The sequence below is a fragment of the Cetorhinus maximus genome, chromosome 6, assembly GCF_964194155.1.
Source record: "Cetorhinus maximus chromosome 6, sCetMax3.hap1.1, whole genome shotgun sequence".
Lineage (NCBI taxonomy): Eukaryota > Metazoa > Chordata > Chondrichthyes > Lamniformes > Cetorhinidae > Cetorhinus > Cetorhinus maximus.
Window position 1 is genome coordinate 50,756,633 of NC_135884.1, and position 72,089 is coordinate 50,828,721.

Here is a 72,089-nt window from a genome sequence, read left to right on the forward strand (position 1 = left end):
AAGAGCACCGGGGAAGCACAGCATGGAGAAAGCAGGAGCATGGAGAGAGCACTAGGGAAGCAGAGGTAGAATGGTGACACTGTGGCAGCAGAACAATGAGAGAGAAAAAGCATGGGAAGAGCAAGGTATAGAGAGCAAGAACCTAGTGGAAGCAAGAACATGGTGGGGGAGGGGAGGTGCAAAGCATGCCTCAGGCCACCGCTCACTCTTGAACTGCAGTGTCCTTGGGGGTGGGGTCACTTTCGTCACCCATCTGTAAGGCTAGCTTTCCATCATAGACCCCTAGATGGTCTCTTTGGACATCTGTGGGTCTGTGGGCCTCAGTGTGAGAAGCACTGCCCTTTTTGGACATTGGTGAACCAGATGTGCTTTTAGAAAAAAATCTGGCCATTCCATAGTCACCATTACTGATGCTAGTTATTTATTCCAGATTTATTTAAATTTCTCAGCTGCATTGTTTGTTTGAACTCACATCTCCAGGCTATTATTCCAGGCCTGCAGCCACTTAGGCCTTACTTTCCAGTGTTCTTTTCCTAAACCCCTTTGTCACTCCTTCATTAATGCACTCCTTAAAATAATTCACCTTTTTGTTGAAGCTTTTGGGTATCCCTTTTAATATCTCCTTCTTTGGCTTAGCATCCACTTTATTCTGATTATTCCTCTTTGAAGTGCCTGATGATATGTTTCTAGGTAAAAGGCACTTTATAAGTGCAAGTTGTTGTTGTTAAATTAAGAGTGCAAGAGGACTGCTGGGAATCTTAATTTCATTGGTGTCCTGTGGTTCAGCCAACAGAATCACAGGGTGAGAGAGGAAAAAAGCAATTTTTCCCCTGATGTGGAACCCTGCTGGCTGAGAACTGAGGCAATTCACCTCCAATACTGAGGTGGATTCTAATGTCAGCGACTGCTGTGAGTTAAATTTGCAACCACAGGATGTGAACCAAACAGCTTTGTTGCATTACCAGGCTGTCTAATAATCGGAAGGCTTCTGAGCAATAACCCTTGGTGGAAAATAAATGAATATAGAGTGGGAACTGTGTTTGCAGATTTTGAGCTGAGCAATGGAATGAAACCTGACCCATAGGCACATAATGTAAGTCAACACTAGGAGAGGGAAGGGAGTTTAAAGACATAACAGAGTGAACTTTTAGTATAATGACTGCAGGCTGTTTGAAGTAATCTGTTTCTAATTATTGTAAATTGTTACGATATTCTTTAAAACAGCTGTGGTTCCCTTTTTCATTCTTAATCAGTGAGGGGGAGAAATAACATTTCAATCATATGTCGTTTCACATCTTCCATGGTTCCAATAAGGTAAACAACTGTTTAAAAGAGTTGAGATGGTGAAAGTGATAACTACACTCATTTACAAACTGTGACATCAGCAACATCTCAGATGCTTCCTTCACGATATTGGTCAGAACTTCCAAGCTCTGGAGCATCGGAACTGGGAAATACGCTGGGGAGACCCCAACTCCCTGGAAGTCCCCACGTAAGGAATGCACGGCAATTGCCCATGCAGTTCATACTTCCATCAGGCATTGCCCCGGAATGGGAGCAATCCAAAGCTATAATATAAATCGCAAGCTTCAGGTGATTCCAACTGTCTTACGGTATATAGTTACCCAGAAAAAGTTAGAAGAATTAAAACCGCTTCTAACTTCTGGGTAACTGAAGTACTGACACCCCCACCTCCCTCCCCCCGACTCCCCCCCCCACCAGGACTCCCCCTACAGCCCAACCCCCCCGACTACCCACTACCCTCAGTCCTCCAATAACCCACCCCCAGTTGCCATCCCCTCCCCCCAACTAACTACCCTTGACACTACAGGACACCCCCCCAAATAACCCCCCAGTTCCCCCCACGGGATCCTTCCCAATCCACCAAGTACCCCAGAACCCCCAAGGAACCACCCAACTGCTCTCCCCACCCCCGACTACCCTGCCTGACTACCCCCCGTGACACCCCACAGGAACCCTAACTACCCCACCCCCCCATTCCCCCCCACACCGCCCCCCCCCCCCCCACCCCACCCCACTGACCACACACTGAGCAACTCCCATGACCAGCTCCACTTATCACACCCCTCACTGACCCTCCCCCTGCCCCCGCCGACCATCCGACCTCCCCATTGACAACTGCCCCACTGGTCACCCCGACCGTCTCCACATTGACCAACCCCTTTTTGACCACCTCCCACTGACCACCTGACACCCCACTGACCACCCCACCTACTGACTACTCTCCACTGACCACCCCCCCATGACCATTCCCCCTCTCCACCTGACACCAGCCCCCACCCTGACCACCTGAACCCCCACTGACCACCCAAACCCCCTCCTGACTAGCCCCCTCCCAACCAGCACCAACCCCCCTACCCACTTATCTTACAAACTTACCTTCTCCCTGGCTTCTCAAAGTGGCTGGACTTTTAAATTTACCTGATTTATAGCAGTTAGTGCTGTAAAAAGGAAGGCCATTGCTTCCTTACCTCTGACTCAGCTGCCCTCAACACAAGGCCTCACAAATCCACTGCATTGCTCACACCCGGCCTGAGTCGGAAGGTCAGGCAAGAAAGGAGCGACTGGCTTTCAAGGTAAAAATCTAGGAGTGGAGTGGCAATCTGACTCTGATTGTCACTCCACAGAAGTTACAGCCCATTGTTTTCATTGTTTTTCTGTCTTCTCTCTTCCCCTGAAGGAGCTTTTTTTTGTAAGGCTGTGGTTCCACAGGAAGTGGCAGATCCCATACCTTAAGAAAGTGGATATTCCTTATATGTCAACCTGGAAGGCAAACTTCAGCAAACTATTTGACTGTGGGGAGCATTACAATTGGTGTGACATGTTTTTCTTTCTCCCTCTTTCTTATTCTCTCACTGTCCCACTCATTCATACTTATATATGATACAAAGCCCCTGCAGTGATCAGCATAAACATCTTGAGGATTTCATTCGCTGTGAACTTCACCTAAACATTAAGATGTGAATGATTGTTTTTCAAATGTACCGCAGGTCTGCTGCAAGTGCGATTGACACAACTTGTTCCATTAATGGCCCATTCATTTATAGCTAAAGCTGTATGTTTCTATTGGTTGTCCACTTAGTTTACAGTGCAGATTTGATTGAGCTGCTTTTACTTCTGTTCATTTGTTTGTAAATGGCTAAATTGCAATATTGTCACAATTTTCTCCGCTGCTCCCTTACTGACTTTTGCTTCTGTCGAAGACAACCAAAACTGGCATTTGTTCAGCACCTCACCCAAGTGTCTATTCCTCACGTGTGTGTCTGCACAATGCTTGCTGGCAGGATATTGGAGCACGCAGGCACCACAGACAGTCCCAATTCAGGTGTCACCTGATGTCAGTGTAGTCTCTCCAGCAGGAAAGATAAGTGCTTGTGTTGGTTCTTCCCCTGACTAACTAGCAGTGCTGAGCCCAAATAAGGTAATGCCTAAATAATTGAGCAAGCTGAGATTGTCAGAAAGCAATGACTGAACCTGGGTCATTCTGGTCTATAATGGTTTAATCCCACACTGTGCAGTCCTTTTACAAACTAAGCCATTGAGGGAGATTTGGGGTAGAATTTTATGATCATCATAGTGAGTAGTTGGTAGTTTACACACGGTGTCTGCATCAGACACTTTTGACGTACATATATACGGTTAGCCTCTAGTGATTTCTGCAAATTTCAGCCTAATTCTCTGGCAAGAAAATGTAGATTTTCCAGCAGGCCACAGGTGGTATTGATGTATATGCACACAAAGAGCATCCATGGTCTTTAGGATAACAGAGAAAGTACCTGCCTGTCGAGAACATGGAAAGGGTCGAATCATGTTGATAAAAAGAGTGCATGGCAGGTCAGGTGCACAGAAAGAGTGAATGGTAGCCAACTATACAGAGACAGCTTATAGCTGTATAATAAAGACAAATGTGAGCCCATTACAGGCAGAGTGAGGAGAATTTATATTGGGGAATAGAGAAATGGCAGAGAAGCTAAATGTTTACTTCGTCTCTGTTTTCACTGAGGAAGATACAGGAAATCTCCCAGAATTAGAGACCCAAGGGATATGGGAGAATGAGGAATTGAAGGAAATTAGCAATAGTCCGAAGGTTGTATTGGAGAAATTATTGGGATGGAAGTTTGATAAGTCCCCGGAACCCAATGAACTATATCCCAGAGTGTTGAAAGAGGTAGCTATGGAGATAGTGAATGCATTGGTGATCATCTTCCAAAATTCTATAGATTCTGGAATAGTTCCTGCAGATTGGAAGGTAGCAAATATCACCCCACTATTTAAGAAGGGGGGAAAATGGGAAACTATAGACCTGTTAACCTTACATCAGTAGCAGGGAAAATGCTAGAATCTATTATAAAGATGTGATAAATGGATACTTGGACAATAATAATCTGATTCGGCCTAGTCAACATGGATTTATGAATGGGAAATCATGTTTTTGAGGATATTACTAACAGGATTGATAAAGGGCAGTAGTGTACTTGGATTTTCAGAAGGCTTTTGATAAAGTCCCCCACAGGAGGTTGGTTAGCAAAATTAAAGCGCATGGGATATGGATCAAGGATTGGTTAACAAGCAGAGAACAGAGAGGAGGAATAAACAGGGCATTCTCACATTGGCAGGCTGTGACTAGTGGGATACTGCAGGGAACAGTACTTGGGCCCCAGCTATTCACAACATATATCAATGATTTGGATGTGGGGACCGAATGTAACATTTCCAAATTCCTGGATGACACAAAGCTAGGTGGGAATGTGTGTTGTGAGGAAGCTGCAAAGCAGCTTCAAGAGAAATTGGGCAGGCTTAGTGGCCAGAGTATTTCGTTCATCAGGTAGGCGCGTGCCGGACCCGACCAAGTGTAAAATGACACAATGACGTCGGGCGAGCGTCCCAATGTCATCGCACACTCGCACGATATTTCGGTCGGCAGGTGCGTGTGAGAGTCAGCAGCGTGCCCGCCGACAATTAAAAGGCCATTAAAGTTATAATTGAAAGAAATTTTTCGCTGCCCGTCCAACCTTACCATTGGTGGGCAGGCAAAAAGACAAGCGGCCGTTGCATTTTTTGGGAAACCACATCCATGGGTGGGATGAGGCTTCCAATAGCAAATAAAACTAAAATAAAAATTTTGACATCTCAATAGCATGTCCCTGCTCATGTGACAGACTGACATGACAGAGTCACATGAGGGGACATGTTTTATAACATTTTAAGAATCTTTATTTTTAATGTTCGAAACCCTTCATCTCCCTAAGGCAGCTCTGTGCTTCAGGGAGCTTTTCCAATGCGCACCTATGCGCATGCGCGAACTTGCGCTCTCACCCACCTCCCCTCCCCCCACACACACAGGCAGCGCTGAGCACAGCCATGCACATTTCATGCTGGGCGGGCCTTAATTGGCCCACCAGCGTGAAATCGCGGTCCGGCCCCGATTGGGGGCAGCAGTCGGCTTCACAACCGCCCCCACCCACACCCGCCGAGCCCACCCGACGAGGGAAAAACCTGCCCAGTGAGTGGGCAAGAAGATGGAAGATGGAATATAATGTGGAAAAATGTGAGGCAATCCACTTTGATAGGAGGAACAGATGCGCAGAGTATTTCCGAAATGGTGAGAGATTAGAAAGTGCAATGTACAAAAGGATCTGGGTGTCCTCGTCAATAAGTCACTGAAAGCTAACATGAAGGTGCAGCAGGCAATTAGGAAGGCTAATGGTATGTTGACCTTTATTGCAAGAGGATTTGAGTACAGGAGTAGTGCAGTTTTGCTTCAGTTGTATAGAGCCTTGGTTAGACTGCACCTGGAGTAAATTGTGCAGTTTTGGTCCCCATACCTTAGGAAGGATATTATTGCCATAGAGGGAGTGCAACAAAGGTTCACTAGACTTGTTCCAGGGATGGCATGACTGTCTTATGAAGAGAGATTGGGGAAACTGGGCCTGTATTCTCTAGAGTTTTGAAGAATGAGAGGTAATCTCATTGAAACCTACAAAATGCTTAAAGGGATAGACAGGTTAGATGCAGATAAAATGTTTTCCCTGGTTGAGGAGTCTAGAGCCGGGAGCCACAATTTCAAAATAAATGGGAAGCCACTTAGTCCCGAGATGAGGAGAATTCTCTTTTACTCAGGGGGCTTGTGAATCTTTGGAATTCTCTACCGCAGACGCTGTGGAATCTCAGTCATTGAGTATGTTTAAAGCAGAGATTGACAGATTTCTAAATAGCAATGACATAAAAGGATATGGGGTAGTGTGGGAAAAAGGCATTGAAGTGGATGATCAGCCATGATTGTATTTGAAAGGCGGAGCAGGTTCGATGGGCTGAATAGCCTACTCCTGCTCCTATGTTCATAATGTTCCTATGTTAAAGCATACATACTGCCTAGATGACCTAGAGGTCAGAAAACATTGGTGCAGAAAGCACAGTCACTTTGAGTTTCCAATATCTGGTAGCTATGGAATACATTATGGTGGATCCTCCCTGAACAAGGAAGTCTTCATAAGGAAATGGTGATTTGTTTTTGTAGGCGGGCTTTGTGGATTCAATTCATTCACCTTACGGGTTTTTTTTTCAATTTTTTTTCCTGTTCTCTGGCTGCTGTGACTAAGATTCTATCTGTGTTCAGTTCTAGCAGCAGTGAAACATGGGGCGGGATTTTCAGCTCGGCGCGCGAGTGCACATCCGACACACACAAGCGTGAAATAGCACACGATGATTTCAGGCGAGCATCCCAATGTCATCGCACGGTATTTCAGTCGGTGGATGCATGCGAGAGTCAGCGGAGCGCCCGCTGACAATTAAGAGAGCTATTAAGCCCCTTAATCAATTAATTACATTGAATTTTTCACTGCCCGTCCAACCTTAAGGTTGTCGGAGGGCGAATAGGCCAGGCGGCCTTTGCATTTTTTGTGAAGCCTCATCCATGGGCGGGATGAGGTTTCGAACAGTGACTAAGAAAAAAAATTAAAATTTTTAGAACTAATTTTTCACATGTCCCTGTTCATGTGACAGAGTCACATGTGGGGAGATGGTTTTCTTATTTTAAAAATCTTTATTCTTCACGTTAAAAATCTTCAGCTCCCTGACAGTTCTGCGCCTTCAGGGAGCATTCACTGAGTGCACCCATGCGCACACTTCAGCGCTCGTGCTCCTCCCGCCCCCATCCCAACAGTGCTGAGGTTAACAGTGCACATTTCACGCTGGCTGGCCGTTAATTGGCCAGCCAGTGTGAAATTGCGGTCGGGGTCCGATCGCGGGCAGCAGACCGTTTCACGGCCGCACCCGGGCCCACCCGCCACGCCCATCTGACGAGGGGAAAATCCTCCCCATAGAGTGAATCCCAGTCACAACTCCCAGGGCATAGAAGTTGCAGAACAGAAATTTCAGGGCAATTTTTGGAGCAGAGGAAGGCTAGGGAATCCATGACAGGTTGGTTTCAAGATAAAAACTGCCTCTGAACTGTCCTTTATTCCTAATCTCGGAACATCACTTCTACAATCCAGAGTTACCACATGCTTCCTTCACACCTGCGTTTCTTGGACTCTCTTCGTGATGTTACCCCAACCAAGATCAGAACAGACCAGAAGCTCAAAACTGGTCTAAATGCTGGTCTTGCCAGTGATGTCCACATCCCACAAACAAATAAAACTTGATGGATAACTAAATTAGTTAGGCAATATATATGCTTAAATCTGGATGGCAAACTGGGATGCAGTGAATTGTGTGGTGGATGCATGGCATGGGATGGAGGCAAAGGCCAGGTTTAATTTCCCATTCCCTTGAGCTCTGGTGTCACTACAAGGAACTGTCAAGAGCGGCCTTGAGTCTTTCCACAAGAGGAAATGAAACTCGATGGGAAATCTGCATGAGGTTCATGGCATTCTCTTCCTGGCCATCAGCCAAAAGCAGCACTGCTGGCATGAAGGTGGCTGGTGCCCTGTTGTCTTTGACACAGGAGACATGCAGCTTTGGGAAAGAAGATAAATGATGGCAGCAAATTGTACAAGAAGATACAATTCCCTCTAAACCAAGAAAAAAGCAGTGCATTAGCAGGCAATGAATAGTGTATTGTTTCCTTCTTCACCCACACGTCTCTAAGAGTAGCAGAAAGCAGACAAGCTGAAAAATAGGTAAGAGTCTCATGGGAAAGCTATTAAATGACTTGAACAGTATATAAAGTAGCCTGGCCAAGAGAGCACAGATTGCAAGAGTAGCTGGGGATTTACCAGCATTTAGCTAATTAAAGCCTCTTAACTCATTCCAATCTAAAGCAGCCCAATTGCTGTAAAATCCCACTGAGAACATTGGAATTTCTAAAGCTTCTCTGTGGGTTTATACAGAAACACCTCATGGTTTATTGTTCTAGTGATAGCCAATGCCACAGGGTCTTGGACAAACAAACTCAGATTTCACCTTTTCCTCCTTACCAATGCTGTGGGATTTTTTTTCAATAATCTCCAGAATATCTGGTCTATGGCAACAAGTTAAAAGATCAAAAACGCAACAGCTACACTAATTTGTGAACACTTGTAGTCACTAATGCAAGTCATTATAACCAAAGTGATGCAAAATTTTGACTGCTTCAGGAATATTGCTTAGCAGATGCAGTCAGAATTAGGTATTAAATATTTTCCAGAAAGGAAAGGAAAGAAGCAGATTCAATAGTGACCTTCAAAAGAGATGTGCATGTATACTTACAACAGAAAGAAAATTGCATGGCTATGAGGAAAAAGCAGTTGAGTAGGAGCAATTAGATAACGTTTTCAAAGAGCTGGTACAAGTGCCATGGGCCAAATGGCCTCATTCTTTGCTGCATGATCCTATTAGCCAGATCTACCATCATAATTTAAAATTGAGAAATTGTTTCTAAATCTTGACTGTTAGGTACATCTCCCTCACCACGATTTCTTGGTGAGAAGAAATACTGCACTCTGTGATAACTGAGTCAGGCAGACCTAGAAAGTGCCTGCTCTGTGATGATTTAGCAATTGTCATGACAGTGGATCATAGCCCCAAATTACTTACGGGCATATTGAACTTTTTAAGGAAGACCTGGTTTTTAAAAAAAGAGGTACAAGCATAGACACTGAGCAAAAGATGGCTGAGAATGTAAAATATCCACTTTCTGGAAATTCCTATGTGGATTATACTTGATGGACTAGTCCTGAGAGAACATGGGATGTCGCACCTAAAAAGATGTCAAGGCCTTCTTCAGACAGAGACACTTGAAAGGAAGAGATGAAATACAAATAACTGAACTTTAATCTCCTGTGGTTGTGGAGACAATGGAGACTGATTGCCAGATCTCAGCAGATATCCAAAACCCATCTCCTGTTGAGCTATATCTCAGAATGTGGAAATGGTCTAAGTTGAAAATAAAAAAAGGACTCTGGGTGAAAGACATATTTGTTTTTTTTCCCTTCCAGGAATACACAAGGAAATGGGTTAAAAAGCTAGCTGCAGACCTAAACTGTGTGTGCTAGTATGCTAGAGTGCTTTGAGAGTGACAGCACAGGAAGATCAACTAGCCACTCCTGTGGTTGAAGGCAAAGTCTCTCTCCCTCTCTCTGTCGCTGGAGACAAGTCAGAAAAGCCGCAATCAAAAAAGGAAATAGGACAGCTTCTTCAGCCAACCTGCAGAACCAAGTGTCCCCAAACCAACAGCTAAACTGCCAAAGTCAGCTCTACCAGAATTACCCAACTTAATGGCCACATTTTGCCATCTATGCCTCACGAACAAGCCTAAGGCTGATTTGTATATCTTTTTTTAACTTTTATTTGGACTCAACTTTTCGTTTCTGATCTGTGTTTATGTGTATTGCATTTTTATTATTTTTCCTCAGGTTTTTAGTAACTAATAAGCTTACCCTTTCTTTGGCTCAAGAAAGCCTGGTTAAATTGGCTCCTTCTAAAAGGTAAATACATTTGTACTGGGAAAAGGTACCCACGGTGGGGGTGGGGCAGAGGGGGGGAGCGGAAATCCCTTTTAAATTAACCTTGTTGCTACCAACCAATAGGGGGGGAGGGGCGGTTGAATAAAGAAAGGGAGCCAGCTCATTCCTCCTCACCTGGGAGCATAACAAAATTGAGGTCCCATTCAGGAATTTAATAAACTCGGGGGACCTCGCCTGGGGACTGGTCATATCACAGCCTTCACCCAGAGTAGAGGTGGATGTTCTACAACTGGCCTCAGCATGTCCAAACTGGGGAGAGGAAAAAGTAGTTAAGAACCCCTATGCTTTCCCATGTTCTAATGACTTTTTCTGGAAGTGAATGTGCATGGTTATCCTCCATCCCTTCCAGTCAAATATCCTGCTGATCCAGACAGTCAGCACCGAGATTCACACATGGCAAATGGCCAGATAAGTACTAGAGATCTGCCTTCAAATAGTAACCCTGAGTTGCAGTCTTCGCAGTCAAGAATTAAGCGGAGAAAAGCAGAGGAAAAATCACCACTACACTGTATGTGCAAGTGTATGTAATACATGATGAAATAATGTTTTATTTAATTAACACAAAAGGAAAAATATGGCTTGCATTTATATAGCACTTTTCACAACCTCAAGGTGTCCCAAAGCATTTTACAGCCAATTAAGTATGTTTGAAGTGTAATCACTGTTGTAATGTTGGAAATGCAGCAGCTAATTTGGACACAGCAAGGTCCCACAAACACCAATGTGATAATGACCAGATAATCTGTTTTAGCGATGTTGGTTGAGGGCTAAATATTGGCTAGGACTCCAGGGAGAACTCTGCATCTCTAATATGCAGACACATGCAGGGAACACAGAATCATTCTGGTGGTTAAAGGAGTTTGGTTTAGCTCCAAACTCAGGAGCGTTATTTAGATTTGTCTACAGTTCCTGGTTCAATATGCCAGCTGAGCTCCATTTCATGTTACAGAGTCCCGATTGTAGAGGAGCACAGATATTTGGGACGGCCTCCCTGTCTTCAGTTACACCAGAGGCACAAATTTGCAGACATGCATTTTTGTGGTTCTCCGACAATGTTGATTCTCTACACTTTGGATTTTTTTTTATACTTGGGAGTACAGCAACCGAGGGAGATCTGCATGTCTGCTGTCAATTATATTTCTCTAATAATGTGCCTTAAACTCTGCAGGTGAGATCCTGGCTTTAATATACTTAAATAAACACGTGCTATGACCTGGCAGAAATCCAGCTTATTATTTCACAAAGAGGAGCTTATTTCTTTCACAGAATTCAGTTATAACTTCTTCTATAACTTTGACTTATAAAAAAGAGGTTTAAAAACTTTGAGCTGAAGCTATTACCTATCCTCTTAAGCTACTGCACTAGTTATTATGTGGGTTGTATGCTCTTATAAAACTAGCACAGCATTCAAGTATCATCACCATCAATATCCCAGGGGTTACCATTGACCAGAAACTGTACAGGACCATCTCACCTCCTAACTCCCCAAAGTCCGTCTACCACCTACAAGGCACAAGTGAGAGAATACTCTCCGTTTGGTACAGGTTCAACAGTATTCAAGAAGCTTGACACCATCCAGGACAACTTAATCATCACCCTGTCCACCGACATAAACATTCAGTCCCTTCGCCATGGCTTCAGTGTGCACCATCTACAATTGCACAGCAACAACTTTTCCAAAGGCAGGATATTGAGCTCGACGGGTGGGCACGTGCCCGACCTGGCCAAGCATAAAATGACTCACGATGACGTGGGGTGAGCGTCCCGACGTCATCGAGTAGTCCCGCGATATTTTGTCAGAGTCGGCAGCACGCTCGCTGACAATTAAAAGGCCCATTAAAGCCATTAAAAAGGTAATTAAATTCAAATTTTACACTGCCCGTCCAACCTTACGGTTGGCAGGCAGGCGAAAATGCCAAAAGGCCTTTGCACTTTTTAGGAAACCTCATCCATGGGCGGGATGAGGTTTCCTAAAGCAAATAAAATAAAATGAAAAGTTTACACTGGGATTAAAACATGTCCCTGCTCATGTGACAGAGTCACACGAGGGGACATGTTTTATGACATTTTTATTTTGTTCATTAGTTTTTTTAAACAGCACAAAATTCACACTAGGCCCACTCATCCTCCTCCGCCCCCCCCACCCTCCGCCCCCACACACAGGTAGTGCTGAGCGCAGCCACTCGCATTCCACATTGGGCCGGCCTTAATTGGCCCCCCCCCGGGTAAAATTATGGTGTGGCGCCGGACGCGGGTAGTGGTCAGCTTCCCGCTGGCCCCCGCTCGTCCCCGCCAAGGGCAAAACCCTGCCCCAAGGCTTCTTTGGCAGCGTCATCCAAACCCACAACCTCTACCACCTAGAAAGACAGGGATAACAAGTGCATGGGAACATCACCACTAAATTTCCCTCAAGATAGAGTGGATGTGGGGAAGATGTTTCCATTAGTAGGAGAGACTAGGACCCAAGGGCACAGCCTCAGAGTAAAGGGAAGACCTTTTAGAACAAAGATGAGGAGAAACCTCTTTAGCCAGAGAGTGGTGAATCTATGGAATTCATTGCCACAGAAGGCTGTGGAGGCCAGGTCATTGAGTGTATTTAAGACCGAGATAGATAGGTTCTTGATTGGTAAGGGGATCAAAGGTTACGGGGAGAAGGCGGGAGAATGGGGTTGAGAAACTTATCAGCCATGATTGAATGGCGGAGCAGACTCGATGGGCTGAATGGCCTAATTTCTGCTCCTATGTCTTATGGTCTTATGGTCTAAGACACACGTCGTCTTGATTTGGACATTTATCATTATTCCTTCATCATTATTGGGTCAAAACTTGGACTGCCCTACCTAACAGCACTGTGGGAGTACCTTCAGCACACCAAATGCAGCAGTTCAGGAAGAAGGCTACCACCACTGTATCATGGGCAACTAGGGATGACAGTAAATGCTGGTCTAGACAACACTGTCCACATCCTGAAAATGAATAAATAAGAACTAGTGGGTGCCCTCACCACGCTGAGTGTGAAAATCAGCGTGCCCACCTCCAGTCCTCTGGTGCTCCCGGGCATTGTGGTGACTTTTTGCCTGCAAAACAGAGAAGAGGATTTATTGGGGCTGATTGCTCATGTACTCTGCACGCGCATGCCGCACCCCAACCACAGTGGCCCATCTGAGGCCTCCAGTGGCTCCTGTCCACACTACTGGTGATCAGTCACCAGAAGATAGTATGGCTACTCCCAACCACCTCCCGCAACAGCCACCTTGGACACATTCGGCGTCCATCACTTTGAATAACACATGGGTCTTAGCGTCCATGGCAAGGAGGTGCAGCTAGGTGCGGCACCGATGCCAGCAGATGCCACTTGGCCAAAACACCTTGAGGCACCCCTTGCACCATCTCATTACCATCAATATGACATGTGTTGGAGTTCTGAGTATGTGACTATCTGCCTCCCCTGCAGGTTTCCCCCAGACTACTCAAATGCCACAAAGACCAACATATGCTTGGGGAGAACCCATCTTCTCCTCAACCACTAAGGCTGGTGTAAGCATGGTCAGTACCCGTTTGCCCACCCAGCGTGTGACAGATGCCCTATGCAGTAACGACAGCAAGACAGGGTCGGGGGGCTCAAAGGCTAAGGCTGCCTTCTGGGTCAAATGGCCAAGACAGACATGGTACTCACCCGTCCAGAGCGCAGCAAATCATTGAATCTTTTCCTGCACTGTGTGCCTGTGCGCTGCACATCATCATGGACACTGACAGCGTCACCCACTTCCTCCCACGCCTGGCTGGTGACATGGGGGGCCCTCCTCCTCCCATCCTCCGGATACACCACATGCCAACGGACAGACACCTCTCAGCAAGGCATGCATCTGAAAATCGGGGGGCACAGTGGCCCCCCGCTGGCCTCTCCTGCAGCCTGCCCCCCTCCTCCTGCTCATGCTGCTGTCCACTCGGACCTCCCTCCCTCTCTCCATGAGTGGCCCTGGTGCACTGCCTCAAGCAGGCTGCCTGGCCACTCTTTAAACAGGCTGCTGGCTCCCCATTGGAACCGGCAGTCTGAGGCCGCCCGCCCCCGCGACTATTTTCCCGTTCTCCACGGGAGTCGCTAACCTGCTGGGCAGGCCTTAATTGGCCAGCCCGCAGAAAATGGTGGCGCGGCGCGTTTCTCCAGCAGCAATCAGCTGCCCACCCGTCGCCGAGTCGGTTGGGCGGGGAAAATTCTGCCCTATGAATGGGAGGTCTGAGTCATGAATGAAGAGATGTAGGTGAGTGATTAGGATGTGGTGCATTGAGCAATAGCTGAGGCTAGAGGTGCAGCTGATGATTTGAAGATACAATCGCTGGCCCAGACCACTCATATAAGGTCATTGAACTATTTTGTGGCACTGCATCTAGGTCACAGGAGCTTAACTCCCACAGTTATCTGTTTCCACTGCCTTTGTAAAGGTTGCCTGGAGAGGACCGCCTGTCTCCCTATGGATAGGTTACATCTCTCCTCCCCTCCAGCTCTTCTACAAGACGTCCAGAGCAGTGTCAGAAAACCTTGGGGCCTACATTCTCCTCTGCTGTGCCATAATTGATTCTTACTGCTCAGGCTCATGTCTATAACAGTCCCAGCACCTGCTGCAGCCAGAATGCACCTCCCCTTTAAGAGGCGCAGTGTGGCTTTAAGTAGTGCCTCACACAAACTTGGGCCCCTACTGAGAGGCTCAACCACTTAACAGCATGTTAGCACTGGCTTCATGTATCATGCAAATTAACAGGCAGCACAAAGTTGGTTTTCATCCTGCATCGAAAGCAGAGGCGCCAGTTAATTGCACATCACAATGCCCGGTTTCATGGGGCTGTCCAATTTAGTGCCACCCCTGATCACCAGCGACAGAACTGAGTCCAGACCTTAAATTGGGTGCCCAACTTTCTCCCTTCCCCATAAAGAACAGTCATTAATTGATTATTAGTCACTGAATTTGCAGCAGGCACCAGGTGCTTTTATGAGTGACACTATGAGTAACACAACACACCATAAAATATATTATCTACCTGATAAGAAAATACCTCTCAGCAAATTTTTCTCTGAAATGTCTCTCAATTAAATGAAGTTTGTATGAAAGCCCTTGCCATCTCAAATGGAGCAAAATATCTTTTGATGTGATATTTCCTACTTACATTATATTAAATTCTCATTTGTATGCATGAATTCAGAGGCAGATAAGCACACAGTAGAAATGTTCTCAGTATCATTTTTTTAATATGATTGCTGGACCAGTGAGCATTTATAAAAATGACCTAACAATGGGTTGCTAAGTGTTCTTCAAATAACATTTTAAAAAGATACTATGGATGCTAAAATTATTCTGCAAACCATTAGGTCAAGATCACGGTCACATTGTGTGTCCATTCACAGGACTGTTGCAGATGAGGAAGTCCAGCCACCCTGAAAGACCCTGCACAGTCCCTCCAAAACACAGCATCCTCCTGTTACTTAAATGATTCCAGGTTTTTTGCCTCCACCACCACCCAAAAGTCCATTCCAAATGTTGATCACTCAACTTGTTGACATTTTTAATTATATGTCAGTGAGGTGTTAATTGAATTCAAGTGGTGAGTATTAATTGGGGTCTCAGCTGTGCTCATATATATACTGGAACAAGTTGAAAGAGGCTTTTCTTCTAAGTTGGATGTGCATGGTATGCAATGTATGTTTTGGTGGATGAAAGCTTGTAAATGAGTAAAGACTCGGCTCCAGTATTCTATCCTTCACCACCTGACTATCCAAGTTTTGACAGACATCACCTCTAAATCTGTCATGTTGCAACCCGTCCTGATATCAGGATTTAGTTTGAAGTGGTCTTTCAGATCTACCTCTGCTATTTACTCCATGAGCTCATCTTACAGTCGTCATCTTTCAAGCCTGAAAATCCAAAGTTTCTCCAGCTTTTCCTCATAACTCAGACCCTTGACTCTAGGGACTAGTCTCATGCCTCTGCTCTGAATTACATTCAAGGCTTGAATGTTTCCATGTGTCCTCGGTGATCAAAATTAAACACAGTACTCGAGGTGGAGTACTTAGCACTTCATTCGTATTCAGTACACACTGGTAACTGGCACCATCAAAATTTATCATAAAACTAGGAAACTGTAAGAGATCCAGCCTTTCAGCTCAAGCCACAGTCAACATTTATTAGTGCAGGCGCAATATGAATAGAATCAATATCTGTGCAGCATATCATAAAGCCAGCTTAAACAATTGCTCCACACAAATGTAAATAGCAGCATAACTTCTCTTATTCCAGTGGCAGCATTTTAATTTCTTACACTAGCAATCGTATATTTCTGAGTGTGCAGTCTGTCTTTTAAGGTGTGCATTATGCTATCATTGCAGTGAGGACAGATTTCTATAATCATTTTAAAACGGACACCATTTCAGGGCTCTGGGTGTGTCTTTCAGTTCCTTTACCAGCACAGGCTAAATGGTTTTAAAAACAAACTATTACCTAAATAAATAACTGTTTGAGATCCAAGTTCAATAAAAAAAACACTAAAGTCCACAGACTCCTGGGCACTTTTGGTTTTTAGTTTATTATATGTATTGTTTTCTCTTCCTCCTAATCCCGCCCCTTTTCTTCACTCTCTCCTCTCTTCATTGGTAGTCATTTTCAATTTTCCATAATGGGTATAAGTCACCTGAGGAGAGGAGCACTCACCTGTTTGTTGCCAATTTTATCAATGGAATGAAAATCGAGTGGGTTCTCCAATATGCAGCAATCCACTCCAGCAGTTTATTACCCAGACCGGCCTCATCTTGCCCAAGTATGCATTCTTCCCCCATCCCCCCACCCTCCATCCTTCTGTCCCAGCAAGCCGACATTCCCTGAGGCCAAAGAGCACCAAGCTGCATCAGGATCCCTGTCTGTCATCCGCAGTTTCCTTATTGGAGCCTCAAAATCACAGCGACACTGTTGCTCCTGGAACAGTCTGTTGCATGGCCAGCACCCTCTGCCAGTCAGCCACCTAAAATTGACCTATTCTCTGAGGGAAACTCAAAATACAGTCCTGATAGGAGATGGCTAAACTCTCTCCAGAGGACATCCTGCTAAGAAGCATCAATTATCCATTCCTCTCTAATGGCTTAACCAAGAGCAGCAAAAACCTCCTAAAGGCCAGAGACTGACTATTTATCAAGGTTGTTATTCCAACTCAAACCTTACAGGTGTGACATCATTTGATATCAGTCAGGTAAGAAATATAATGTGTGAATCATTAAAATTGACCGCAAGGTACTTTCCCACTTGCATAGCCTTAAATATTTCATTACTACATCATTAAGGATGACTGTATTTATTAATTATTATCAGTAATAAAATTTAAATGCAAAGGTATTTGTAAACAAATAACTTATAGTCCTATCATTGTTGCTGATAAACCTCTTTGTAATGGTGAAGAAGCTTTTGCCAAGGGATCTTGCTGAAGTTTTAGTACTTCCACTAACATCACCTTTGAATAATCCACTGTATTGTTGAGAGGCACATTTAGCAATGGATAACATGTTCTGTAGCTGTCTGTCATTCCTTCTATAATCGTACATATTTTGGGCCTCTGTTACAGGTGCCAGTGCTGTAAAAATTTATAAATGTATCGTTCTTTCACTTCAAAGAGCCAAGCGTAAATGTCAAGCAGTTTACCCTGATCACACACTGGAGTAAAAGCTGCCACCTTCTGACCTTGATGCAGATTAAAGCCACAAAGTGGAAATTTCACATCAGCCCTGATGTGGATCTACCACAGGATCGACCAAAGAGCAATGTCAGCATGTGCTGAGGCTGCTAATTTAATACCTCCTGGGGCACAAAGTCCTCAGTGCAAACCCTGGGGAGAGTTACATTCGTCTTGGGTCAAACTGCTGTGACCTCTGTGTGGTTCCTGTGAGGCTGTATGTATAAATAGTTCAGAGGACACAGACTCTCATCCAGAGATATTAATGAGCACATCTTGCAATTCCCTTTATTACTATTCACAACCAAGGATGTTTCTCTGGTAATGTCAGAAATAGAAGCTCACTGCTTGTAGCACTGAATTTCTTCTTTATATCTGGGGTGACTTAGTCATCATTTCATTGACTGAATACACTCACTGAGAAACAATATTAAAAGGTCTCTACTGCAAGTACTGAAGATTTTGACTTTGAACATTTATTTAATAACAATCTAAAGAAAGCTTTAAAATAATCCCTAGTCGGAAATAACTGGACCCTACATCAATAACAAGCAGCATTATGAGCTCTGGTTACATGTGTACCTTTATAGTGAACATGATTCAGTTAGGCGCAAGTCTTCCTGTGGTGTACACAAAGCCTTGAGGTTTAGTCCATGCATAGTTTAAGCCTTTGTTTCAAAATTGTAATTGTAGATTTAAATTAAAAACATTTTTAGAGAAACCATTATTTTCTACTTCCCCTAAGTCCACCCACCTATCCCAACCTCCCAATTCCCCCATTGGTTCAGTTGGTAAGTGCACTTCCCAGTAGAGGAGAAAAAACATTTTCAAAAGTGTAGTAATTATTGTTTTGATAAACATAGGACTGTAGCTTTAAGAATAATCCTGCGTTGTAAGATCACATGATCTGTGTATACCAATGTGTTAACAGCGCAGGGAACCTGTAGGAGAGAGTTCTTCTCTCGTTATGGAGTTGAATGCACACTTGTAGTTGCTGCTGCTGTCTTGTAAATAAAGTTAAACGAGTCCACTAAGAAAAGTTGTCTGAAGATCAACTCTCTAACAAAAAGGTATTTCCTGAAACCCATCCACCTCTTTCACAGTCTCTATCAATGGCTCAATAAAGTGTTTGTTTAAGATGCTGCATGCTTGAGCACCATAAGGAAACTGTCAGTTGTAGCAGCTTTGGAAATTTCATATACCAGTCAGGTGGAGTGAGTACAAGGGCCTCATAAATCCCTATTTTAATGTTTTGATGTTGTGAAATCATTTCCACATAAAAGCAGCTTGAGGCAGCCCTGGTGCCGGTGCTGGTTTCATGAGATAATGACCTGTATCCTTGGTAACGGTGGACTAAACCATTGTCGTGCAGAAAGTGAACATCTGTGATGGTAATAAGCCTGGAACATTAGAACTTATGAGAATGGATTGAATACTTAGAGAGTTCCACCAGCTCTTAATATTGCTGAAAAGAGATACATGTTACGAAGCTTACCTTGCACTCATCAGGACAAACACAAGAATGTCAAATTTCAAATAATCACAAAAATTTATACTGCAGAAGAAAAGGGCGCTGATTGGTTGGCAAGTTGACTCTGGTTGGCTGAGGTGTTGCAAGGAGAAATCTTTGGCAACATGTCTCTCTTTTCAGCAATATTCAAGTTCTGTAATACCAAGCAATAACTCTTAATAATGAAATAAGGATTTAATTACGAAATGATGCACAATGTGTACTACAAATACCAAAGTGTGTCAAATAAAACTAACAGATTGGTTACTTTGGGTTTTTTTGGGAGGGAGGACAGAGAAAATATTTGTTAGAACACATGGAGTTAGCTCCCTTGGTCACATAAGCATTAGATACACATCAGAATTTCAATTTAATGTCTCACTGTTAGTGACTTATTAAAGCACTGTTTGGTGGTTTACTGTTTAGCAATCAGTCCAGGACTTGAAGTCCAACCTCCATCCGCAGGTCTAAGTACCACAAACTACCAATTAACAGCAACTACCAGGCTGACTGAGTATGGCATAAGTTTTGAAACTGGGGTCTTTGATCCCTTTGTACTAGAAGTTATTAGGAAGTCTCCGAGGTTACAAGTTTCTGTCCAATATATCGCCAGATTTTTGTATTTTTAAAGTTTGTTTTCAGGTTATGGATATTACTGGAAATGGTGGCAAATTTTGTGACTGGCATTTTAAGGTTTAAATGCAACAGTGCTATCTTTCAGTGTACAACCCAAAAAACAAACCTACTTCATTTGGTTGTATATTTTTTTGGCCAGACTATGATACACCTGAGGCTTTTCTGAACTGTTTATATTTGTACACACCCCAAAGTAGATTCTTCCCACATCTATAAATCACGTAGGACTTTACAATAGCTAACCCTTTGTAGGTTACTTTATATCTTATTACAGTCAAGAAGATAGAGACTGTATTTTTGTCAACTAAGTTGAATTTCACAATTGTTAATCAATGTAGTCTTACCATGTAAAGCAGGTCACGTGTGTAAATACGCACACACACACAAATTAATGATGAATGTAAGTGAAATATGAATCAGACAAGAAAGGTCAGAAGTAAAGCATCCATTAAATATGATATCCTTTTCTTATAAACAATATTAGACTTTTATGTGTTTACCTTAATGGTTTCACAACAGTTCCCAAAATAGACATTGGCCCTGACAATCTGCAAATTGTATTTTTTTCAAATACCTATACTTGCAGAGTTGTTTCACCCCGTGGACTAATTGTTGCCCCACCACAATGCCAATATCTTTGGACTTGTGATATGTGAACTGAGGATCAGAGGTCTTTCCTGGCCAAAGTAACTGAAATATTGACATATCATTTTGATACAAGGAAAGGTGAAACATGAACATGACAAATGCTAAACCAGTACAAGTATTGAATATAACAATGCCATGCAATGTTCTGTAAGGAGGTAATTATTGTTTCAACAACATCTTAAGTATTGAGAAAGTATTTGCTGTAGAACCCCAGGACCCCATCTGTTCAGTTTCAGAGGATATTAACATAACCGCCTGTTGACTGCTGCTATATTCCTCTATGCATGATCACAGAATGGCAAACAATATGAGATCTCAGAATCCTCCCTTCATGGTTGCCTATTTTGTAAGCAAATTCAAGTCAGCTGTATCTACATACTGGAGTTGAACACCAAAGGCTCTATAACAATCATGAGATTATGTCTACTGTGCCTATGACTGCATGACATAGATCTCTACTGCAGCTGCAAGTGCTGGTGCCATGCACACATTGAAGACATGAGTTCGTCCAGCTTAACCATATTAACTTTCAATGTCACTAGTATGGAAGTAAGTAACTGTTCAACATGAATCCTATGTTCCAATGGCAGGCCCACTATGCCCTATATTCCCAAATAACCTGGCATATTGAATCTCCACCTTGTACTGGTTGGCCCTCATCCATGCCCTACCATTTGCTCTCCCTTCATCAGCACTGATTGGTGCCTCACCCTGTGTTATCATTTTCTTCTACAATATATGTACTTGTGCTGAAACCTGCTACAAGACAAGTTGGTGCTCACAAGTGGCATTCTTCAGGATCTCATGATCAATCACTGTGTTCTCCTGGCTCTGTAAGGGGAACAGATGGAATGCTATGAGTACAAAAGTGCACTTATCCATTGCTATTGCATAATGCACAGTGTAAATAGATGTAACATGTTGCACAAAACATAGAATTTATGATGAAAATAGCACATACTGAGCATCTTTTCAATCTCTAATCTCAGCACCTTCCAAGTTCTCCCTGCTGAATAAAGCAACCGCTGTTTTCTCAAATGGGAGAAGTTGTTTCATGTTAAAGGGACCATCTCCTCTTGCTAGCTGTACCTTCCTTTTGAGTTTTACCCAGAGCCACGAAAATTATGTGCATATTAAGGGAAATTGCAGATGTAAGACAACAGGAGTTCGTAGAACATTGAAACAGTTTCTTCAACCTGTCACTGTAATCAGTCTGAACATGGATAATTCAAAAAATTCTAAGCAGAAAAGACGAAAGTAGAACAGCAGCAATTGGAGCAGCAAAACAGAAGCGGAAACAGGAGCAGATGAATGGGGGATAGAATAGGCATGCAGCCCACTGCAAAATTACGTTAGTCAACCAACCCATAGCTAGTAGTAACACAGAAGACTTGGATCTCCTAGGTTACAGGGGCAAGAGAAGTGAGATCGAGCATGATGACAGCTTAGAGGAGCACCAGAACTGGCAACAACAGAGGTGTCTGAATCAGCATCAGAAAGGGGAAAGTTATGATAGTTAGCATTTACAGCTGGCTACTTAATTAATATGGAATATTTGCTCTTACAATGGCTCTTGCAAAACTTTGATATTAGCTAGAATATCGTTAGTTAATATTGAAGCGATTATGGGAGAAATTCCTTTCTACAATGTGTTTTCTTTCCTGTCACAATATTTGTAATGTAATTAACTTCACTCTGCTATATTCACTTCTAATACTTAATTGATTATGTTTTCATTCACATTTCTCTCTGTCAGCCCAGTATTTGCATCCATCATTCACAACCATCACTATTGCTAAATTCTTAGAATCCTTTTATGGTTGCCTATAACTGCTCTACAAATTCAAGCTAACCATAATTGCATGTATATTCTGAGTTGATACTTTCAAGCAATACTGAAGAAATCTATTTTGTAGGCAGCAAACTCTAAACCGTGGTTCAACCTCCATTTCACAGCACATTCTGTAATCGGGTACTTTTGTGATAATTATATTTATAAAAGACAAATATCTCCTTAAAAAGCACAACCACATGATCTTGAAAATAAGTATGGAAGTTTTGCCTTAATGCTTCTCTTGAGGCTGTTGAACTTCTCTTGGACAGTCCATTAGGTTCTGTGATGCCACATTCCCTCTTTTAGTGATATGCAGCCAGACTATGCATATTTGGGGACATCCACTCCCATCAGAACTCTGCCTGTGTGTCATGATTAGCTACAGGTCCTTTTTGTTACACAAATGAAATCACATTCTCAGGAAGGGAGTGATTCAAATAGTTTTTTATGCATTCCCACAGCCTTGTTTTAATGATATTTGTATCTGTACTCACAGATCCTTTTCTCAATTTCATTTAGATTCTTATTTCCCAAGAAATATGTAGCCTCCTTACTCTTCCTAACAAAATGTACCACCTCACACTTACCTATGTCCAAGTTCTTTTACCAACTACATGCCCACTCTACAAGTTTAGCAATGCCTTCCTGGATTTTGTTGCAGTCCTCCTCTGCATTAAATACACCCCCAGTTTGGTGCCATCCACAATCTTTGAAATTGCACTTAATAAAACATAAATTTGACTAAAAAATGCAATAATAATACTCCCACTACAATGTCAACTTTAAATGGGGGATATTTGGAATTGCCTCTCAAAGAACGCCCTTCATAATTGTCAACTATTTTACAAACATATGTAAAACAAATGATTGACATGGGTAGAATTCAGACTGTTTGCTGCCTTTTGCAGAGTGGAATCATTTGCTTCAAGTGGTTAGTGTAACAATTATTAATGACTACAATGGAATTCCGATTAGAAGCTTGGCGGAAATGTCATGCTGTTGGCTTTGCATTCAGTGGAGAATGTTAGATAGGTTTTTTTTCCCTTCAAAACTGGCCTATGATCTCCGGAAAGAACCCTTCCACCTGCCACCTGGAAGCTAACTCCTAAGTCGATTAACTACTTTACTGTGATGACTTAGTGCAGATTAATTCTATCTAGTTTTAAAAAGACCTCAACGAGAAAGGTCAGATGTACATAGAAAATAGTAAAGTATTGTCAGAAAATATATTCAGCACCGAGACTGCTGTCTCCACCACAATATTCTGACCATGAAGAAAGCTGGTACCAAGCTCAGCATGTGTCACTTCTGGCAAAACTAAAACAGATTATGGGAGAGCATCATTAAATACCCATAAGCTGTGTCAAGGTTAACTGCTCGGATCTCCCTTTTGGCTGTTGAAAGCTGTAGAAAGCTGTACTGGTAGAAGTTTCATTCAGACTTGGCTTATTGTGTTTATATTGGGCCTTGTCTCATCTCTCAAAAATGGATGATTTTCAAGTGCATGATTGTTGCCATGGCAACAGGCTTTACTTGATAACTAAAGCAGGGTGATTACTCATAAGGGCTCATGGGGTTGGGGTAATATATTAGCATTGATAGAGGATTGATTGAAGGACAGAAAACAGAGAGTAGGGCTAAACAGGTCATTTTCAGGTTGGCAGGCTGTTCGGTGCCAGAAGGATCAGTGCTGGGGCCTCAGTTATTTACAATCCATATTAATGACTTAGATGAAGGGACCTAGTGTAAAGTATTCAAGTTTGTTGATGATAAAAAGATGTAAGCTTGAGGAGGACACAAGGATTCTGCAAACGGATGTGGACAGGGTAACCGGGTGAGCAAGGTGGCAGATAGCGTATACTTTAAAGAAATTGACTTTGTTCAGTTTGGTGAGAAGAATACAAAAACATAATGGGCAGAATCTTCCGTTCTGGAGCCTAAGTCCAGTGGCAGGTGGGAAAGTCAGTGTGATTTCTGCTGGGTGACTGGGCGGTTGAACACGTGCAATCTTCAGCTTTTCAGTTCATTAATTACGCATCTTCAAGGAGCTCAGTGAAGCTCATGGTGGAGACAGGCAGGAGGTCATCCGCCCTGCCATTACCTCAGGGGGTTGAAGATCTTGGCACCATATTGGCCCCATGTTTGCCAGCCCCTTGACCTTATAGAGGCCGTGCTGCCTCTTGCTGCTCAGGACTTGCTCCTCCCGGCCCTACGTCAACCTGCTGTAGGCCCTCCTTCTCCTCATCTGGATGAGAGCCATTATTGGTAATGGCTCTCATCCAGATGAGGAGAAGGAGGGCCTACAGCAGGTTGACGTAGGGCCGGGAGGAGCAAGTCCTGAGCAGCAAGAGGCAGTATGGCCTCTATAAGGTCAAGGGGCTGGCAAACATGGGGCCAATATGTTGCCAAGGCAGAGGTGCCTGCAGCCTGCTTCATCGATGCCTCAGTGGATGTGTGAACAAATTGAAGTGATACATTAAGTAAGCATGACCTTTACAGATTTCCATCCATCTCAAAGCCAGCAGGCAAGTGCTATGCCCTTCACCTGACCTCCATCTACACATGGCATCCCCACCCCACCCCTTCCAGGTGAAGGACATCCTGGAGGGCCAGAGATGGGTGTTCCTCCTATTCATACATGTCTGCCTATGGAGACATTGTTCTTTGACCAGAGTGATGAGAGTCATGTGCAAGAAGCCTCCCTTTGACAGTATCCTGCTTGCCTCCACTACCCTCGAGACTCTAGAGAGAGACCATTGCCTTGGCAACACAGAAAGACTAACCACATGATCCCTTGTCAGCCATGACCATTCACCCAGGAGGATGGAGTTTTGGAGTCAGGAACTTGCTGCCATCCACCAACCTTGGAGGCATCCAGCTCCCTCCCTCCTTCCCTTCATCCCTGTCTCAGCTGCAGCCGATGGCAAATGGCACAGAGTGAACAGCAGCTCCACACCTTTCTGGGATCTCAATGTTATCTGACCCATATGTCGGGATTAAACCTGCTGCTGTGCAGGCTTCACCATAGAGAGGAGAATACAACTGAACATATGTTGGATCCTAGTCACTAGTTTGTTGGGACTTATGGATCCTGTTTGCACTCTTGTTTTGGGATGGCTGAGTTGGTAGAATAGACAGAGTTGATCAGCAGACACTTCTTAGGTGGAACGCATTCTGTTTATTTACAAAGGTACTCAGCAGCTACACTTGTGTGCTTTCAACTCAAACTTGATCTCCATACGTCGGACTACTAACTACAGACCACTGACTACAGAGGTAGCCCACGCTACTCCTCTATTGGTTACAGGACATCATGATCTTCCTTTATAACATCCTTCTTAAAAGTATACTACACTTTACATAAAACCATAATTACCACAACATGGTTGACATCCAATTGGCTCATTAGGGTGTCCCTTTCATTGGCCACTTGTGCTGACCTTGAACTCTACCCACCTGAAAAGACACTCCTCTCATTTCAAGGGATTCACTGACTGACTGTCTGGTCAAGGTTGGATTTGAAAAATGGTGTGCGTCACCTTTCAAACTCGCTCCACCACCTTCGACCCTCCCACTGTCACCCATCAACCTCTTCCCATCACCATAAACCCACCCAATATCATCATTCCTCTCCCCTCTCCCCTTCACCCTGGACCCTATCTCAATCCACCTCCACATGTCTTTCCTCCCCTCAGACCGAAGCTCATTACCATCCATATGCCCACCCTGACCATGCCCCCTTTGATATCCGAGCCACTTGTTTTGTCCCCCTCTGTGACCCATGAATGAGACCTTCAACCACCAGACTCTCAACCTGGACCTGCCACCCTACCTCATCCCACTCCCCCCTCTGACTGTGACTGTTCCATCATATCACCAACACCCTGAGTTCACCCCCCAGGACCCCACCAGCGACAACACCGACCCCGCCCTCTAAGGCACTCCCCTAACCCATCCCCGGTAAGCCTACCTCCCCTGTCAAGCCTTTGCTCTATCCTTCCACCCTATCCCCACCCCTCCCACTTCCAGCCTTCCCCTGCCTCCTGTGTCCAGCATTGGAGCAGCTTTTGCAACCGGCACTCGATATGAGTGAAGTCGCGCGAGGTCCCCAAGAAGATGACAGCAACATCCACTGACCTCAACGTCGTGGAAGAGGTGAAGCTCACCAGGTGCACGTCTCTTATATACAGTCGTAAAACTGAATGTTCTACATTCTCGCTGGTGGGGAACTTAATTTGGAGTGGAAGCTTAATTGCTGGGGGGGTGGCCTTTTAGTGAGCATGCCTGAGATGCTAAGGAATGCAAATGGGGTTCCCAACATTGCACATCAGGAAGCTCAATTTGCCTTTAACCCGCCTTGAAAGTCGGGAAAACAGAATTCACACAGTTTATCCCACTGTCGGAAAACAGGTTTTTTGCCTCCCTCCAGCTGTTGGCAGGACCAGAAGATTCCACTGACTATTTTTAAATGGTGATAAAGTATTAAATGGTGATTTTCAGGGGGTTGTCTATACATGAATCACAGCAGGTACAGCAAGCAATTAGGAAAGCAAATTACTTTTATTGAAAGGAAATTGGAGTACAAGTTTAAGGGAATCTTGCTGCAATTTGGGCTTTGGTGAGACCATAGCTGGGCCTGAAATTTTGGTCGTCGGGCGCGCACGATCAGCGGGCCTGGGAGTGGCCAGGAAATAGACCCACGACCGCACCAGGCCCCCGACCGCACCAGACCCCCGACCGCGCCAGACCCCCGACCGCACCAGACTCCCGACCGCGCCAGACCCCTGACCGCGCCATGCCCCCGACCGCGCCAGACCCCCGACCGCGCCAGACCCCCAACCGCGCCAGACCCCCGACCGCGCCAGACCCCCGACCGTGCCAGACCCCCGACCACGCCAGACCCACGACCGCGCCAGACCCCCAACCGCGCCAGACTCACGACCGCGCCAGACTCACGACCGCGCCAGCCCCCAACCGCGCCAGGCCCCCGACCGCGCCAGGCCCCCGACCGCGCTAGGCCCCCAACAGCAATTTCACGCTGACTGGCCAATTAGCGGCCAGCCAGTGTGAAACATGCACCGAGAAGCTCAGCGCTGCTGGGGTGGGGGCAGGAAGAGGACAGGCAACAACGTCACTGCAGGCACGGGTGAGCTCCCTGAAGTCAGACAGCTGCCTCAGGGGGCTGCAGACCTGCAAATAATAAAGTAAAGGTTTAAAAAGCTGCAAAGAAAATTGTCCATGGAGCACAATCAAGCACCTGAAAGCATACCTCATAATAATTCTGTCCCCAAATATTTATTTTTATTTTACTTCCAAACAGAGATTTCGTCCCGCCCTTTGATGAGGTTTGATGAAAATGTAAAGGCCACCTGGCTAATTCGCCCATCCACCAATTGTAAAGCTGGACAGGCCTCGAAAAATCGGAGACAATTGCGCCAGTAATGGGCTTAATTGCCCTCTTAATTGTCGGTGGGCACGTTCCTGACTTTTCCGCGCACCCGCCAAGCGAAATATCGCACGCATGCGGGATGATGTCAGGACGCTCGCCCGATGTCACCTCACGCGATTTTACGCCCGATCGGGTAGGGCGCACGCCTGCCAGCGGGACATAAAATTCTGCCCCTGAGGTATTGTGTACAGTTTTGGTCTGTAAGGAAGGATATATTTGTTTTGAAGGTGGTGCAACAGAGGTTCACTTGATTGATTCTTGTGGTGAGAGGACAGGTGGAGTAGAATGGGTCTACAATTCCTCGAGTTTTAAACACTGAGAATTGATCTTAATGAAACTTTCTAGATTCTGGGAAGGCTTGTCAGGGTAGATGCAGAGAGACTCTTTCACTGGGTAAGGAGTCTAGAACTAGGGTGCATAGTCTTAGGATAAGGGGCAGGATTGTGCGGTGGGCAGGCCCAGGAGCGGCCTCAAGATGAACTGTTGTCCACATTCGGGCTCCCACCACAATTTCATGCTGTCGGGCCAATTAAGGCCCACCCAGCATGAAACACAGCTCCACACTGCCCGGAAAGAGCTGAGCGGGGTCGGGACCTTGTCAGCCGCTGGATCCAATGGTAACCCGGCGGCCGCTTTAAGAGCAGCCCAGGCAGCCCCCAGAAGACTGCTACAGAGGACATCCCCTGAACCTTTGGTATGGAAGTAAGCGGGGCTGGGCACAGCAGGTGGGTGGGCACTTGGCCCCCCGCTTTTTGGATGAGTGCCTCGCTGTCCTCCTGGAGGAGGTGGCTGCCAGGAGGGACACCCTTGTCCCCAGGGATGAGAGGAGGAGGCCACCGCACCTCACTAAGTGGGAATGGAAGGAGGTGGCAGCCCAGGTGAGCAGCCATGATGTGGTGCGGCACTCCTGGGTTCAGTGCCGGAAGCCCTTCAATGACCTGCTGTGCTCAGGAAGGGTGAGTACCGTGTTGTGTGGGTCAGTCTGCAGAAGTGTTAAGGTGTGGCTGTCCACCCCTGTGGACCTCAAGGGTGTTAGAGCCTGAGCGCCAACTTTCAATCACCCCGGAGCTGGCCAAGGGGGTGAGCCCTGGCTGCTTGGACTGAGTGCCTTGCGGCTTGAGGCCCATGACCTGGAAGTGTGTTCCTCAACTGGGGTTGGCCAGGCTACAATAGCGCTGCAGGTACAGAGTGGACTAATCAATGCTCCTCTGTTGTTTCAGAAGACGGCCCACAACAATATAGAAAGATTGCGAACCGGCAGAGGTCCCGCTAGCCTCATAATCCTCCCGAGATACAAGCAAGAGAGCCAGCACACTCCATATGCAACTGGGTGTGGAGAGGCGGGGGTTCCAGACAAAAGTAAGAGTGCAGTGCACAAAGGTGAGAGTTTCAGCTTGTGCAACCATTCCAGTGCAGCCTCTTCATTGATGTGAGCTTCGAACCTGGAGTTCCCATTGATCATTGGAAGATGATGGCACCGCGATGCAGATCTCCATTGTCTCACCAGGGTACCTGGCATGCACCGTGACAGTGTGATGACTTTAACAAATGAAATGTTATTCTTCTCCCTTTTAGGTTCACCAGCAGGCATTTACTCTCCGGACCTTGAAGGGCCAACTCTGCCACCAGAGGACCACCGGGCTTCATCTGCACCTGCGTCAAACCCATTCTCTGAACCAGGCACCAGTGCAGATACCAGAACCTCGGTTGGCATTAGAGTGATGTCTAGTGTCTTGGTGCACATTGGTGAGGACACCACAATCACTTGAGGTGCAGGCAGAGTCAGACTGCCCAGGGCGCCGGCAGTTGGAGACCAGGACAATGCTGAGTCAGTGGCTGATGATGAGCCTCTGGAGTAATCCATGAGGCGGTAGATGCTGGACGTCCAGTGGGATGTGTGGGAGGATCTGGCGAAGATCCATGAAGATATGCGTGCCATGGTCTCTATTGTGGAGGAGTCCATGCAGAGTGTGAGCACTGCGTTGATCGTCATGGTCGAGCACACTGCCTCCTCCATTGACAGATTGGTGACTCTTATGGAGAGGCAGCTCCAGGGACAGAACCCAGGGTTCCTAGTGTTGCATTGAGACCTGCAAGCCCTCACACAGGCACTGACCTCAGGTGGTCAGTGCCAATGTGGGAGATGGATGAGGCACCCAGTATCCCAGCTAGGCGCCCGTCCATCAATGGCAAGCAGGGAGGTTCAGAATGACCTCACGTTGGCACACGAGCTGCTTGTCATCTCTGCGGGCTCCTCTCAGGGCGCCCTGGATGATGGCAGCAGCTCCTCTACCCCTCTGCCAGTGACCATGGCATCTGATGAGGCTGTGATGAGTGGGGAGATGCCAGCTGTGGCACTGGCCACTCCCTCCCAGGCAGGGCCAGCACAGGCCAGAGGACACCTGTCAAGGTCATCGAGGCCAACAAGACAGCAGAGTCAGCAGGCTGTGTCCAATGCCAGTGCCAGCAAGGGGAGCACCGAGACATAGCACTCGCAAACATAAGTTAAAGGCACCATGAGCACAAGAGGGACAGGTCACGGGTGATTTTATGTTCATTTTTGTTTACTTTATTTTTACAAGTCTGATGTTGAATACCAGAAAAGTTTCTGTTAAGATTGTTGAACTGTCAGAATGACATAAATTGCATCATCATTGCCTGAGTATGCTTCACCTTTTCATTTCATTGGTGCGGGGAATGCCAGTATGTAATGCTGGATGTAGGTGGCTCTGAACCTTATTGCACAGGCACTGGGGGTTATTTGTGTTCAAATGAAAGGGTCTTTTCAGACATCCGGGATGGAGGCGGCAGCCCTGGCATGCCTTTGTAGCCTAGCTGAAGGAGCGTTGGGTCAAGGCGTCCCTGGTGTCCCTGTCTCCCTGCAGGGTACTGGGTTCTGGCTCCATGCCCTCAGTATTCTCCTCACTGTGCTCTTCTTCAGACTCACTACTGGACTGTGGCCTGTGCAGCTGCATCAAGATCCTCTTCCTCCAGTGGGCCCCCCCTTGCCAGTGCCAGATTGCGGAGAGGGCAGCATGCAACCACTATCAGTGACACCAGCTCTGGGGGTATTGTAGTGCTCCCCCTGAACAGCCCAGGCATCGGAAGCGCATCTTGAGAAGACCTATGGTCCTCTCTATCACTGCCCTTGTGGAGGCATGACTCGTATTGTAACGCTGCTTTGCCTCTGTTCTTGGGTGGTGGAAAGGCATCATAAACCACCTCTTTGACGGATAGCCCTTGTCACCCAGCAGCCATCCATCCAGTTGGGCTGGAGCACTGAAGAGCCTCAGCAGCTGGGATTGTCTCAGGGTGTAAGCGTCATGGGAGCTGCCAGGGTATCTTGCACAGACTTGTAGAATCTGCATCCTGTGATCACACACTATCTGCACGTTCATGGAGTGGAAGCCCTTCCTGTTGACGAAGGCACCGGGCTCACCTGCTGGCGCCTTGATGGCCACATGTGTGCATTCTATTGCACCCTGGACGCAGGGTCGCTGCAAACCCTCTGGCTTGCTCAGCTTGGCTGGCCTCAACTGTACGGTAAAGAATAAAGGTCAGTATCCACCTGAACAGAGCTCCTGATACCAGCTTGACGCAACTGTGGAGAGCTGATTGGGAGACTCCACACAGATCCCCTACTGACCCCTGACATAGAAGTTGAGGGCTGCTGTGAACTTCAGAGCCACTGGCATGAGGTAGTTGTATCACCACCTGTAAACTCTGGCAACAGGATAGTGGCGTCTTCTGTGGCCCCTTCCGCCTTGGATTTCCTGCTGGACCTGCGCACCTTGTGCCTGCGCCTCTCCTCCCACAGGCCCCTTCCCTGGAAGCTGCATTGGGACACGTGGCCTCCTCTCCCTTCTGCCCCTCTCTTCCTCCTCAGAAGAGGTGCCACCAGCGGAGACCACAATCTCCATTCCCAGGGTAAGGGAAGCTGTCTGATGCCTGGAAGGGTCCCCACGATGTGAATCCACTGAGGGCCTTGGAGACACCAATGAGTCCTGAAATGACATGTGGAAATGCTGAGAATGAAGCACCAAACAGAGATGAGGCTGCCAAGTACCAATAAGCAACCAGCAGCAAACTATCTCCAAAGCTCCTCACTACTCACACTGGCAATGCTGCTGTTCCCTCTTATCCCTCCCTTGGATGAGGTTTGTGAAAATGTCAGCTGGCCGCCTGCCCATTTTGCCCGTATGACGAGCTGGAAATCGCACGGGAAAAATCGCAGTCAATTGCACTCTTAAGGGCCTTAAGTGGCCGCTTAATTAATGGTGGGCACCGCTCCAGCACCCGCGCACACCCGCTGAGCGAAATATCGCAAGCAATTTTATGGCCAATTGGGTCAGGCATGCGCCCGCCTGCAGGGCGTAAAATTCTGCCCAAGGTGTTGGCTGGTTAGGACAGAGATGAGTTAACATTTTTTCATTCAGAGATTGTCTAAAAATGATCAATTATTATTAAATACTGACTGATATTGTAATGAACCAATCAAGATGTGAAATCAGTTGAATTATGACATGGCTGTCATTCCTTTTAAGGGCCCATTAACCATATTAGAATTCTCTTTTAATTCATGCACTTAATTGTAAATGATGGGAGCATCGCATGTAAAAGCAGGAGTCTGATTAGACTGACTCAATGACTGTTGGCTATATCTTCAAGAAAAAGAATTAAGAGATTTGTGTGAAAGTTTAATTGTTAAGCTTTACCACTTAACAGCAGTTAATGAGCCTCCTGTATGTATAGATCTTTGCCGCCTGTCTGTATCCAAATCAGAAACATGACACTGAACATGATTCCACAAACCTTATCTCTGACTGAATCATTGTAGTCAAATAAGAAATGAATTGGGTGGTATTATAAATGCTTTCCTAATGACTGGGGCCTGACAGTTCAATACATGGATACACAAAGGCAATGTAAGATTTATGTTTCATCCCTTCTCATGGTTTCACCTCTCTTCTATCACCACTGAAATAACTGAATTGGACACAAATTTAAGACTACTTCACAGCTACCCCCTAATGTTATCTGTCAACTTGAATATTTGCTTGTTTACTGCATGGAAGAAGATGTCATATCAGATTTTCCCCATAGGAGTGAGGTACCTTACTCTGTAAGTTGAACAGTTAGTATTCTGATTGACCAAATTTATTGGATACACTGTCAGCAAACCTGGCAAAATTCAATAATCATTGATACTATTTAACTAAAAAATAATCAGTGGGTAAATGTGGATAATGGTGATGCTGATTCCTAGCATGTGCAAATCTGTTGGTAAAGCTGATGTTATCACAGCATGTTTACTTTTTGGTCACCATATTTCATGACAAGATTACAATACTGGTCAGGCTATCAGCACTCAGCACTCTAATGGAGGAAAATCTGGCTGCAAGCTCTGGAGTACACACATGCGCAGTTAAATACGGAAATCCAGGAGTTTCTGTCAACAGGACTTAATGATAGAGTCGGCATTGAAATGACTGCAAAGGAGTGAACTTGATGTACATGCTTATGAGTAACCCACTAAAAATGGTTGAAAATGTTAAGAGAGGTAACCTCAGGAATAAGTGAGTTTGAAATTATAATTACTGAACAACCTCGCTGGTGCTGTAAAAATAATTTTATAAGTGTGGAGTCTCATTCCCTTGAAAGAAACAAGTCTTGGAGGTCTAAGATATATATATATATATATATATTTTAAACTTATTCCAACTATTTTAACTCTCTCCTTTAATTCCATCTGTATATTCCCATATTTACTTTAGTTTCTGTACATCACTTAAACTAATTTATATTTCCTGCTTTAGCTTCTTGATTTGGACTCAGTGTGTCTCACTGAGGTTACAGTAATCTGATTTCTTGAAGAGCCTCACTGTTGCTTGTCCTGTCCACAGACACCACAGATCCCTCAAGGAAAGCGCCTGCTGGAAAAGATGTCAAATTATAGGAAATCTCCACTGACAAACCCACAAATAAACCATGGGCAGCTGTCAGTGAGGTGAACAATAACCACCATTCCTTCGCCAATGAGAACAATATCTGTGCCCATATATCTACTAAAGGTGATAATAATGTGATTCCTGTTGAGGGAATGAGCTGTTGAGAATCTTTTAGAGGCTGCCCTGTCATAGAAATGATAAAACATTTGACTTCTGATTCCCCAACAAAGGTGACAAGTTCAAATTTTGACTATATTGCAAACTCTGAGCTGCCTGTGAAAATCTTGGGCTGCCTGGGTGTAATTTGTGTGCAGCTTTTGGAATCCCAGGGCCGCATAATGTAATCCGTGGGCAGTTGTTCATGTTCCTGAGCTCTATATTGTAATCATAAACCATCTGTTTAAATCCAAAAGATGCTGTTTCAGGTCTGGGCTGTGTAATTTCTACAAGTTAGAATCATAGAATCATGCAGCACAGATGGAGGCCATTCAGCCCATCATACCTGTGCTGGCTCTTTGAAAGAGCTATCCAATTAGTCCCACTCACCCAGTTTTATCCCCTTTCCTTGCATTTTTTTCCTTTTCAAGTTCATATCCAATCCTCTTTCAAAAGTCACTAATGAATCTGCTTCCTCCACCTTTTAACAACTTGCATTTAAATAGTGCCTTTAACATACTAAAGCATTTAGGTTAATAATCACATGTTGCAGTTTAATAACATGGCCAAGCTTCCCAATCACCTAGTGGATAAAGGCACCAACTGAACCATATTAAAAAGATGTCTCAAGATATCTCATTTGATAAGGGTGTTACAATTGGTCACTGTTGGAAGTACCTGTGGGATTTAATTCACACAATTCCCTCAAATAACCAAGTGCGCTCACTGCCTGGGCTCCCACCTGAAGAATAACCATATGGGCAAGTTACTTGTTAGGAAACATTCCCCAGCAAAAATCACCATCTTAATGGAAGTAAAAATGTCACCTTCTTTAAAAGAAAATTATTTATCTATGTTTCTTTATAAATAAACACAGCCCTGTTTATTCCACAGCTGTCTGTCAAATCCCAGGGAGGCCACTTGAAATCCCAGGCTGCCTGATCAAAATCCAAGGCCGTTCTATTTGAATCCCAAGGTTGTCTGATCATATCTCTAAGTAGTGCGGTGTAATCTGCAAGCTGTCCATTCACATTGCAGAGCCGTCTGTTTTAGGCCTGGCAGCAGTCACTCACTAGGAACAGACACTCACTTATTTTGTTTGAAAAATATGACCTATTTTAATCTATGCCTTTTTAATAAATAAATACAGCTCCCTCATTTAAAATCAGTTTCCAATCTATCTCATTCTTTCAAATTATTACAAATTATATTGTTACAAATATTATGCCTAACATTTCCCTCATTTTCCTCATGGGCCATCTGTATCTGACTCCAGTCAGTATCTGTCTATTCCAAAGTAAGGGGACTGAAGAATATGATCCATCGGTTATCGTTCAAATTCCAGGAAAAATACTTTACATCCCATGGATGTTGCCGAGTCTCTTCAGTAATCCATAAAGTGTTTGAATCCTAGATCAGCCTAATGTAGTAGCCCTTAGGCAACTTGCTTGTTACCAAAGGGTGTGTAGCATGATTAATGCGCTGTGTTTTGACTATCAGGCCTACCTATCCAATTGCCAGTGCTGCATAAATGCACTTCATGGTCTACATGATCTCAAGACTGCCTGTTAAAATCTGTTAGCTGCCTAATGCAATTCATGGGTTGTCTGTTCAAATTACAGGAATACATGCTTAAATCCCAAGGGTTGCTCAAGGCTGCTTAATGTGATCCACTGGTAGCCTTTTTGAATCCCAGGGCCATCTCTTTGAATCCCCAGGCTGCCTGTTTAAATGTCAAAGCTGTGTAGTGTAATCCATAAATTCCCTGTTTAAACCTCAGGCTGCCTGTTCAAATCGCTAGCTGCCTGTTGCTCAGATCAATAGGCCTCCCTGTTTGAATTGCATTGCTGTCCATTCAAATGTCAGGGCTGCACATAACACACTGACCGTCTGTTTGAAGCCCAGGGATACTCACTTGGATTTCGGGACTGCCTCTTTGAATGCATGTGATGTTGCTCATATCTGGATTCAGCCTGTATGTTCAGATATAAATGCAGAAAATAATGCCAATATAGAGCAGTCCAAACAGCATGCTTATTTTTCAAAGCAGATCAAGCGGCTATGTTTCTCCAACATTTTTGGATTTCAACTATTCTTGGTACAGTTCTGAGCGAGGGGCTGCTTTTTCATGTCTATGAATTGCAGGGTATAACCAGTGGGCAGCCTTTGTCGATCTCAACTGCCTGTTCAAATCATAGGCTGGATCTTTGAATGTCAGGGCTGCATAGGATAATCAATAGGCTGTCTGTTCAAATCTATGACTTACAGAATTGAACCTAAGGGCTCTTCACACCAAAGCACTATCACAGGAATGCCTCTTCAGGTCCAAGGACTGCCTGTTTGATTGCATGCTATAATCTTCCTGATTTATCTAATTCACTTGGTTTTATCCTGTTGTTTGGGGTGTGCATTGGAGTGATGCCTAAAAGAGAGTCCTCCTCAGTACTAAAAGTGCAGCACACTTTCACTTTACACCTACTCTGCAGTTAGCTATATTGTAAGTGCAGCCTGAAATTTGTGTGAGGACCTCACTTTGCTTCACGTGAGAGTTAGTTTGAGCATGGACTAGGAAGACCAGCCCTCAGGATTGTCCTGGCATCTTCATGAATTGTTATTGCTATAAGCATCCTAGAAGAGCCATTGCACCAATTAAAAAGGAGTTTTTAAAAAATAATGTTTTATATTTTTCTTCATGAGTTGTAAAATTGTTGGGCATGGGAGAAAAAACTGACTGAAACTTACATATCATTCAATTGGGGAATGATGAGCCCATTCACTTTCTGATTGACACAGCAAGGTAGTGCCACATGAAGATGGACATGTCAGGCAACAAATGGCAAGATTGTGGGGTGTGTAAATGGAGGCAGGAGGCCATATCATAAAACCTCTGGGAAAACATTCAACCAGGGTTAGCAATCCTCACCTCCACACCGGATTTACACTCCACTTTTGGCATCAGTGTGGAGTGGTTTCAGCTTCACACCGACATTAAACATTTGCGGTGTAAAGGTCGCATAACAGTGTGATACACAGAGCATGAGTTGTCCCGGTTAATCACAGGGTTGAACTGATGTAATAAAACAGCTTCTGCATTGTGTAAATGTGGTAAAGTGAGGTACGCTGTTTCTTCAAGAGAATGCAAGTGTACTGATCATGTGACAGCACTGATGAATCACTATACAGTGCAGGCAACTGGGAACTGTAAGTCTAGTTCAGGAGGTTTCTGAGTGAGCACATATGATCTGGTGCTCTGCCCTATGTCTCGATAAACCATCACTGTTTACTCTTACATCAGTCTCTCCCTATTATTGATTGCAGCAGCAACTGAAGAGAACATAAGAAAGCATGCAGTTAGAGTTCAGTTGGCCAACAAACTCATTTACCTAAGACATAAAAGTAAATTACACTGGTTATGTTAGTGAGAGTTCCAAAGTCCACCCCCTCATCCTCACTGCAGGATCTAACCAGTGAGTAAGAAAGTTTCAATCAGAACAGGGTGAAGTACGGTGGATTCCTTATGCCCTGGGTGTGAAGGCCTGTTAGGAGCCCTAGAAATACTCAACAGATGCGGCACTGGCAAACAATTCCTCAATGACAGAACAGATGGGGGAAGAAGTGCCATCTGGAATAACACAACAGCTGTTCCAGCAGATAATGGCAGCAGAAGAATGAAACCTCCAATTGTCTTGTTTCCTTGCCATTGGATCAAGGTTTTATTCTGTCAAGACACATGTGGAAGCTGGTGTGCAACTGTTTCTCCAGGCTAAAGGATGTCATGCACTGGTGTCTTTCTTTCCGAACATATCTCTCAAGCCCTTTATCGACCAGCAAATGGTGATAGTAGCAGGATTGTGTTGTCTGGAAGCTTCTAGTCATGATCTGGCATTGAGGCAGCAGTTTCATGGTGGTTGTCTGGCACTCAGTCGAGGCAGGGGTGCCTTTTGGCCACGCTCTGCTTATCCCTTATTGGAGAGGCAGCTAGAAAAGATGCCCTAAACATAGTCTGCCTCACCTCTCCCAACTAGATAGCCAGAAGGATCACCTTCTGTGGTAGAAACACACAAAAGACATAAGTATTTAAAAAAAGAAATCCAATATCACCTAAAATCTGCTCGTGCAGCCTTTGGCCACCTGAGGAAGCAAGTGTTTGAGGATTGTGACATCAAAACTGAAACCAAGTTCATGGTCTACCATATGGTCATGATCCCTACCTTACTGTATGGAGCTGAAACATGGACAACTTACAGGAGGCACCTCAAAGCACTGGAGTCCATACCATCAATGCTGTCTGTGGAAGATCTTACATATTAAGTGGGAGGACTGATGCATCAACATCAGTGTTCTCTCACAATCAGGCACCACAAGCATCAAGGCTATGATCATCCACTATCAGCTTTGTTGTGTTGGTAGTATAGTTCGGATGTCAGATACCAGGCTCCAAAAGCAGGTCATCTTCTCCCAGCTCATTCAGGGCAGACACACCAGAGGAGGACAGAAGAAGTGCTTCAAGCATGTGCTGAAAGAAATGCAACATTGACATCAACTCCTGGGAGACTATAGCCTTGTACGGAACCAGTGACTGCAGAGTCTGTGGAAAGGATCCCAGCGTTTTGAGACCCAACAACGACAAAATGAAGAGGCAAAGCAAGTACAACAAAAAGCACACGCCATGACCTGAGCTGATAATACACAACCAGACATCTCACATGACCACAAATGCCCAACATACAGATCGCGAATTGGCATCACCAGCCATCTTCAAACTCATGGAAGACAATGATCCTCACTAGCGAGGGATAGTCAATAATATGTGAATGAAGGAAATTATTTCTAAAATATTTATTTTTGAAAAGCAATTTCGGCATTGAAGGATTTTCTACATGATTTAGTAAGAGTCACAAACAAAGGAATGAGGAAGGTGCACTTGAAATAAACAGGCATTTATATGGTGAAATATTCAGCCTAAAGATTATTATTTGGTCTAGAATCAGGCCATAGCCACAAATAACTCAAGCTTAGAGCATAAGAACATAAGAACATAAGAACTAAGAACAGGAGTAGGCAATTCAGCCCCTTGAGCCTGCCCCGCCATTCATTACGATCATGGCTGATCTCATTTCGGCCTCAACTCCAATTTTCCGCCCTCTCCCCATAACCTTTCAAACCATTACTAATTAAAAATCTGTCTATTTCCTCCTTAAATTTATTCAGCGTCCCAGCATCCACTGCACTCTGAGGTAGTGAATTCCACAGATTCACGACCCTTTGAGAAAAGTAATTCCTCCTCATCTCTGATTTAAATCTACCACCCCTTAGCCTAAAATTTTGGCCTCTCGTTCTAGAATGCCCCAGAAGGGGAAACATCCTCTCCACGTCTACTTTGTCTATCCCTTTTAGCATCTTATATACCTCAATTAGATCTCCTCTCATCCTTCTAAACTCTAATGAGTATAGGTCTAAACTGCTCAATCTCTCCTCATAAGACAAGCCCCGCATCTCTGGAATCAATCTAGTGAACCTCCTCTGAACCGCCTCCAGTGCAACTACATCCTTCCTCAAGTAAGAGGACCAAAACTGTGCACAGTACTCCAGGTGCAGTCTCACCAATGCCTTGTACAGTTGCAACAACACTTCCCTAGGACACCCAGATCCCTCTGCACTGAAGCATTCTGAAATTTCTCTCCATTTAAATAATAAGTCACCTTTTTATTCTTCCAACCAAAATGGATAACCTCACACTTATCCACGTTAAACTCCATCTGCCAAATTTTGGCCCATTCACCTAACCTGTCCATATCTATTTGTAAATTTCTTATTTCTTCATTGCAACTTACTTTCCCACCTATTTTGGTGTCATCTGCAAATTTAGCTATAGTACCTTCTATCCCTAATTCCAAGTCATTAATATAGATCGTAAATAGTTGGGGCCCAAGGACCGAACCCTGTGGCACCCCACTAGTTACAGCTTGTCATCCAGAAAAACACCCATTTATCCCGATTCTCTGCCTTCTGTTGGTTAGCCAATCCTCTATCCAAGCTAATATATTACCCCTAACTCTGTGCGATCTTATCTTGTGTATTAATCTTTTGTGCGGCACCTTATCAAAGGCCTTCTGGAAGTGCAGATATATTACATCTACAGGAACCCCATTATCCACTTTGCTTGTCTCATCTTCAAAGAACTCTGGCAAATCAGTCAAACACGATTTACGCTTCATAAAACCATGCTGACTCTGATGGATTACATTTTGACTTTCCGAATGCCCCATTACTACTTCCTTAATAATGGATTCCAACAATTTCCTGTCTGAATGTCCTATCAACAGATAAACATTCACTGCATCAATCTTTTGTTCTTCATGTATCCTATTGTATCCTGATCCATTTTGTTTGATGGATATTAATTAAGAAGCAGCTGAATATATGATAGAAAATCTGGCTTCTTCTTAGTGGTTAAAAGAATGCTTCATTCCAAAAGGATCCTATAACACACAAAATGCATGATTTCTTTCAAAAATTAAAACTTTGGTTTTGTATAAGGCTGTCAATATATTAAGTAAAATGAACAAAGTACAGTAAATGTCTCTTAATGGGGTAATTAATTGTTTGTACATTGATCCCGATTAGCAGTAACAGTGTGTGAACAAAATCAGAGCTGGCCATCAGCAGCTGTAAGCCACACCTGCACTGCAGCCTTCATCTGAAACTCACTCAGCCACATTGGATTAAACAAGCTGCAATCAGTGATGTGAAGAGGTTTATGGTTAATTATCTGCACAGCCCCTGCTCATTACTCATTGCAGAGCAACACTGCAGCATGCCTGTCAAGCAGCACGACTGCCACCTTTGCAATTGCACCAAAAATAAAACATAAGAGAAAATGTTATCTTCTCAAAGGCCGAAAATGTATTCCAAACTAAAAGATGCCTAGTAGGTAGCCTAATATCTAGAGAATAAATACGAAAGGGATCATTTTAAAAAAAGAAGGAAAAGCACAAATCTTACTGTAACATTAGCAGTGATTTTTTTCTGTTAGATAAATAGGTGGACAAATGGATAAGGACTTGAATTTAACAATGAAACAGTCTCCTGATGTGATGTGGAATAGAGGGATTGGTGCTGCGAATGAAATGTTCAAACATGTCCAACTAAACATCTAATCCACAGGGTTCAGCTACATTGGTTTCTGACGCGCAGCTCCTGTTTATAGAGCAGAGGGGCCTCGGTGGCTCCTTACTGGGGTTGCCCGTCTTTTACCAGGACCTGATCAAAGTCTGGAACGTGGTCGCCTCGCAACGCAGCTCTCCCCCGTCAGGAGTAGCGGCTATCGTCAGAGAGCCACTGCTCAGGAATCCGCCCCTCCGTTCCTCTCAGTGGCTGGCGGAGAGGAGGGCTGTGGCTGCCAGGGTGACCAGGATCGGGGACGTGCTGGGTGGCGGAGGACTGGGCTGGATGCTCCCGCGGGAGTTGGCGCGTCGCGCGTCAGTGAGTGTCCAGGTCGCAGCCGATGCCATCCAAGACCTAAGGACGGTCGTGCTCGGACCCGAAGTCATTTTAGGTCTCGAGGTGGCCCAGGTGCGCGGTGGTCTTCCGGCTGAACGTTCCCCTGTTCGGACGGAATTCCACATTGGCCCCAAGCCCCGAACCCTCCCTCGGGTGCCGGTGCCCCGCAATAATATGAGCCGCCTCGGGGACATGCCCTCCGTGCCATTTGGCACGGCACGGAGGGGTTTTCTGTACGGACTGCTGCTGCACACCTTCCATTTTCTCGCCCTCGTCCGCTGCCCAGACATGCCCTGGCGTGCCTTGTTGGAGTCCGGCGGCGGAGGCCCCAGATGGGAGGCCCTCTACGGAGGTGTCCTCCCGCTTTCTATCGGGGACCTGGGTTGGAGGGTGTTGCATGCAGCAGTCCCCTACAATAGGAGGATGTTTAGGTTCACGGACTCCCAGGACACTTGCCCTTTTTGCGGTCTTGTGGAGTCCATGGACCATGCATATATAGGGTGTCTTAGGCTGCACTCCCTTTTTAGTTATTTAAAAAATCTTTTGTTACTATTTTGTTTGCACTTCAGTCCCACGCTCCTGATCTACGGACAACCGGTGCGGAAGGGAGTCGGGAAGGAGGAGGACCTCCTCGTGAACCTGCTCCTGGGCTTTGCCAGGTTGGCCATTAACAAGTCCAGGCAGCGGGCGATCGAGGGGGGAGTCCCGCCCGATTGTTTGGCCCTCTTCCGCGGCTACGTTCGCGGCCGGGTGTCCCTGGAGAGGGAGCACGCGGTGTCTGCTGGCACCATCGAGGCCTTCCATGCCCGGTGGGCACCGCGGGGACTGGGGTGTTTTGTTGACCCCTTTAATCATATTTTGGTTTAATGTTTGTAAGGTTCCTTTAAACTTTGTCCTTGGTTTTACAGCTGACCTGACTTAGAGGCTGTGCCTGATTTATCCCTTATTGTGTTAATTTAGTTTATTGTTTTAACTCTGAAAGAGATACATTGGTTTCCCAATCCTGCCTTCTATTTAAACAAGGAGTATAAATAAACAAAGCAGCCATTAATTCAGTATTTTGAGAATACCACAAAACAATGAGTTTCACTAGTTAAGAGGAGCCTTTTTCAGCAACCACTGTATTGGTGTAAATTGCTGCTTTATGTCTTTTGTCCTGCTCTTTTGAACTCCTGCTGAGCATAACTTGGTTATCAAATATAGTTACAACTATTAGAAATTTCTTAACTTAAAACTGTGATGGCTTCCAAGTGAGAAGTTAATTGAGGATGCATCCAAACAAGTACAAGGCATGGGCAAAATATCAATCCTGGGAGGTATCACAGCCAAAGCTGATCCTATTCTTACCTGATGTCTACAAACATGCACTTATCATCAGGGGTGACTGGACAAAATTCAGGAGAGGAAACCCAGATTGATTTTTCCTTTCACAGCCTAAGGCCACTGAAACCAAATGTTGTATTACCAGCCCAGTTGAGATTAGTTAAGTCTTCACAGACAAGAAATAGAATGTGGAATGTCCTGGTCCACAGTAAAGTATTCTCTTTATCCATGGAGCCAGTCCACATGCCTGACTTGGGCCATTTAGATTTATGCAGAAATCAAGCCCAATGATGCTACTTACAACAGTTCACTCAATTCCGCACAATAGCATTCAATGTGTATGAGGATCTATTTTAGTTCTTTTCAGCTCAAAGACAGAACCATCTGAACCTCAAAGAATACTTGAGCCAGCTTCACCATTAACTTCCTCTGAATTATACTTTCAGCCAGGGGTATGTTACACTCAATTGCATTTCATAAGAGTTCTGCCAAAAATCATATAAACTTCAAAGTTCCTCGACTCATTTCCTTACAGATGTATTTGAAGAAACACTATAGTGGTTCATATTTGTTGTTTCCTGAAGAATAGGAATGGGGGTCACACCTAGGGTGACTATACAGGCTTCCTGGACAATAAGAAAGCCATATTTAATTATCCTGTGATTCTTCAATTTCCAAACATTAAAAATACAAAGTCCTTACTTGAGATGCAAAACATTCCCTCAGGGATTTACATATCAATACAATAACAGTTAATATATTTACAACCACTAATTGACAACAGTTTTTCATTTATATTTGTATTCATGAATCATAGCAATCTATTCTGGCATTTTTAGTTTGCAATATCTCAATAGGATTCTGATGCAGATTTAAGAAATACTTAACATAAAGGCAATGATATTTATGCAATGAAAATATATTCAAGCCAACCTATAAAAACTTTAAAAATCTGACCAAAAAGCTTCAAAAAGCTCCCATTGCTCAAAAAACAGCCCAAATATAAACTTACAAAATGCTAAAACAAGCAACTCTACTGCAAGTGCAGTGGGACACACGTTGTGACGTAAACTGTAGGTATCCCTTCAATGCTATTCTAACAAATACAATTGGTAGTTACATCAAAGTCTGAAGAGTGATAGAGAAGTTGAAAGCATAATGTTTATTTCTTAGAAGCATTGGTAAGCAGCTTTCCCTAAAATCATGATTTTTGACAATTTATTTAGTCCATTTTCTAGAATTTTGAAATCTAAATTAGCATAATTATTGCATTTTTTTCATTTTAGAAGTAATATTTGCTCAATGTTATTCAGAACTGCTCTGTATCTGCTATGTAGAAATGAATTTAATTTTCTTTATACTTTAACACTACTATCTCCCAGTACCTGCTTGGGGGAAAAAATGTAATTACTTTCTTCAATCTCCCAATAACAAATAAGAGATTTGACCCTATCTTATTAACAAAGATCATCCCAGCTAGGACTGCAGGCAGCAAATTTAGGATTGTACATATTCCTTCCAAATGCTAATCCCTTCCCCCAGCCCACCTCCACCATGCAAATTGGTAGGCAGCTCTTAAAGGTTGAGAAAAATACTCCCTAAAGAAAGTTTAATTTTCACATTTCATTGATATATTCTTGCCCATTTTTAAATCTCCTATGTTTCACAAATCATAGGTAAAGAAAATGGAAAACAAAATTGGCTTGAATCTTGCGTTCGTCGGACGCGGGTGATCGGCAGGTCCAGAAGTGGGTGCGAAATGTGCTTCCGCCCGTGATTGGCCCCAAACGCAATTTTGCGCTGGCTGGCCAATTAATGTGAAGCCCGCATGCCGATTGGCCCGTCCGCCAACCGTAGAAGTGGACAGGCCACGTAAAATCGCTGACGAGTGGCTCCTTAAAGAGCTTAATTTCCCATTGTAATGTTGCGCACGAGCGCGATGACGTCGGTATGTATGTCTGACATCATTTTGCGCAATTTTACGTACATCAGGTCGGGCACGAGCCCAGCCTCAGAACGCAAGATTCAGGCCGTGATGTTTGGGTTTTCAATAGATCAATCCAAACTATCACTTCCTTGAAATTGCAACAGCTATTCTCCCATCTGCAATCATCTCCCTGCTCCATTTCAAAGAGGCACTCTACCCTGTCCAATCTCACACTACTGAGCATTATATCCTCATATAGTGCTCAGTCAGCACGATTAGTTCAAACACTGTGTCCTCCTCTAACTCTCCAAGTTCATTCTGGTGCCCTTTGTACTCACCGCCCCCCCACCCACCACCCCCCTCCCCACCCCACCAATCTATCAATATCACTGTGGAAAGCAAAGAAGAAAGGCATGCATTTATATAGCGCCTTTCACAACTTCAGGTTGCCCCAAAGCACTTCATAGCAAATTAGGTATTTTTGAATTGTAGTCACTGTTATTACATAAAAAGCTCAATGGTCAATTTGTGCACAGCAAGATCCCACAACCAGCAATTGGATAATGCGCAGATAATCTTTATGGGCGATGTTGGGTTGAGGGATAAATAGTGGTCAGACCATTGGAGAGAACTCCCGAGCTCCTCTCTCTCCTCTTTCAAATAGCAGCATGGGATCTTTTAAGACAAGCTGAGAGGGCAGAGATTCTCTTGATTTAACAAACTCATCCGAAAGACAGCTTCTCTGACAGTGTGGCCCTCCCTACTCAGCCTAGGTCTTGTTCTTAAGTCTAATGATAATAATTCTTTCTCTCTATCCTCATTTCAAATTGGCATTCTGCCTCTAACTTAGTTCGAGTTAGCGCATTTCATCACCATCAGAGCTGGTACTCTAAATCCCCCTCATTCCTGTTTTCCCCATCCCCCAATATGTAACTCTTGGTTTCTTTCCTCTTCCCCCTCTAAAACACCTCACCCACCTCCTCCCCATCAAAATACTCTTCCTGGCTTCTCCCCCACCCTTCCAGAGTACTGATCCAGGTTCCCCCCTTCTCTCCCTCCCTCCTAAAGGACGACATTTCTTTTCTCTCCCGAGCGCTGCTCGTATCCAAGTCTGGCTGCAGCCGTAATTGATTCCAGCTGCTGTATTATGTTAACAGGAATCCCTAGTCTCATGAGAAATTCACATGACTGCATTCAAAGATAAAAATCTTCAGAGGCAAGGGTCCAAAATCTTGACAGTTCACATCAAATACACGTGATTGGCATGAGTGTGCATAACTCACATACTTGACTGTCATTTCTTAGAAAATGATTGAGGTGGAGCAACTTCACAGGTTCGATACAAGAAAAGAGCGTGTCCTGAACCTAAACTGCCCTGATTTAAAAACCACAATATGTTAAATTAGTTATGTGGAAGGGCAAAGTGGTTGTTCTTCAGTTTTGTTGAAAATCAATTTGGAAGCTTCTCTAATGGCTCAGTTTGCAATAACAGTACATAACTTTTATTTTGAAGTCTATTGTACTCTCATTATTCTAGGTTTTTCTGGTTCTTTACTTTATATCACTCTTACAACTCCCTAACCTTGGAGAACATTTATTTTAGCTTTCATTACAAGTTAAGCCTTTGGTAACCTGCCCAGGATAATAAACTAAACAACGGGCAGAATTTTCCATTAATGAGACTCAGTGCAGTGGCGGGCGGTTTTGGCAGCGCCCACCCCGCTACCACGTATTGGTCCGAATCACCTGGTGAGTCAGGAGCTGATTTGTTCGCCCGCCATCAGCTGGTGGGTTCGATGGTCCGGGCACCATATTTAAAGGCCAGTCCAACACACAATCTCACTCTCTCCAGCCCACCAGAGATATCTGGCAGCCAGAGGAAGACTGAGAGCCTGAAGAAGAAGGGCAGCACCCCGCTTCACGCGCCAGGCCCTCCAGGCCTTGATCAGAGGGGTGCAGGTGCAAAGGCACATCCTCTATCCCAGGGATGAGTGCAAGAAGCACAGCAGCCTCACCTCTCTGGCCTGGGAGGCGGATACGGAGCAGATCAGTATGGCTGGCAACCGCCATCCAGTGCAGGAAGAGGATGAATGATCTCATCCACCCCGCCAGGGTAAGTCATCCTTCAACTCCCTCCAATATCAAACTCTCATCATGGCATCATGCACTCAAACGGCTACTCTCTTCAGGAATCTCACACAACCATTAGCGGAGGATGCATATCACCACTCAGTCTCTCACTGGGACTTTCACATCACCACCATCCCATCTATCATGTTGCTCACACTCCACAGTAAGTCACATGCAGTCTTACCTAGCTCATGCTCAGTAACTATGATCTGCTCTATAAGAGAGCGTATGGAGCTGTGAGAAGCGTTGTGCCTCTCCGCGGGACGACTCTGAGGGCGATGTACTGGTGTCATCAGCCAGCATTTCAGTGGATACCCCTTATCCCCAAGTAGCCATCCCTGCAGATGTAATGGTCCCTCAAAGATCTCAGGCACCTGGGAGTGACTCAGGATGTGGGAGTCATGGCAACTCCCAGGGTACCGTGCACAAACTTGCAGTATGTGCTTCCGATGATCACACACCAGTTGTATGTTGATGGAATGATAGCCTTTGTGGGTTTATAGACATTAGGGCCTGCTGCCATGGAGCCTGCATAGCCACATGGGTGCAGTCTATTGCACCCGGCACTCCTGGGAAGCCTGAGATGGCGGCGAAGCCGGTGAATCTCGCAGCCTGGCTATCTTCATCCACAGCAAACCTGATATAATAATGGGCCTTCCTGTAAAGGGCACTTGTGACCTCCTTTATACATCGATGTGTTGCGGACTGAAAGATGATGCACAGGTTCCCAGTTGGTCCCTGGAAAGACCCATGGGCAAAGAAATTGAGTGCTGTGGTCACCTTCAAAGCCACTGACAGGGGATACCCTCCAACTCCATGTGGCATCAGGTCCTCACGAAGAATGTGGCATATGTGATGTACCAGAGCTCGGGACAAGCACAGACATGCACGGCATTGCCTCTCACTTATTTGTAAATAGGAAACTCTTCTACGATAAACCCTGGGTCTGGCGATTTGCCTCCTTTGTCTGGGTGTCTCCTCCTGACCCTCCTGTTCATGCTCTGGCTCCACTTGACCCAGTTCCTCCTGCTGGAGCTGTGCGTGGAGTCGCCTCTCCCTCCTTCACCCCCTCCATTGTATTAGGGCCCTAGCAAAGGCAGAATTGAGTCCTGGAGCCATATTTGCTTTTGCCTTCTCTCTGAAAGGAAACATTGAAGACATTAAAGGGGAGAGAAAGTGAAGCTCAGAAGACGACACATTTGGAAACTGTAAGGGTCCATAATTTTTCCTGCCCTACTTGCATGGTGGCTGATGCCGCCTTGTCCCTTAGACACTAGCACACACATCGAGGTGATCAAGATGGCATTGCAGATATGTAACACCTTGAGCCCTGCTTGGGATGCTAAAGTTTCAGTGAAATGAGTGACCCAACCTAGCTCCGTGCTCCAATCTCTGATGTGGCATATTGATGACCAATCAATTGCTCGTGGTCAATGAGTAGATGCCCTTTGGCCCTTAAGGAATGTCAAATCTGGTGAACACGTGACAGGCCTCCTGTGATACAGCTGTGCCTCCTTCACTATTGCCTGCAATCCCAAATCCTACATTTCTGTGTTACTCTTGAGATGTAGCAACTGTGATGTGAAGCCAATGAGTTCTGAATAGCCTTTTAACAGTGTTAATGAAGACATTGGCTTTCAGTGGCTTTCATTGCAAGGAGGTCTTCCTCCTTTCTTTCTAAGCAGACTCCTGCTCACTCCTGTGGCAACAAGAGGTTAGAGGGTGACCCCAGAAAGACCCCCCTCGTGTTTCCCCTTCCCCCTGACTGCCATTCACAGTTTTCCCTGCCCAGCAACCCCACCCTCACCTCACAGCCCACCCTCGGTTGAAGTGTTTCTGAAAATGGAGGCCTGCACGAGTACCACAGCACAGTGGTGTTCCACAGGACAATGGCAAAGAGCAGGAGCAGACCAACCCTACAGCCCCAGCAGTGTGTCGTACATTGCAACAAGATTGGAGCAGCGCTATGGCAGGTGAGCTATGTATGTTCCACTCACCTCAAAATTACCAGTGAACTAAGGTCTGATTTGTGCGCGTCAGCCCTTTTCAAATGGGTTTGAGCGCAATGTAATTTCCCGCTGGTGTGACGCAAGATTAGAAGGCCTGGCAAGATTCTGGTGAGCAGCTGTTTTAGTGAGTATTCATAACATGTTAATGAATTCATTGGTTGGTAAGTTAACCAGCTGCCATAAACCCGCCATCGGGAGAATTGCGATCTGTCTTTACACCAGCGGATTTCCAATTTTTTGCCTGCCGCCGGATTTTCAGCTCCTGCCCACCACGAAACTCATTGCGGGTGGGATGGGAAAATTCAGCCCAGCAATTCGAGCGATTATTTAGCTATTGTTATGGACAGGAGCGGGATTAATTTGAACAGCCCTGATTTTTCCACTCACTACCCATCCGTAAACAGAAAGGTGTTTTTGATTTTTGATTTCCCCCTTTCTAAATGGTGGCGTATTTTCCCCAACCCTTCAGTTTTAGAGTGATCTAATCCTCTATTAATAAACCCATAGCAAGCTCAAGATAAGGTAAAATAAGAGGGGTAGTTTATTTTACACACACACACATAATGCAGGAAGGGGTTTTGCAACATCTGCCCTTTTTTTCATTCATACAATACATGAGAGATAAGGGAAAGAAAGGGGTTCAGGACAAAGACCATGATAAAAATAAGAATTATGGTTTCACGTGAGTCCAGAATCCAGAATCCAAGTCCAATAAGGAATTCTTTCGCCAAGTTCAGCTGGCTTAAGACTGGTGTAAGATTCACTTTTCCAGTGGGGTTGATGTCTCAAGATGAAGTAGACATGCAGAGATTGAATCAGTTCTGTAGGCGATAGTACAAAATCTTCCCAGCAGAGTCAGGTTAGATGGGAGCCAGCTGTCCAACATGACCAGAGCTTGCTTCTGTGTGGCCTGCCAGTCAGATGTTAAACAGCAGAATGAAAATAAAACCCAAAAACTGCATTAAAGCAATTCAAACAGGTCAAGTATCAGTCTGTGACAGGGCGGTTTTGGGTCGAGCTATTCAGCTAATGAGGCCCCTTGTTAAAACCGATTGTGTTTTGGGCAGGTAACTGTAGAATCATTAACACAATGTAGGAGTTGAGGGTCTGAATTTTTTGTTTGTTGGATGCATGAGATTGGCGGGCCCGGAAGCGGACGGGAAATAGGCCTCCGGCCACAATCGGCCCCCAGCCATGATTTCGTGCTGTCTGGCTAATTAACGGTCAACCAGCGTGAAATGCACACTGAGAAATGCTCCGTGCTGCTGGGGCAGGGGCGGGAAGAGGGTAGCCGCCGACCTAACTGAGAGTGCAGTTGAGTGCTTCTAGTGAGCTCCCTGAAGGCAGGCAACTGTCCCGGGGAGCTGCAGACCTCCACAGAATAAAGGAAATGACAAAAATGCTGCAAAACTTGCCAATGCAGTACAATCAAGCCCTGAAAGCATACTTCATAAATAAGCGAAATATCGTGCGAGTGTGTGATGACGTCAGAACGTTTGCCCGACATCATCTAACACTATGTCACGTCCATTCAGGTCAGTCGTGCGCCCGCCTATGGGACCTAAAATTCTGGCTGAGGAGTCACAAATAGCTCTGCCTTTGTCCATAGCTGGCTGGTGCAGAGGTCTCGTCTACTATCCTTTGTGTTGGCTTGTCTGGAATGGTTATACGAGGCAAGGAGTGTTACATTCCAGGGGCTTGAGGTGTTAGCCTTAGTCCATTTTTACGCTGCTCAGAAACTTCCAGAACTACCATCATGTGGTCAGCGGCGGCCATTTTACCAGTCCAGCCATTTGCTCATTTTAAAAAAACAGAATTTAATCAAGACAATTTGGAAGAGAAACAAATTTTTTTTAGATTATTTTTCTTCGTGCCGTCTCGGCAGGGCACTATCATACTGAAATTACTCTATGGGCAGAATTTTCCGTGCCCACCAGTGTTGAGCGTCATGGTGGGCACGAGTGGACAATATGGCGGGAAGGCCAAAAATCCATTTCACAGTGTCGTGAAACCAGTTTGCAGTCGTCCGCTCCGCCCATCAATGATGGGCCGCGTTTCCTGCTGCCGCACGTTGGGAACGTCATCTGCATATCATTATAAGTCCTGCTTGCCAGAATCATTCCCCCACATCAAATTTACCGTCCACATCGGTGGGAAAACACACTGGTGCAGAACACGCCTTGACAAGTCTGACATGCAAGAGTCAGGGCTTACTGTCAGGGTCTTGCTCACATCGCGGACATCCGAGGAGCAGAAGATGCTGGAGCCCAACAGCAACTGGACCCAGCTCACGGAAGGTGGAATGTCACCGTTGAGGGTCTGCTTCAGGGCTTCAGTGTCTTGGCCATGGTCTGCTACGGATGACCATCGAGGGGGTGGAGAGGAAGGTGTAGGTTGGACTGGGAGAGGGAGGTGTGTCATGGGGGTGAGGTTGGGAGGGGGGAACAAAGGTGTTGGGGGGGGTGAGGGACAATGGAGGGAGGAGGGGGTAATAGGAGAGAATGCAGCAACTGGAGAGGTAGGTGTAAGGGGCAGGAAGGTGTAAGGGAAGGAGTTTGGAGGAGGGAAGGAGTTCGGATCAGGGAAGGACTTTGCGGGAGGAGGATGTTCCGAGTTCAAGACTTCGGGGGGAGGAAGGCATTCTGAGGGGTGAAGCAGTCCAGGGGGAGGAAAGAGTCCAGCAGGAGGAAGGAGTAAGGGTGTAGGAAGGAGTAGGGAAGGGGGAAGGACTAAGGGGGGAGGAAGGAGTAAGAAGGGGGAAGAAATAAGGGTGGAGGACAGAATCGGGGGGAAGATGGAATAGGGAAGTGGGGAAGGTGTAAGGAAGGGGAAGGAGTAAGGAAGGGGAAGGAGTAAGGGAGGAGAAAGGAATCAGGAGGGGGGAAGGAGTCCAGAGGAGGAAAGGAGTCTTGGGGGGGAAGGAGCCTTGGGGGAGGAAGGAGTCTGGAGGAGGGAAGGGGTAAGGGGGGTGGGGCATGTCCAAGTGAAAGTGCAAGCGAGGGGTCTGCCTCATGGGGAGTGAAATGAATGTGGGCGTGGTAGGAGCCTCGTGCAAGCATTCTCCGAAGCATGCAGATCCTTCCTCCATCAAACACATCTCACTATCCCGAACATTTTCAGTACTACCTGCTGGGGTTCTCTTTCAGTTGTCCATCTGAGTTGACCCTGCATCTCCGCCTACCCACTGATCACACTCCCATGCAGCACCTGTTCCCGCCATCACGAGTCTCTGCTCACTTATGGATTTAGAAGTATGGCGCATGTAACATTTGTCTTCATCTTCCCTGTCCTTTCCCCTCCCCCAGTCACCCATGTCCTTTACCCCAGCACTGTCGAACACCTGGCATCACCTTCCACCTCCCCACCATCACCTACCAGCCACAACCCTTTTCATTCGGGGATGTCCAGGTGAACGTTCACCTTACCTACCATTCCAAAAATCCCATCCCCATTAGTCTCCCTGACCTCCTCCTCCTCACCCCCAGGATCCATGTCTGACTCCGAGTCCCCACCGACCACCTTCACTGTCCCTTCTACCGCTACAGTGCACCCTCACCCTCCCACCCTACTGGCTCACTCTGCCCCCCCCCCCACCTCATACCCACCATTCCCTTACTCCTTCCTCCTCCTGGACTCTTTCCTCCCCCTGGACTGCTTCACCCCTCAAAATGCCTTCCTCCCCCCGAAGTCTTGCACCCCTTGGAACATCCTCCTGCCCACACGCACGCACATTTCTCCCTCCAGAAGCACTTGTCGGCCTGTTGCGTGCAGCTGAACAGGTCATTGTTGAGGTGGGGGGGGTGCGGCGGTGCAGTGGGAGAACTTGCAAAGCCTGTCAATGAAGCTGAAAGACACCATTACACATTATTCAGTGAAAGTGAATATATTTTCAGATTATAAAGTGACCGGATGTGTTCACCTGTGCAACCACTTGTGATCAGAATTTCTTAACTTTTCTAGGCCTACCACTTCTAGGTGCTGCCCTGACATCCGCAGCAGGGATGTGAACAGCCTGTGCAATGGTTGGCCCTGATGCCTCTGATGACTTCAGTTTATGTCCCCTGGAGAACCGAGGCCTTGGGGGCCCTGGTTTGCTTTGGCTGTCCTCCTGTGAGCCAGCTGCTCCCTCTGTGGTGACAGAGAACGAGGTTGAGGGGGCCAGAGCCAAAGGGGACTTGGAGGGAGAGGACAGCCTCTGAGATTCCTTGGTTGATGACCCAGGAGTGTCCACCTGCCGCTCCTCCTCCCTTCAGGTGCCCGAGGGCCCCAGCCTGAATCCTTGAGGGGAAGGAGCACCTGGAGGAACATCAAGGTGCCCCATTTCCCTCTTGTGTTGCCACTGCAGGAACTCACCCATGGCTTGCACAATGGAGTGCAGGTCTGCGCACATCTCCGCGTTCGGCTGGACCAGGGTCTCCATGGTGTCCGCCATCCTCCCCATGCATGCACACGTAGGCACCACTTTATCGGAGAGCAGGCCGACGCACTCCTCCAGCTCGCAAGCCACTCTGTTGAGGGATTCCAACAGCTCTGCCTGAGGTTCCCCCGCCTTCTGCTGACTCTCCACAATGAGCCCGAAGGCCAAATCGAGAAGCTCGTCATCTGACTCGGACCTCACAGATGCCTCTTCCCCAGCAGTCCTCCGAGTGCCGGGCAGCTCAGCTGAACCTGTCTCCTCCAGCTGCGGATTCGTGTCCGTGTGGTGACCACCAGATTGTGAACCCGTGCCTGCTCTACATCTAGGCCCCACCGAGGTGTCTCTGCACTGGAGGAGGGTGTGGGTAAGCGCTGTGATGGGTCTGCCAGGCTGCTTATTGCCAGCTCTTCAATGGAGGAGGAGTTCTCTTGGCTGGTGGTGAGGACCTGGGTGGAGGTGAGGGAATGGCTGGCTGAGGGTGTCGGTCACTTGACAGAGCTCCCTGTGAACCAAAGTAGAGATAATTAGGGTGTAGCAGCTGAGTCAAAAGCAGGAGCGGGAGCACTCACAGTTGAATTGAGAGAGGGATGATGTGGTGCACGATCCTCATGTGGGTGTTCACTGCCGACTTCACCGCAGGCAGGGTCCACATCCTCACCAGACAGCGCGATGGCACACTCCTCAAAGTGAATGAGGGGCATAATGTGGGCCACTCCACCCTCCGGTCTGGGATCTCTCCCTGCTGATATAAGCCAGCTTTCCTGCATGAAAACAGACACAGAGAGTGTGAGCAGGACACATGACACTGCGTGGAATGTTTGTGTGGTGAGCGAAGCCATGGACAGGATGAGGGCATGAGCTCCGGAGGATATGAGCCTGATGGAGATGTGAGGGTGTGTGTGAGTTAGTGGTGTTGTCCCTTGACGTGTGAGATCCCTGTGGATGTGTGGTGGGTTTGTGAGTGTGTGAGTTGAGAATGACAAGAAGAGTGACTTACCCTGGCAAAACAGATGAGACCATCCATCCTCTTGCGGCACTAAATGGCTGTTCTCTTTTGCAGGATGTTGGCGTTGACCACCACCGCCACCGCCTCCCATGCTGGATTGGTGACCTTGCTTCTGGTCTTCGCCCAGAGCAGGGGTAGAGGACATCACGGCGGGCCTCCACTGTGTCCAAAAGGCATTCCAGGGATGAATCACTGAATCGGAGGGCTGCAACCTTCCTTCCTTTCGGGACCATGTCTTCTGTGCAGCAGCCCTGGGCTGGAAGCACCAAAAGGTGTGCGCCTTGGCTGCACTTAAAAAATGGCACCCAGCGTGAGGAAGTGGTGAGATGATGGCGGAGCGGGCAAATGAAAAGCTGCCCGCCAGTGATCCAACATGTTTCCCAGGAATGCATGATCAATGAGGTGGAATTGAGATGATACAACGTGAAAAGCCACCATTGCAGCCGCCGGGTAAAACCTTTTATCTCCCACCCGCTACCGCACTTAGTGCAAAGCTGGGACGATTCTGTTCTATGCCTCAATAGATCTGTCTCCTGTTTGTAATAATTAAAGTATTGCAATTTTAGATTTTGCTTTAAATTATTGTTTAATTTAATTATTAAAATTCCACTAGCTGCTTTTCAAATTGAGAAAAAGCATTTTTATCTCTATAGTCAATGGTTTATAATGAACTCTTTTACAGTTTTTAAAAAAATATAAGTTCTTTTCATTTTTTGTAATATTTTCTAATGGTTGTTTGGGAGTACAGAGCTTGGGTGTTGCTGAAAAAAAGAGACATTTTTAGTTGAAGCTTTTTGTCTTACACTCATCAGGACAGATTCGCAAGAAAATACCATATTTTCTAATGGCTTAAGTTCGTGAGTAACCTTATCTTTCTCTGAAGTTCCACTTGATCTAATTCTCATCTACCAGCTCCCTTAGAGAACAGTTCCAGTCATTAAATTATCCTTTGACTTTGTCCAGGCTTGGTGGATTTTGATAACTGACATTCCAATTCAAAAGTAACTTGTTATCTCTAACATAACATAACCAATAATTCAGTTTGTACGCACATCTGAAATATGTGTCTTAGCTACTCTCTCATGCCTTGCAGGCAACTGAAGAATTTGTATTAGATTACGTGTGTCAAGATCATGGTTGTGATTAGTTTTGTTTTAAAAAACATCCAAAAACTGGACCCAAGACACCTTCATTTTTATTAGTAATACTGCCTCAGAGAGCAGGAAGTCACAGATTTAATTTCCTGGCTGGGCTCATTTGGCTGATTTCAGCTTAGAGGTAGTAATTATTAGTCAATAATCACTGTCCCACTAACACATGAAGATTGGTTTACTTGGGTGAAGTGGTGAAGAGTGGCCACTGGCTGGAGAGAAGAAGATTTGAGAGAGGAAAATTCACTTGTTGATAGCTCAGTTGGTCATGTGACTGAGCTATGCAAAGCAGTTGGACATATGCAGATTAATGGTTAAACAGGCTAAAACCCTAAAGAAAAATAACCTTTTTAAAACTCAGGTTTACACTAAAAGAAATACTGCTTAGCTCTTGGAACCTTATACCAACAGAAGAGATAGGAACATCTGACCTAGGAGCAGAAGTAGGCCATTTGACCCTTCAAGCCTACTCCACTATTCAATAAGATCGTGCCTGATCTGGTTGCGGTCTCAGCTCCACTTTCCTGTTTGCCCCATATAACCCTTGACTCCCTTGTCAGTCCAAAAACCTATCGAACCCAGCCTTGAATAAATTCAATGACCCAGAGATGGTGGTGGGGAGATGGGGAAGTCGAGAAAATCAGCAATAGGATATAATTTCTTCCTTGCACCTGCAGTTATAAAGAATAATGTCTTTAAACCACTCACTCTTTCTGTTCACACACCTTTCAGGGTCTTTCTACTGAGTGCATACTCCCAATCCTTGCTTTTCCCCTCATGCTGATCCGTGATAAATTGCATTTTCTATCTGTCTGGTGTAACTAATTATTTTTTAACTGCCATTTAATCCCCAAATTCAATAAATCTAGTCACTTGCAGACAGGCACCAGAAAAATAACCATAAAAGCTGCCAGGTTGTCAGCTAAAAAAATTTAAATGTGCACAGCCTCCCTAAGATATGGATTTAAACATTAATATGTGTACATTAAAGTTTGCAAAATAGCAACAAACTGCCAAAAGGCAAGCGAGTACAGGAAGACTTGAATAGGTGGATCAGTGTCAGATGCAGTTTACTAGAGAAAAAAAATGAGGTACTACAAATTAGGTAAAGAATGTGAATAAACCTTGAATGATAAATATCTTTATGTAGTGGAGCAGCCAAATGCATGAATCCTTAAACGTGGGTGAATGTTTTTCTTTGAAAGCCATTAACAAAGCAAATTAGATTTTAGAATCATGTCAAGAGAGATTAAACACAAAAGCAAAGGGATCATGGTAATTAATTCAAATAGTTGGAGGACACCTGGACGATTGTGTCAAGTTTTAGGCTCCTCACCACAGCAGAGATATAATAACCCTAGAGCAAGTGTTACGCCAATTTATCACAATGTATAAGGATGAAGCATCTGATACATGAGGAATGGCTAGAGCAAATTGGGCTGTACTTTCTTGAACTAGGGGCATATTTATCAGACTGATAGTAGAGGTGAAACATCTGTTTGTTTTATTCATTCATGATAGATGAGCATCACTGGCAAGACCAGCATTTGTTGCTCATCCCTAATTCTCCTTGTGAAGATGGTAGTAAGCTGCCTTCTTGAACTGCGACAGGTACAACCACAGTGCTGTTAAGGAGGCAGTTCCAAGATTTTGATCCAGTGACAGTGAAGGAACAGTGATACAGTTCCAAGTCAGGATGATGTGTGACTTGGAGGGGGATTTGCAGGCAGTGGTGTTCCCATGCATCTGCTGCCCTTGTCCTTCTAGGTGGTAGAGCTGGTGGGTTTGGAAAGTGTTATTCCGGGAGCCTTGGTGAGTTGCTGTAGTGCATTTTGTAGATGGTACACACTGCTGCCACTGTGCACCGGTGTTGGAGGAAGTGAATGTTTAAGTTGATGGGTGGAAAACTGACCAGGCAGGCTATTTTGTCAATGATGGTGTCAAGCTACTTGTGTATTGTTGGAGCCACACTCATCCAGACAAGTGGGGAGTATTCCACCACACTCCTGACTTGTGCCTTTTAGATGGTGGGCAGGCTTTGGAGAGTTAGGAGATACTCACTGCAGAATTCTTAGCTCTTTTAGCCATAGTATTTATACAGCTGGTTTAATTAAGTTCCTGGTCAATGGTAACCCCCAGGATGTTGATGGTGGGGGATTCATTGATAGTAATGCCATTGAACATCAAAGGAAGGTGGGTGGATTCTATCTTGTTGGAGATGGCCATTGCCTGACACTTGTGTAGAGTGAATGTTACTTGCCACTTGTCAGCCCAAGCCTGAATGTTGTCCAAGTCTTGCTGCATATAAATGCAGACTGCTTCATCATCTGAGAAGCTGAAAATGGTGCTGAACATTGTGCAATTATCAGCAAACATCCCCACTTCTGACCTTATGATGAAGCAGCTGAAGATATTTGGGCCTAAGATACCACCCTGAGGAGCTCCTGCACTGTTCTGAGGCTAAGATTATTGATCTCCAACAACCACAACCATCTTCCTTTGTGCAAACTATGACTTCAACCAGTGCAGAGTTTTTTCCCTGATTCCCATTGATTTCAATTTTTCCAGGGTTCCCCGATGCTAAACTCGATCAAATGTTGCCCTGATGTCGAGGGAAGTCATTCTCACCTCACCTCTGCAATTCAGCATTTTTGTCCATGTTTGGACCAAGGTTGTAATGAAGCCTGGAGTGGAGTACCCCTGGTGGAAGCCAAATTGAGAATTGGTGGAGCAGACTATTGGTGACTAAATACTGCTTGTTAGCACTGTTGACAACAATTTCATTGACTTTACTGATGAGTAGATTGATGAGGCATTTGGCCATTTTGGATTTGTCCTGGTTTTTAAGTACAGGATGTATCTTGACAATTTTCCACATTGTCAGGTAGATGCCAGTGTTCTGGCTGTACTGGAACAGCTTGGCTAGGAGCGCAGCTAGTTCTGGAGCTCAAGTCTTCAGTACTATAGGTGAGATGTTGTCAGGGCCCATAGCCTTTGCTGTATGCAGAGTGTTCAACCATTTCTTGATATCATGTGAAGTGAATCAAATTGGCTAATGACTTGTGTCTTTGATACTGAGGAACACAGGAGGGGGATGAGACAAATCATCCATGTGGCACTTCTGGCTGAAGATGGTTGCAAATACTTCAGCATTGTCTTTTGCACTGAAGTGCTGGGCTCCCCTATCATTGAGAATGGAAATGTTTGTGGAGCCTCTTCCCCCAATTAATTGTGTAATTGTCCACCAAGACTAAATATGACAGGATGTTGGAGCATTGATCAGATCCACTAGTAGTGGGTTTGTTTAGCTCTGTCTCTCAGATGCTGCTCCCATTGTTTAGCATGTGCACTCTGTAGTCATCTGATTCATGAGGAATAGCTAGAGCAACTTGAGTTGAATTGTTTTAAACTAAGGGGAGATTTGGTAAAAGCGATAGAGGTCCTCAAAATGATAAAAACAATAAATAAGTTAAAAGTATGTAACTTCTATTGGTTAATAAATCAAAAGCAAGAGGTCATGATTTCAAGATAAGCATGAGATACATAAAAGAGAAAACTAGAAATAGCTTTTCCATGCAAAGAGCTATTGGAATGTGCAGTGTTTTGGCTGAACTGGTGATAGTTGCTAGATCAATTACAGCATTCAAAAAGATACTGGGTGACTACTTAAGGAATATATAAGGATAAATCAGGAAAATCTGCTCCAAGAGGCACTAAATTCAATGCAAACATGAAAGCCACATGAGTTTCTCATATGCTAAAATCTCTTTTTTTCTTTAGCAGTGAAAGAAAATTGATCTGGGCTGATTGTTTACAAAATCATTATATCATCTTTGAATTATGAACTTATGGCTGATAATATAATTATGGCAATACAGAGGATACTGATGTATTCTTCCACACCATCACTTCAGGCATGCCACAGAATTTCCAGTTTTGCTTACACCCCTTCCAAAATACAAAAAAGGCATTACTGGAATACAAGTTCAGATAAATAGGTAATTTTTTTTGTACTAAGCAGTCCGAACTCTCGCAATGATCTGTGTATGAACTGATGCATAGGAAGGTGAGCAGTGTATACGAAGGTAGGAGCAGTTGGCTGACATTCTTGTTTCTCAACAAGCGTAAAACTGATGCACAATATACAAAAGATCGTTTTCTGAATCAGATGAAAGTGAATATTGGATTTGTGTCAATTTGGACTAGCCTAAATTAATTTTTGAATAGGAAACAAACTTAAAATTAGACCAGACATTAGCCTATATGACTTATGAGACTAAAATCAATTTCTGCTGACCTCAACCAAGGGAACAATTTTATTCCAAATTTGCATGATTTCCTCAAAAAGCAAAATACTGTGGAATGATGGAAATCTGAAATAAAAACAGAAAACACTGGAAATACTCAGCCAGTCAGGCAGCATCCCTGGAGAGAGAAACAGAGTTAACGTTTCAGGTTAAGGTCTGTGACCTTTCATCAGAACTGGGAAACGTTAGAAATCTAACAGGTTATGAGCAAGGAGTGGGCGGAACAAGGACAAAAGGAAGGTCTGTGATAGGGTGGAAGACAGGAAAGATGGAATGACAGAAGATTCAGTTTTCTAGCCAGAGAATGATGATGGGGCAAGAAAAGAAACAAACAAAAGAATAGCTTAGATCAGGTGTGCTGCTGACTGAAAGCAAAACATAGAAAAACTGAAACAAGCACAATAAAGGGAAACAAAATGGGTTGGAGATTATGGTCTGAAATTGTTGAGCTCAATGTTGGGCCCGGAAGGCTGTAAAGTGCCGAATTGAAAGATGAGCTGCTGTTCCTCAAGCTTACATTGAGCTTCACTAGAACAGTACAACAGGCCGAGGGCAAAGAATCAGCACGAGAGCAAGGTGAAGAATTAGAATGACAAGCCGCTGGGAGCTCGGGGTTATGCTTGCAGACTGAATGGAGGTGTACCACAAGGTGATCATCCAATCTACATTTGGTCTCCCGATGTAGAGACCACATTGTGAGCAGTCTAGATTGAAGTACAAGTAAATCACTACTTCACCTGGAAGGAGTGTTTGGCATCTTGGGCGGTGAGGACAGAGGAAGTAAAACGGCAGGCATTTGCATGGAAAGGTGCTGTGGAAAAAGAACAGGGTATTGGGGTGACTGAGGGGTGGACCAGGGTATCACAGAGGGAACAGTCCCTTTGGAATGCTGAAAGGTGGCATCACACTGGAGGTAGCAGAAATGGTGGAAAATGATCCACTGAATATGGAGGCTGGCGAGGTGGAAGGTGAGGACAAGGAGAACCTTATCGTGGTTCTGGGAGGGAAGGGAAGGGGTGACAGCAGAAGTGCAGGAAACATGGTGAACATGGCTGAGGGTCCTGTAAACCACGGTGGAGAATCCTCAGTTGAGGAAAAAATGATGACATCTCAGAAGAGTTGTTATGGAAGGTTGCATTATCAGAACAAATGTGAAGAAGATAGAGGATCTGGGAGAAACCCATTACAATTCTAGCTTTTCCCAGTTCTGACGAAAGGTCCCAGACCTGAAATGTTAACTCTGTTTCTTTCTCTGCAGACACTGCCTGACCTGCTGAGTACTTCCAGGAATTTCTGTTTTTACTCCATGATTTCCTGTTCTCTACAGCCCTTATTAGCATATTTCATTGCCTCATGTTTAAATAAAACTATTAACTTTCTTCAAAAACTACCCAAAAATGCATACCTGTCAATTGGAGGCACTTCATAGCACACACCATAGTTTGTGTCGGCTAATAAAGAAGTCATTGCATGTGCTGGGTGCTGTATAAAATACTTTGTGCACTATCTAGAAAATGTGGCAGAATCCAGACCTGTGAACCTATTGACCTAACAGTGTTTCTATTTCTAGTATTAGCTTTCTTGTGGCTGTTCTCAATAGACACTGCCACTTTAGTACCAAATTCTGAGTAGTTTGTGCTATAAAATCATGTGCACCCAGGTTGAAAGATTAGGGATGTTTTATTAGAACACAGGGGAAAATGGAGTCATGTGATAGGGATGTTTACAATTACAAAGGGATGGGCAAGGGTAGCTGGAAAGAGGCCATTTCCAGTGATTGTGAGCTCTAGAATAAGAGGGCATAGATATAAAATTAAATATAGAAAATTTAGAACAGAGCGAAGAGAAATATTTTTATGCAGAGGGTGGAGAGGTGTGTAATGCATTACAAGAGTTAGTGATTTAAACAGAGGCCATGTTGACCTTTAAGATTGGGCTTGATATGTGTTTGAAGGAAACAGGAACAAAGGAAACAGGACAGGCACATGAAATCAGTGTGGAGAATAAACATCTGCTACAATTCCCACAGAGACTGATCACTTGTTAAAAGAAAGGAATCCCCATGGATTCCAAGGAATGGATAGAAAACCGATGAAAAAGATTTCATTTCTTAAAATTTTAACTGCAACAAACCAACTAAAATCAACATAATTCAAACATGAATTAACAAACAAATGATATTTTAAATAAAAAGGTAAATTTCACTTTAAATAGTCCATAAAACAAAGAAACACCTCTTGTAGTTACAGGCACTCACACTACTTCCCACATAAATGTGGCACAACATGCAATCTCATAACTTGGCTTCCGGTAGGTCGAATCTCTCACTTTTCCCACTCAGTGGATTTGGCCTTCAAGTTGCTTTTGCTACCATTTGCATTCCATTTGATTCCCCAGATACGGTTAACACTGACCAGGCACATGTCTACGAATCTTTTCTCACTCAGGTCACAACAGTCCTGATGTCATAGGTTTCCTGAGTTCCTTTTTAACCAACCAACCAATATACCCTGGTTCAATCAGCTCTTTAGCATGCCTGAGCTATTTACCCCATTTTTAGGATTCACTCCTTTTCAGCTCACTGGCATGTTGCTTCACCAAGAGCATCTGGAGATGTATTTTTTTACTGCCAAACAGAAAACTACTCTATTCATTGGAGAGCTTTGCCTGCTTCCCCTCACACAAATTCTGTGTTCTGAGCTGTGTCTGCTCAGATCAGCTTCCACAGAACAGACTGGAACTCGACACCACCCCAATTAGCTTTCACCTCCATAGCAACCTCAGCCAGAACTTCTCAGAACCTAATGACTTCATGACCAGGAATCCAATTATCCCTTTCCAGAAATACCTTGGACTTAAAATAACACCTTGCAAAAAGAAAATACAGGCTTTTCTCCAAAGCACAATGGTCATCACACATCAATAAGGATTGATTGGGCTGAACAACCTGATTCAGTGTTGTAAATTCTATGAACCAGGTCAAGACTGTCCAACTCATATCACATGGTTTAAATGAAGCTCAATGCAAGTGTATCTTTTAGCTCAGCACTCTCCAGGCTTCTGGGCTCAATATTTCAACAACAACCTGTGACTCTATTTTGTTTCTTGTTTTTCTGATTTGGTTTTTGTCTCATTTATTTATTCTTTTATGATGCATTCAGACGGCTGCTAAACACCCATTCACACCTCATCTGGACGCATCTTTTATTTCTTTAAGATACCCATTACCACTCTCTTTGGCTTTTGTACCATGAAACCTTTCGTCACTTAATTTTTCCTGCCATCCACCCTATCACAGGCCTTCTTTTTCATTCTTCCATACTCTCCCCCCTTCCACTTGCTCAAAACCTATTACATTTCTAACTTTACTCAGTTCTGATATAGGGTCATAACGACCTGAAACATTAACTCTGTTTCTCTCCGCAGATGCTATCTGATCTGCTGAGTATTTCCAGCACTTTCTGTTTTTATTTCATACCACATGGCCAGTTTTATAAACGGAACAAGGAAGCTTTCATCTTACTCAAACAGCCAGAATTTGTACCCATATCCAAATGATGAAAGGGGCATATTGAGTTGTCTGCACCAACGATTCTTCAAAATGTCAGGTTTTTGAAAGATCTTTAATGATCTCTGTCCAGCTAGCAACACTGATAGCATTTTAAAATTCTCAAATGTTACATTGTTCACAGTAATTGTCTTCCTTTAAGGTTTCTCTACATCAGTGCAGGCAGGACACAAGCTCCTTTAAACGACAGCAGTGGACAGTCAGTTCTAAGTGTGCTTTTGAGAGCCACATGCCTGAGCTGGGGACACAAAATTGTGAGAGGCCAGCATGAGTTTAGGTTAACCCACGCTATTTAAAGTCAGTCTGCACCTCTTAAAGGGGAGATGCATTCTACTGGATTAAGTGCTGGGAGTTTTTCTAGAAGTCATTTTGATGTGAGGAACACTCAGTAATGGCACAACAGAGTTCGGGTTCCAAGATTTTCCACTGGAGGCTTTAGTGCAAGAGGTGGAGAGGAGGAGAGATGTGATCTATCCACAGGGAGCCAGGAGGCCCTCCCCCACCCCCACCCCCAGAAAAACTTTGCAAAGGCAGTAAGAGTCTAGCCTTGAGGACCTGGATGCCTGCAAAAAGTTCAATGACTTCTCATGTGGTCAAGGTCAGTTAATTGATCCTCAAAAGCTATATTCTTACATGCCAACCACTAGCCTCACACAGTGCTCTATGCATTTCATCACTCACCTACCAACAATTTCTATCAATCACAACTCCTACCTAGCATTTATAGCATCATGTCACCCTCACACACTTAGCACAGCTTCAAGCCTTACAGCCACATCTCACAGACTTGCACATGATGCCAGCTTTTTAAAATTTTTAATAAAGGCATCACTGACTAATTGCCTTTGTTCAGAGCCAACCACTTTGCTGTGGGTCTGGAGTCACATATATTCCAGATTTTCTTCCCTAAAGGACATTAGTGAATTAGATGGGTTTTTACAACAATCAACAATGGTTTCATGGTCATCATCAGACTTATAATTCCAGATTTTTATTGAATTCAGATTTCACCATCTGCCATAGCGGGATTTGAACCCAGGTCCCCAGTGACAACACCACCTCCCCATGCTATTCAACCATCTCCCAAACACATTGCACTATAGTCACTGACACATTTCCTCTTTCTTAAAGGACAAGATGGTGCACAACCAGAGACAGCAGGGCCTAACAGGTGCAGCTACATGTCCTTAACTCCATGGAGACTGCGGCCAGTGGAGGGGCTGAAACCATAGAAGGTAATGGTATCCTAATACCTAACCTTCCTTCTCACACCCAGTGACCCCTCATCTCATAATCTCTGCTGATTTACAAGCTGCAGGTGGTGTAAGTATGCTTCTGTTGCTTCCACATCTCTGCCCCCACTCCCACCTTTTTCACCACAACCTTTGTGTCTTTCTTCTTTAAGATACCCAAGAAATGCCAATTGGCCAGGTAATGGTGGAAGAGCAAGAGAGCACTTGATTTCACAATCGCAGCCACCAGCTCAAATGTGTACATTGTGTGTAAAGCTTAGAAGTGGGACCTGTATGCAGTGAGACGCCAGTCACAAGTTGCCAACAGGTAAAGCAGTGGACAAGAGTAGTACAGCTGCCAACTCGACAGAGGGTGAGGTCACATGTGCGTTCTTCTGCAGAGCACTTTGATGGGGCGGGCTAACAAAAGCAGCTGATGGGTATGTACAATGAAATGCTTGGTGCATTGGCAGGCCTATCAGAAAGCCCATGTGCAATGCGAAGCAGTATGAATGAATCTGGCACCAACCTTGCACAGGGCTTTGAGGGGAGCCTGGCGCCCATCCCTTCCAGCCTGGAAGTGGTGGCCAACTCCTTTAGCATACTTGTGGAGCCAACTATAATGCGGTTTTTGATGGCCAATGTCTCATCGTCCATTGAAGACATACACAAGTCACTTTCTATCTGGACGCTAAAATGTGAAATGGACACAAAAGGTGTTTCCTCAAAGTCAACCGTGAACAATGTATTTGTATGTGTGTCTGTATTTGCTTAGCTGTGGAGTGAGAAATTCAATTAAAAATAACCCAGTAGCGAAACCTTTTTACTTAAAAGCTTATTTCACTCTATTGCTCTGTAAGTTACCTCAGAAAAGAAAAAGTTACTAACTAACATACACACACACATGCACGCACACAAACAATAAAATGAAGACATAACTTATAAACATAAATCAAGATTAGTCCATATTCGGTGCTGGCATGATATATTTTGATATCAAAGTATTGGATTGTCTGAAGTGAAGGTCTTGAGGTTGTAGAGTTGTCTCTGCAGCTGTGATGGCTTTCACTGTTGAATTGCCAGAGATTGCTTTAACAGGTGAGTTTAGTCAGTGGAATCATGGTTTACAGGGGGGAGACATGGTTCCTTTCTTCTGGTTCTGTAGGTACAGCACTTTCAAACTGCATCGTTACACACAGCAGAAACCGTGGCTGTTTCTGGATGCCTTACTCTGTCTCTGCCTGGTTTGAAGCTTCTTCAAGATGGTTCTCTGTGGATCTCCCTTTACCCTGCCCTTTTCAATGCTTTTTGAAGGTAAGCAAAGATGGCCACCATTACCATGTGACCTGTACAAGAATGCCAAGTCACTCTCCATATAAGGCAATTGACAATTCTATTACAGTTATCCGAAGTCTCCTTATCCCCTGTACTGATCAAAAGAGTCAAGGCTGTTCACACCTCACCATGGTTTAACAGTTAGTGTTTTTGTGTTTGGAGGAAAAGCCATCAGGTCAATAAGTTTCTGTTTACTCTTTTGGAATATTCTTTGAATTTTAAATGTATATGTCTGAGGATGTCTCCTCTTTGTCTGACTGAAGGGGGTTTAGTCCGAATCTGCAAGGAAGAAGTCAAGTGACTCTCAGAGTCCTTTGTGGAAACAATCTTTAAACTCAGTCCAAGGTTTACAAAATGTGACCTTCAAAATAGTTTTTCTAAAGATTTGTAATATCATAGCTGCATACCGTAACAAATGGAAACTCCGTTTCCTGTCATGCAAGCTGCACTGGCTGCCATGCAAGCTCAGACTGCTGCCATCGTAACTGCAGAGAGAAGTATTCAAATGGGACTTACAGGGTCTCAGGGCAATCCAAAAATTTGTCCTCAAACAGAATCCTAGGATTGCGTCCAGTGAAGTGGCAGCAGCTCTGTGAAACACAAACCTGCTTCCTTCTCTCAGAATGACAGCTTTCATCTCACACCTCTGCCACTCTGCCAGTGCCCTTGTTGTTGCCTGTCAGTCAATCCATGCTGAGCTGGTACAGTCCAATGCTGTTCCTTCCAGAGCCAGAGATACTTGAGGTCCTGCAAGGTCACCCACAGTCTCCCCCACCAAAAATCAGTAGCCTTCCACCAGCAACGCTGCAGCCACTGGGGTAGCACTATAGGAGCACAGGGACAGGTAAAGGCACACAGAAGACATACATTAAGGGACGGTGACATTTGTATGCAATATTGCAAGATTTCATTTATAAATTATGTTTGGAATGCTTGTTTTGTGTTGGTTTGTGTTTTTGCATTGTGGCCAAGTGGACACTGTGATAACCAGAAGGTAAGCATAAGACGTAGGAGCAGAAGTAGGCCATTCGAGCCAGAGTCTGTTCCGCCATTCAATGAGATCATGGCTGATTTGATAATCTTCAATTCCACTTTCTTGCCTGTTCCCCATAACCCTTGATTCCATTACTGATTAAAAATCTGTCTGTCTCAGCCTTGAATATACTTAACGATCGGTCAGTAACAGAAGGTATGGTGTGGTGTTGTTGCTGAATGGAGAATTGGAGTTGGCTTCAATGGTAACACAGCTGACTGAGTTGTTGATGGACAGTCTGGCTAGAAAGGAGTTATGTTGCTTGCCTCCTCCCTTCCTCTTCCTCCTGCTGCTCCTCAGATGGTCACAGTGTTCCTGATGGGAAGGGTTGTGCCCTTATGATTGTGAGGTTGTGTAACATGTAGCAGACCATGAGTCTTAATTTCCACTTTGCTAAAGACAGAGCAGTCCAGGCAGGGGAAGCATTGTTTCAGTGCGCCAATGGTGCGCTATATGACATTTTGCATGGCAGACGGGTTTTCATGGTATGCATGCAATGCATATGTGAGGGGGGGAGTTGTGGAGGGGGGGGGGAGGGGGGCACACACCAAAGTAATTAGCCTTGTTGTCAAAGGATAGCCCATGTCACTGCGTCGTTTGTTTGTGGTGGCTTAAATACAAATTGTGGCAGGCTACCACAGAATGAAGATACCATGACAACCACGTGCTTTAGCTATCATTCTCTAATTTAATCAGGTCTACAAGACAGGAGTATGATTTTTTTGTGGTCTTTTAGACAGACAAATCCGTAGACAGAAGCTGCTGGTTGTCTTTGAACTCTACTGCAACTGTGTGGACATACATTGTTTTGATTCCCTCTGGCTGGATAGTCCATGGACAGCCTGAGTCAGATCTGTAAGGAGGACAGGACTGTATTAATTTGTAGTCCATTTGACAGACAATTCTGTAGCCAGCAGCTGTTGGCTGTGGATTTATACTTGGCAGCCTTCACCTAGCTCACCAATCATTTTAAAGACAACAGCAATAGGGCAGACGAAAGACTCCATGGTAACAAGCAGCCACATAAGGAATTGGTTTACAAGGGTCAATCTCGTGTTGAGTGTTAGCGCAGTGTCTTTGTTGTTTCTGATGGTCCGAGAATAGTATTGTCCGTAATTACTGTAAATCTACAGCTATATTTGATACTATTCATTTTTCTGTTTATTGTTCAATAAATCTGTCCAGATGTTTATTGTCTAAGCCACAGTTTGGCTTTTTAATCTTCTGTCTTTCTGAAGCTGAGACTAGATGGTGTATCCAATAAGCTGAAACCATTGTGACAAGCGTACCTCTGCTTGCTCCCTGGGTTTGCTACATTTATCTAATTTTTAGGCAAGTAAAGGCATACTCCAGGTCACAGGGAACAAGTTTTGCCTTGTGGAGGTGGTTTGTGATAATGAACCCAAGGAAGGCACCCCATGTAAAATCCCAAATAATATACCACTCCCAAAATATGATATTTCTCATTTAGCTGCATTGAATTGCATTTACCACATATTGGTCCGGTCCACTAATCTATACCCTCTGCATTCTATTTCATGTAGTTCTCTAGCCTGTCTGTCCTTCTACATTCTTCGTCACAATTTGGCACATCCCCTAGTTTGATTTTAATAAAAGGATGATTAGACCCCATATGCCCAATTTTAAATTATTTGTGCATTTGAGAATGAGATTGTAACACGAACCCCCAGACACACTGTAGGCTACATTTTGTCAATCCAAGAAATGTTCTTTTACTCCAATTATGTGCTTTCCATTCTTAAACCAACTCTCTTTATTCCCAAGAATACTTTTTTAAAAAACTGCCACTATAACTTTAATATGCAAGACCTTAATTTTCAGAAAACATTTCTTAGGTGGCACTATACCAAAAGCCTTTTAAAGTCCAAATATACTGCATCCACTGCCTTCCTTTTGTCTACAGATTCAATAATTCCTTTGAAGAATTCAATTAGTCAAGCATGACCTGCTCTTTATAAATCTGTGTTAACTGTCTCCATTTAGTCTTTATTTAAATATTCACTAATGTCATCCCATTTCTTACCAAGAATATGAAGCTAATTGGTCTATAATTACCTGGTTTATCACTTTCTATTTTTGATTAGGAGTATAAAATTCATCATCCTCCAGGCCTTTGATACAACTTCTGTTTTCAAATCATTTTGGGATATTACACTAAGTACCGAGGGATGGCAATAAATGCTGGCCAAGCCAGCGATACCCACATCTCATGAAAGAATAAAAACCTCTGATATTTCATCAAAACACTGTGCAATATATTATTAACATTGAAAACTGTCTAAAGGCAGAGTCAACACCAGCAACAAAACAAGCATAGACGGCAGCATCTCTCCTGACAAGTTTGAATATTTTCTTAACTTTGATAATACATTTGAAATCCATGATGACAGTGAAATTATTAAGAGAATGCAAATAGCTACAGAGGCATAAGGAAGAAAACACACTCCAGACTGAATGAGCATAAATGAGGAGGGATGAACGTTAATGTAGTCAAAGAGGTGGGTCTTAAGGAGGGTCTTAAAGGAGAAGAGGAAGGTAGAGAGGGGAATTGCTCCAGAGTATGGGGTTAGGCGAATGAAGATATGGCTGTCAATGAGGAGCAATTGGAGGGAGACATGCAGGAGGCCAATGTGAGAGGAATCAAAAGCTCAGGGTGGGACAGAGATGGGGGAAGCACTGGAAAAGATGACCAAAATAAGGAAGAGTGAAGCCCTTGAGGGAATTAAATAAATGGATGAGAATTTTAAATTTCAGATATTGGGGGATTAATAGCCACTATGGATCAATAAGAATTGGGATCAGGAGTGACCAGGACTTAGAGAAACATAGGACTTAGGAGCAAGAGTAGATCATTCGGCCCTTCGAGCCTGCACCTCCATTCAATAAGATCATGGCTGATCTGGCTGTGGTCTCAACTCCACTTTCCTGTCTGCCCCACATAATCCCTGACTCCCTTGTCCATCAAAAATCTGTCCAACTCGGTCTTGAATAAATTCAATGACCCAGCCTCGACAGCTTTCTGGGGAAGAGAATTCCACATACTAATGATCCACAGAGAAAAATTTCTCCTCATTTCCTCCTTAAAAGAGAGACCTCTTATCCTTAAACTATGCCCCCTAGCTCCAGTATCCCCCACAAGTGACTTGGTGTAAGACAGGATGGGGCAGCAAAGTTTTGGGCTGTGTTGAAGATTATGGAGGGTGGAGGACAGTGTAGAATTGTCAAGTTGGGAAGTGGCACAGATGAAATAGTGATAGAATGGGCCAAAGTAGGGGTAGCAGCAAGTGATGTCACAGATGTGGATGTAGGTGCCCTTTCTAGTGGGGAGGGTATTGTGTCAGAATCACAGGTCGGAGGGAATAGCACATCAAGGTGACAATCTGATTCATCCCAAGACAGTGACAAGAGAGAGTGGTAAGGTTATGGAGTTTATTGAAGGACAGAAAACAATGGCTTAGGTCTCCTTAATATTTAGCTGGAGAATTTTATGAGTCAGCCAAGAATGCATGGACCTCCTACAAGTCTGAAGTGTAAACCGTCCAGGCATGTTACAACTTTAAGTTCCCTTTCTGACCGTTTCCTTTTTAATATTTATCTTCATTCATACTTGTTATCCATCCCATCTTCCTCCTCCCCTGACATTCTGCAGTCCTGTTTTCACCTTTCTCTATAAGTAGTAGTAATAAGTATCTCTGTTATTCCTTTAGTCTCTACAATGAAATTGTATTCATCATCCTTTAGTGGCCCCACCCCTTCTTTAACTATCTTGCTTCAGTAAAAACTAACTGTGGAATTTTCTCCATTTCTCCTGATTATCTATGCCAGAAACCCCAGATAGGTACTGGAGATTCTGATAATGCTTGGCCAATGAGGTGAAATGTACCATTTTTGTCTTATCCATAATGGTCTAACCTCATGATCAAGGAGTCTCCCATTAACCACATCAGCCTTGTCTTATGCTGACTCTCCTAGTACAGTGCTGTGCAGTTCATATAGCCTCCATGCAGTCTCGTTTAATTTTTGCCTTTCTTTCTAAAGTAAACCTTTTTTATTGATCCTCAATTAATCCCTGCTGTCCCAGACTGGGGAAAGAGTAGTCCCAGCTCCACCTGGCTCTCATCTTGACAAGCTGCCTACTGACTACACTTTCTGATCTCATTCTTCTCCCGATCACCTTTTCCCACTTCCACTTATCTTTTTCTATCCAGGGACAGCCATGATTCATAATGTCTAGTCTAGATATTTCCCCTAGAATGGCAGCTATGGCTCAGTTGGTAGCACACTCACCTCTGAACACAAGGTTCAGAGTTCAAGTCCCACTCTAGGGCATGAGCACAAAAAACAAGGCTGACACCCCAGTGCAGTACTGAGGAAATGTTGCACTATTGGAGGTGCCACCTTTTGGATGAGATGTTAAACTGTCTGCTCGGGTAAATGTAAAAGATCCCATGTTGGTATTTTGAGGAAGAGCAGGCAAATTATCCCTGGTGTCTTGGCCAATTACTTATCCCTCAATTAACATTAGAAAAACATATTATCTGGTCATTATCACATTGCTGTTTGTGGGAGTTTGCTGAGCATGAATTAACTGCCACATTTCCTACGTTACAACAGTGATTGCACTTCAAAAAGTACTTCGTTGGCTGTACAGCACTTTGAGACACCTGGGTCAGGATTTTCCCGGCGGTGAGCGGGGGGCAGGGCCTGCTCGCCAACGTGTAAAATGGCACGCGGTGATGTCGGGCGGAACTCCCAACGTCACCGCGCCCCATTTAAATTTTCAGGGAGGCGGGGGCTCAGCAAAATCAGTTGTGTGCCCACCAACCTGTTAGTGGCCAATTGAGACCATCGACAGAGTCATTAAAGTAATTAATGGACCTGCCCATCCAACCTTAAGGTTGGTGGGCAGGCCAGGAGCCCTGGTGGGCATTAGAAAAAGCACAGGCGGGATGAGGTTTCATGTAGGCTTTTAAAAATTTAGGTGTTTTTAAAAGTTATGGACATGTCCCAACTCATGTGACTGTGTCACATGAGGGGACATATCAGGGAATTTTTTTTTCTATTTTTAATATTTTTTAATGTGCAACTGATCTCCCTAAGGCAGCACTTAGCCTCAGGGAGATGAGTGCACTCTTTCATATGCATGCGTGAAAGAGCGCACTCTCGGCTCAGGGAATCCCCATCTGCACAGGGAGCGCATAGCGCTTCCGTGCGGACGTCATGCTGGGCAGGCCTTAATTGGCCAGCCCATGTAAAATGGCGGCGCGCCCC